The sequence below is a fragment of the Miniopterus natalensis genome, chromosome 1 (genome assembly GCF_054644295.1).
Source record: "Miniopterus natalensis isolate mMinNat1 chromosome 1, mMinNat1.hap1, whole genome shotgun sequence".
Lineage (NCBI taxonomy): Eukaryota > Metazoa > Chordata > Mammalia > Chiroptera > Miniopteridae > Miniopterus > Miniopterus natalensis.
The window spans coordinates 141303598-141375686 of record NC_142081.1 but is presented as its reverse complement, the minus strand read 5'-3'; the positions used below and the strand labels follow the sequence as shown (position 1 = coordinate 141375686).

The following is a 72089-nucleotide window of genomic DNA, read 5'->3' as shown; positions in this document are numbered from 1 at the left end:
GCAGAGTCTAAGGAGCCTTAGTCAAATACTACATACAAATTCTAATTTCCAAGAGTGGGCAGAGATGATCCATTAAATTCTAGGAGAACTCACAAAATACTGCTTAATTAGTTGATCATCAAAAACCAAAGTGTATTACTAAAAAAAAAAATGGTAAAAATAATGACAAAAATGAGACCTAGAATTTATTGAAAATTTTCTGTGTGCCAGTCTCGTTCTAAACCTTTTGCATGTGTTCTGTCTTTTATTAGCTCTATCAGACTTGTGAGGTAAATATTACATAATATTTCGAGGGAATATTACTATTTTAGACATGAGAAAACTAAGAAACAATCATTCGTTTTAGGTCACACAGATAGTGAGCAGCAGGATAAACCCACACTGCCTGACCAGAGAAATTACTTCCTCAACCTACTTTTTGCTGAAACTGAGAGTAGATTGACCAGGAAGGTTTTATTTTATTTATTTATTTTATTTTTTTTAAATCCTCACCGGAGGACATGATTTTATTTTATTTTTGAGAGAGAGAGAGAGAGAGAGAGAGAGATATTTTGATGTGAGAGAAATATCTATTGGCTGCCTCCTTAAAGGGCCCCAACTGGGAATTCAGCAGCAACCCAGGTATGTGTCCCGACTGGGAGTCAAGCCTGCAACCTTTTGTTGTATCAATTGATGCTCAAATCAATGGAACCACCCAGCCAGGGCTTTTATTTCCATTTTCAAGCACATTCCTGGTGACTAGAGTCTTATCCCACTGGAGGACTGCATCATGAATAAGACAATATTTTTGTTTATGAAGTACTTTTATTACTGAAAATTCAGATTTAAAAATTTCAGGACAAAGTGTATATAGAGTTTGACCACATAAAGGGGTTTACTTAGACTAGAGTATACATAAAACCTTTTTTTAAAAGTGTAAGTTCAATTTTTTGATTTTTAGTTGAATGTATCTTGTGGTGTGTGAGCTGATGTTTCATTTCACAGGTCTTAGTAACTTTTACTGACCTAGCAAAAAGATTCGCTGTCAACTTAACCTCATCATAAAGATAATATTTACTCATCTATTCCAAGCACAAAGTTAAGGGAATTTAGGCACGGAACATAGAGATACAGTGAGTTGGAGATAGGAGATAATTACATCAAATTCATTGTCATCCATCTGAATAGTACAGTTAGCCCTGATTAAATTTCTGATAGACTAAGCTGAAGTGTCAAAGAAAAGATATTGTGTGATTAAATTTTTTGGTTCTTTTTTCAATGTTAAATATTGCAACATGCCTCAATATGTTGGCCACTGATTATAGAGGCTGTTTTATTTCATGTTGTTTATTTATCCCATAAACTAATTAAATTTGTCATTGAGCATGAAGTAATAGTGTGTCAGAGACTTTGAGAGACTTTAGTATTATTTCTCTACAACATGGATATGTTTACAAGTTTTCTCTATAATTTTTTACTATTGGTATTCCTAATAGACTTATTGTTAATATAAAACATGGTTTCTAGAAAAATTTGAGAAGTGATTATTGCGTACACAATTAAGAGGAGAAATATTATTAGTAGAAAACTTTAGATTACATATAAAAATGTTCAAAGGCAGAGTTTCAAAAGAATATTAATATACATTTCTATAATAAACACCAGGGTGCACAATTACATATTTTTGGTAGAGTGTTAAATTTGCTTACATTTTAATCTCCACATATTTAAGAACTTTTAAAAATCCATATATTGAAAGATATTATTAATTTAAAATCCCACCAGAGACGCAATAAATAAAGGTGCTGGATATCCATAGTTTTGAAGTTTCAAGAAGAACATTTGTTTGAATAACCAATTTTAAATTAGCTTGTCTGTTCCCATTTTCTCTAGAACTGATACTAGGGATATCATTTGGACTTTAAGTTCAAGGTAGTGGGTGATTCAGAAATGATTGCATCACTTGGCATGCATGTGAGAATTGTCTTACTTTTAAAGTGGAAAGCTTTATTCCAGTTGTGTTTGGAAAATTAAAAGATAACTCTTGCCCATCCGCCTTCCCCAATCTCTTCCCACTCCAACACAACTTTATTTTCTTAATGCTCTCTAAACTATAATTTTCTCTCCACTTGCATTAATAACTCATTATAATAAATCATTTCAGGTACTATTTATATGCACAACTATAAAAGGGGAGAACATAATTATTCTTTAGTATTGACTATAGACTAATAGCATGAACACAAAGGATTATTACTATTGATCATTAGAGATAGCTGGTGAAGGAAAAAGGGGCTCAAGCCAGTGAAAGGATTCTGAATTATAAACTGAGTAATATGTCTTTGTCCTTCTAGTGCAACACAATATTGGTCTATTGATAATAGTGAATCTCAGGCTTTTTGAGAGCAAGATTTTATTGTTCCTAGCATAGTCAAAATTTGCAAAAGGTAATCAATAATGAAGAAATCAACTTTTTTCAATTGTATTGATCCAGTGAGAGTCTCACCACTCATTAATTGAAGCATTGCATTCATTCAGCTGGTATTTATTAAATGTCTCTTGTGTGCTGTGGTAGAGACACAGTGGTGAACAAGGCACAGCAAAGATGAGCATCCAGCAGTAGTCACAAATGGGAGGATTGTCACAGTGTGCAGGTAAGGTTGAATGGGGGGACAGCCTATGACTACCTCAGAGCAAGGAAAACAAATCCCATGATATCACAACTCTTGGCAAAGATTTTAGGGAAAATTCTTTTCTAAAATTTTTAAACAAAAAACAGGATATTTTAAACTTTAGGTTATTTAAATACTATAATACAGTGTCAGAATTCCAAATAAAACATGAATTGACATTACCATATTCTTAGCATAACTTACAATGCACTCAGGCAGAAGTTGTTTCTAAAAGATACTTTATCCTGGCTGGCATGGCTTAGTGGTTGAGCATCTACCTATGAACCAGGAGATCTTGGTTCGATTCCCGGTCAGGGCACATGCCCCGGTTGCAGGCTCGATCCCTGGTGGGGGCGTGCAGGAGGCAGCTGATCAGTGATTCTCATCATTGATGTTTCTATCTCTCTCTCCCTCTCCCTTCCTCTCTTTGAAATCGATAAAGATATATTTTTAAAAAAGATACTTTATAAGATTCATAAACCATTTCAATTGATTTTATAATAATTTTGTTCCTGTTAGGAAATTTTCTACAAGGAAAGTTTCAATTTTTATTTCACTCTAAGAATTTTATTTTGATTTAATATAGTGAAATTTATAAATTATGCTTTATAATATTTTATACCTGATAATTTTGGAGGAAGAGCTTTGTGAGAGAAGATAGGTACAAAAGTTTAGTTACTAATCTATTTTTAAAGCCACCAATATTCTAAGAATTGCTTCCAATATGCCTACATTCCTTACTAACAGAAGCACAGTTTTGATTGCAACAACAAAATGATCAGCCAAAAATCATATTTCATCCTTCCATAGTTAGGATAAGTTATCAGTTTTGGTCAATGCAACTTCAGTGGGAATCCAGTGACTTTTGAAAAAGTTTTGGCATTTCCTCCTTCTTCCTGCCTGGGACTCAGATGAGAGGCTACGGCTGACTGGCCATCTTGGTAATATAAGGTAATTATGAGGGTGTAGAGCTGAACTAGAATGAATCTAGGACATTAATGCTTTACGGACCTACTGAAACCACTGTAGATGAGACTCTTGTTTGTGAAAAGTATTGGTTAAAGCCACTGTTGTTGAGTCCCTTTTAAATGCAGCTGAACTCATGCAATGACTAAATAAACACAGAGTTTTGTTACTACAAAGCCATTATGTTAAGTTCTAATCATTCTCAAAAAGATTCTTGGCCAGCCCAGCCAGTGTGGTTCAGTGACTGAGCTTTGATTCATGAACCAAGAGGTCACTGGTTCGACTCCTGGTCAGGGCACATGCCCAAGCTCGATCCCTGGTAGGGGCATGCAGGAGGCAGCCAATGGATGTTTCCATTTCTCTGTCCCTCTCCCTTCATCTCTCTCCAATCAATAAAAACATGTTAAAAAAATAAAAATATCTTTGGACAAAGAATCCTTTCATTTACAGAATAATTATTAATATATTCGTACATAACAGTGAAAACAATTTGTACATTTATGACCTTATTATGATATTTTTTATTCAAATTCTCATTTTCTTTCTACCATACTATATTGCCTTCAGGAAAATCATTATATAATAATACATAGCACTTTTATTACTGTTGTGCTTAAAATATGTTACTAAAAGTTAACTAAGTGAAAAATCTAACTTCAAATAGGATGGGTCAGAAAAATAAGGCACTGAGAAAGAACTTTACTGCTATTAAATTTAAGGAACAATCAGACAAAGGGTTTTTTTTTTCTTTTTACCAATAAAAAGTGATGGTTGAGTAATTAATTCAATGTGTGTTAACAGTGCTTATTACATTTAAAACAAAAACAAAAACAACTCTTTGTGTTTTACCTAGACTGTGGAGACTAAAATACTTGGTTTAAATGCTGATGAGGGAAAAATTCTGAGATGTTCTAGATTAAGTTACAGTGGCCAGAAAGTGAAAAAAAGGGACAGAGATAATTAACCAGTTAATAGCTGTGCACCAGCTAACAAAAGACTGCTCACATTCCTGAAGGTATGTTGGGGCTTGGAATCTACCTCCAGGCATCTATTAGCTGACTACTAGACACCACCTCACCCTGCATATGCATGAACTTTCAGGACTATTGGCCACACCAGTCAAAAGTAGTAAATATTTCTTTCTTACAGACTGTGCGCCTACCATAAAACTGCCTCCACTTCATCTTTCCACCCCATCCCCCTTATCTGTAGCTGATGCAAATTTTTTCAAAACAATTTACAATCTCCACCCTCCCCAAACGTAATGTATAAAAAGCTCCTGTCAACTCCAGGATGGCAAACATGTTGCCTTCTCCACCTAGCACTGCTGCTGGTGGTTTAGACTTTATATCTCAGGACATGGTCTTTCTCTGGACAGCAAGAGGCTCAATAAACTTTCTTTTAAAGAGGCTTTCAGCCATGGCAGTTAAGATTTTTGTTTAATAACACATTCAGATTTATTAGGGCACATAGACCCAATAAAAGTTACAAATCACCAGGAAAAATATTGTAATAGAAGCTTGCACTGGGAGTTGGAAAAACAAAGATGAGAAATTACTAACTTTGGGGACTATAATATAAATGGAGCTGTTTTCAGCGAAAAATGTGCCACATCTTCCTCCAAGTGGGATTCTTGGGCTACCATGGAAGAAGCACTTCTGAAGGCCCCCACAGGAGGAGGATGTATAATAGACAGCTTTATTTCCATGGGATTATAACCCTGGCCCATTTCCCTTAGTCCAGTCATAGAAGTGTAGCTTGGGTTTCAATAAAGCTAGAAGCAAAGCCAGCGTCCAGAGTTTTCTTCCCATGTTGGAGCCAGGTCTGGTACAGCAACAGGCTAGCAGCAGTCCATCAGTCTGCATGCCTGTGGGTGAACGCAAGGGAGCAGGAGTGAGAGAGCCCCCCAAGCCCAGAGGCACAGGAGTCCCAAGAGAGCCAAGAGCACAAGAGAGAGAGAACTCCTTTGTTTAGGGGTTAAGTATCTGAAGGCTTCACTGGCTTGCAGTAGCCATGCCCATTCTGGCCAATGGCCTCTGCTCCCAGGTGTGACTGACAGTAAGAACCTTCCCTATGTCACCCCAACTTTACTAGGCATGTGTCCATCTTACCTTAGTCCAGTCCCTTTCCCCCAGTGTTTTGCAGGGAACGTGCCTATAATGTCTGGCTTCCTTTTGCTACTTTCCTGTTATTAATAACTAGTTGATTACAATAGTATCAGAGCCATTTCAAAATAGAGTCTGAACTGCCATCTCCGAGGAACTGCCTTACACGTCTTACTCCTTAAACTTTTGGAATGTTAAAACTGGGTAAAATTACCTTTGGACTAGACCTAAAGTAGCATTATATTCCAAATAACTCTGGAAAGGTAACAGGAAAGCAGACATTATTATTACTAAAGTATGAAAATTAAAGACTTTTTTTAGATTAGCATCACTATGTTAGCTTATGAGCACCTATAGAAACTTCTTCTTTATCTTATTAACACCCTTATAAAGCTCTTCCTTCTATTCACATGATTATTCTTCCCTTTTTCATAAATACCTCTTGCCTTGACTTCCTAATCAAACAGTAATTGGGTTTCTGCATGAATCAGTGCTTCCTGAATGAATAGTCTTTTGTATCCTAAATACATGCTTGTGCCTCTCATTTTGGCCTTTTATTTTTAGGTTAACAGAGAGGTTCTCCTTGGAGAGATAAGACTGGAGCTGAGGCTTGAAAAGGACTAGAATTAACCTGGATAAATAATGAAGAAAATTATTCCCAGCAGAATAAATATGACACAAAACCATAGAAGCGAGAGAGTATTATCGGAGCACAGAGTGAGATGGAAAGTAGTTTGATCTGTTTGACTATATAGACAAAGATCAGATCCATAAAGGGCTTTAAGTTTCATGCTAAAAATTTTGACCTTTATCCTGAAAGCATTGGGGAAGAACTTAAGAGGTGGAGTGACACTATTAAAATATATGTTTTTAATAATTTTAGGAAGCTGATAATTGCAGTAGAGGTAAGCGGGTGGTAGAGAGTGGTAGAAGGGAATTAGAGGGAGAAAAATTAGGATATTTTCTTTAAATCATATAGTTAACACATGCAAATAAAAATATTAGTTAATTTAGATTCTGTAAGTCCTAATGAACAATGACATAACAGGGATGTAACAAAAAGAAAAATAAGAAAATAATATTTTTGTAATACGTATAAAATACTATGGAAGACTTAAAAGATAGCTCTTGAATTCTTTAAAACTGATAAAGATGGTTTATTGTCTGAATTTGTGGCTTTATCAACTGAAGATTTTGTTTCCTCAAGTATCTTTCCAATGAAGAGGGGGTATGAAAACATTTACCTGCAGTGTATGATGTCTCCATAACCCACGCCTGTGGTATTTTTGAAGTTTATAATATGATGGATGGTGGCTGAATTATGAGTATTAATTTTCCTCCCAAATTGCAAAGGGCTTCAACTAGGTTGATATGAATACTAGTTCTGTGCCATTATTTCAATATTTTACTTGCATGAGCAGTTATTAAATAAACAATGAAGCACCATAAATTCTATGTTCTATGTTCTCAGGGGCCTTATTTATAACTGCAAATATGATTATAATTTAAGAAAAATAAGCTGCATTAATTTACATTAAACATTAAATAACAGATCTGTGTTTCTTATATATTAAAAGATAATAATGTTGTTTCTCTATGAGCCGATTTTCAATTCAGAGGTCATATTGATGTAAGTAAAATAGAGCACACAGATGTAAGTAAAAACAGCAGAGAAAAATAATTATAGAGAATATTCAATCTGATTTACATAGGGTTGTGCCAATGCTTCCTCCAATAAGAAAATTAAGCCTATGTTGATGACAGTAATGCCACCAAGTATGGGTACTTTTGGGATAAACTCTTACTTGAAGGATTGGAATCAAGGAGAAGCATATGTTGTCAATATTCTTCTATATATTAAAAAAATAGGACATACACTCAGTTTTTCTGGTTTCTGCAAGATCATACCTATTGCATTATAGCCAGGCATTAGCTACTGAAGAGAGCAGTATTATCATTGTTAAAACTCTGGTACAGATTGCTTCTGACTGGGAATGTATTAGTAGTAGGCCCTTAGATACAAGTGAAAATTGCTGCAGTGTGTTTTCTAGTCTCCTGAAATCTTCACAGGTCACCTCAGTCAACGGAGCTCTCTTGACCTTCAGAATTCCTATTAGATATGTTGTTTATAATACATTTACTCATTTACTTAACCGAAGTTAATGAGGTCATGCTCTGTACCTGAAAGAGATTGTGGAATATATTATATGGTATTTCTTGAGGAGCTCAGAGTATAATGGTCCCAATGAACAGCAAATCAACATTAGTGTGAGAGGTGTTGTGTATGGGATATGCAGAGAATTCTTTGAAAACATTAAGGAAGGGAATTTTATTCAGGCTTGAAAGAGGAAATTCTTTCTAGAGAATTTGAGATGGGAAAGATGAGTAGTACTAACTTGAAAATGACTAACTTGAAAATGAGTTAGTGGGGAAGATATTTAAGAGGAGAAAATACAATATATGAAGTCCATAAATGGAATAGTTTCTCTTAGAAGGTTGCATGTGAAGGATCAGAACTTGAAAAATGTAGGAACGAATCAGATCGGTATGTATCTTGTGTGCTAAACTAAAGAGTTCAGAGCAATAGAGAATCATTAAGAAGTGGAGTGTAATGATAAAACTAGTGGCTGAGCGGAGAATAACTGGGGAAGAATGAGCTGAACACAAGGCCTTCCTTAAAAGACTGGTGCAATGACTCATGATTTTAACTAATTTAAGCCCTTAGCTCTTAATTTTCTTGGGTCATGAACTCCTTTGAGCATCTAACAAGTGCTGTGCATGCTGGCATTGCTTAATCACATATATTTGTAATAAAATGGAAAATACGATTTCACAAATTACAGAGGTTGCTCTTATGAGAGAAAAAAAAAATCCATTATGATGACCACACTGCACAGCTCTGGAGGTTTCAGGCTCCTGAGTTATGTGTATAAAGCAGTGTGTGGGACTAGGTGCTGAGCAGTAGGAGAATGGCATGGCAAAAGGGACTATGTAGAGAATGAAATTACTTCTATTACAATACATTTAAGGACTGAATTCAATAGAGGAAATATCAGGGCATTTTAAATGACTGAATCGTATCACAGAAAATAAAAAAATACATGGATCAATTACCAGTGACTCTAGAAATTTTAAAATGTAAAGAAAATTGTCAAATAAATATCCAGCTTTCTCGTCTCCTAAAAAGCTTCAAGGGGCAATTCTATGAAACTGTTAAAAATTGACAACTACAATGTGATAAAATACTTTATAGAGTATAACAAAAGAAGCAAATCTTCTACATTATTTTCATTTGGGAACATAATGTTCATACAAAAGACTGAAAAAGACAGTTCAAAAAAGAAAATTTCAAATCAGATTCAATATGAATACTAATAGAAAAATCCCAAATGTATATCTTAGCAACATAATCCAGTGTAATATAACTCAAAAAAGTGGAATTTATTCCAGAAATGGAAAGGTAGTTTCATAATTTCTAATACCAATACACCTAAAGAGAAAAATTATATAAACTTACACAACCATGTTTACATACACTAAAAGGCACGTGGTGGACCATTTATTTTTGGAAAATTCTCTTAGTAATATGTTTTCTTTAATACATAAAATATATACATACCTCATCCTAAATGCCAACATTATGCTTACTGGGAATACTATACATCATATTAAAGTCAGCAAAAGACAAAAGTATTTATGATTACCACTGTTATATTTCCCTGGATTTTAATAATCATTTTAGCTTCAAATACTTGATATTTTTAATAGCTCTTAGTTGATATATAAAGAAAAGCAGGTGTGCCGAAATTAATACTACCAGAGAAAGAATGTTTATTTATTTACTTAATTTATTCTGGGGATATAACTTCCTCAGCAATGCAGCTTATAAAAATTAACATAGCAAATATTCACATAGTGCTTACTGTGCATCACTCATTTTTCCAAGCACTTTACATGTGTTAATCATTACTATTCAAAACAATCCTGAGTTAGGAAAAACTCAGATATAGAGGAGAAGAGTAATTTGCCCAAGTTGCAGAACTTTCTCTACCTCTATGTTTACTTCTAGTATGATTAGCCACTCAGTTTGAAAGCAAACTATTAATCCTATTAACTTTTGTCTCCAGTGGATACAACTTTTTCTGAAACTCCCTTTATTTTATTTTTTTTCACATCAACTTTTTAATATTGGGACCAGGTAATCGGTATTTTCCTTCTTTTACAATTCAGAAAACCATATTCTAGGAAGTTAAACAAGTTGACTGAGGACACTTATCTAGTCAGTAGCAAAAGTAGAATTTGCATCCAGTTCTGTACAATTCCTTGTTCTGCATTCATTCGGTGCAGGAAAGGTACATTTTCTTAGGACATTCAGAGAAAAAGTGGGATTCTAGTGAAGCGCTGGTGGAAGGGTCCTGGGACTGGGATGCTATTCATGTCCAGGGAAGCTCTGGGGCCCACAGGGCCTCTCTTTCCTGCAGTCTTAGTTTCTTGGCAAAGGGTTGTTCCCCTCTCACCTTGCTCCTGTCTGGCCCATTCTCTCTGGAGCTGCTGCCCAGGGGTGATGGCTGCTGCTCTGCTTGGCCAGCATCCCCCGCCTCTGCTTGGCTGCTGCTCTGCTTGGCCAGCATCCCCCGCCCCTGCTCAGCAGCACTGGGAGCGGTGGCCTCTCATGCTTTGCTGGCTGGCCGTGGGAATCCAGCCTCTGGTCTGAAACTCCCTTTAGAACTACATGTTTATTTTGTGCTTATCTTCAGCTGTTGACTTTTAAAAACGCTTTCAAGATGAGCTCATTTTTGATATGTCCAAAATGAGGTGTTATTTTTCTTCTGAATTGGAAAAAAACCTCTATTTGAATTCTTAGATGTCCCACCTTCTTTCCAGGTAAAAACATACTTTTAAACAGAAATTCAACAAGAATATATAATCGAGATTGCTGTGAATATTAAATGAATTAATATACATAGCATCATATATATGATATAGTATATACACTATTACATGTGTAATATGTAACATTACATATCTAACACGATTACATACATGTGCATGTGTAACCTGTATTGTACATATTTACACTGTTACATATATATGTCAATATACATTATGTATCTAATTATATAATATATGATTATAAACATACACTATTATATATGTATATATTGTATACATACTATTACATATATGCATATATATACATGATATCATATATATAATTATAGTTGCTATATTGACATATATGTGATAGTGTATATATAATATATATTAGTTACATGCATACATGTAATAGTATATATATTATTACTGATACAAAATAGTGTATGTGTGGGCATATGTTTTTACTATTATATTTGTAGTTGCTATGTTGACTCAAAGCAGTTTTCTCCTTGAATGAATGTGGCTTTGATATATGCACCAATTATCTCAACAAAGTAGGTGCATTACAGTAATAGTAAAATGATTTTGGAAAGAAGAACATAATAAAAATGATCTTTCTGACACATTTCTATTATTCTAGTATAAACATAATATGTTTTGCTTACCAGATTGATGTGTGGAGCCTCAATCCAGACGACTAAATCAACATTTCCTGGATGAAGCTCAGGTATATATATTTTTACAAAGACCCACAGATGATTCAGGTCCACAAAGAGGAATAAATTCATTCAGTGTTGTGGCACACAGTGTATGTATCCTTTGGAGTGACATAGTTCTGGGTTCTGATTCAGGGCTTCTCCACTTCACCAAGTGCATAAAATCTTCTCTAGGCTCAGTGTCCTTTCCTGTAAAGTCGGTATTATACCCTTATAATCATTGTACTCTAGTAGTTGTAAAATTCATTTATTGATTTAACTAACACAACTCTATGTATAAGGCATTATTCTATATATTTTGGATACAGTGGTTTAAAGCAAACACAGAAATGGACAAGTCTCTGCCTCAGTGGGAGAAAACTTTTTTCCCAATTAAAAAAAAAAGATAAAAATAAATAAATATCAAATTAAAGCCAGATTTTAAGGTATTCAGCAAAGAAAAGGAATGCAGGTTAGGTGACAGAGGCTTATTCTGAGAAGATGACATTTGGCTAAAACCAAAAGAAAGTCAGTGAATCATGGAAATATTTGGAGGAAGAGCATTCTAAGTTGAAGGAACTGGCAAAGACCTTGAGGCAGGGAAAAGCTCCGGAGTTTTTATAGCATCTCAAGGTGGCCAGTCTGGCTGAAGTTGAGTGAAGCATAAAAGTGGTAATTAAATTTTGAGACCTAGTCGGATGACAAATAACTAAGACTGTGTAGGTCTTTTTATTTTATTCTAAGGCAATTATAATTTACTGAATGGTTTTCAGGCGGTAAGGAATATGATCTGAACTTAATGTGACTTGCATTTTATTGGGATTATAGGAGTCACAGTGAAGATAAGGAGACTCTAACTACAACCAAGTCTAGAAAAATTATTGGTGGCTTGGACTATAGTGGTAGAAGTGGAGTTGCTGAGAAGTTGTCAGATTTCAGAAATATTTAAAAATAATGTCAACAAAATAAAATAGATGTGAAGTTTATTGTAACATTCTGCCATAGCTTCCTTTCTGCATTTCCTTTCCACTGTTACTTTAACATTTTTGTGTACTCCATGAAAAATTGAGACCTCCCTGCCAGCCCTGCCCTCAAACAGTTTAGAAAATAAAAAATTTGGTCAGTGTTTAATAGACTTTTCATATTTCAAGCTAAATTAAATATTAGAGCTTTAATAAATCATTTTAAAATTCAGAAAATGAAACACCATTACAACAGAAACATCAATATATTTGGCAATGAATGTATTACATAATTTCATCACTAAGATAAACACCAGCAATTTTCAAGCACTAGACCATGAAACCTTAGGATTTTAGTTTTCTATTTTTTTAAATTTTTATTATTCATCATGATGAAATCACACTCCTGCTAAGTTGGTGACACAAGAGGAAAAATATAAACTTACCTCCTCTATGATGGAGAAAAAAAGGGAAACAAAACTAACATCAGTAGTTTTACTGGGAACAAAACAAATTATATTACATTTTAAATGAATAGCTATCATATATTCAGTATGTATTATAATGTAAGTTTTGTTACAAAGAATTTCCCAGAATCTTTGTCCTGAAATAATTCTCCATTGGAGATTTACTTTGGCTGCTCTACTTCAAGAATTTGCTAACATCACAAATTACAGTAATATTTTCTTACATGTCTATACGCATGTACAAATATGTTAGTGTATATTTCTATCTAGCTTCGTCTCCTTACCTTGCTTTATTCTCTTCATAATTTATGAAGCTAAAATTGAATATTTGTCTTGCAACTATTTAATACATATTCTCAGTTATTATGGATCATATTAAGATGAACATCTTTGCACATAAATCTTTATCTTTTTTTCTGTTTTTACTTTCACTTTAATTATTTTTCACAGAATTTTGAGTCAAAGTTCTGATCACCTCTAAGGATCTGATATATATTATTAAATTTCTTTCCAGAAAACTTACATGAATTTAGTATCTACCAGCCGTGTGTGAATATACCTGCTGCCCTTCATTCTCAACTACAGAATACATTAAATGTAAGTCACTATTCTATCTCTAAGACCTCATGAGACTGTTAGCAGGTTACATAAGATATCAAGTATTTTTATCAGCTCTATGCAAATATGTCAGGGACATGGTACAGAGCAGTACAAATTCATATAAGTTGTATATCAATACTCACTTTCCCCATACCAAATAAATCTGGGGTCAGTGTCAATGTGATTGGGTTAATCATACAATACTTTTAATATATATTGAATTAAGCTGGAATTTGGTGTTTAGAATGATTCATTTAAGAACTAATATTTGGGACACTGAACTGTCAGTTTATTATTTTTACTGCTACCAGCAGGTAAAAATCCTGGCGATGATTTCTAATCCATTAACTGACAAAAATAAAATGTGGAAAATGTTTCATGAAAATTAACATATCAATAAACAGAGTGTAATGGCATAAGCAGTTAATGTAGTTTTGTAGCAAAAAATACACTCCCTTCCTGGACTGAGCAAAGTTGCCTGTTTTCATCCCAGTTCAGGTAGAAACATGAGCTGAGATTTTAGAGAAAGAGGAAAGTCTCTAAGGGCCTCATTTTTTCCCCTTAGAAGGTTTCTGGAATTCACCTCAGCTCTAAAATACAATGATCAAACAATTCTCATAGATGAATACCACTCATATAATCAGGGCAGGAGGGAATGGAGCAGAGGGGTCAATGGGGGGAAAAGGGGACATCTGTAATACTTCCAACAATAAAGATAAATTTACACATATGTATAATTACTATATGTAATAATTTTTTTTAAAAAAATGTGGTTGTACTGTGATTAATTTAACCACTTTTCCCCCCCTGGATACTTAAATTGTTTTCACTTATTCACAATTACAAATAAGCACTCTTATATGTTGAACTATATAGACCTATATTAGTAATACTCTTAGGAAGATACATATGACATGGATTTGCTCGGTTGTACTGGATACATGAATTTTAGGACTATGTAAAGCAAAATTTTTGTCTAGAAAGGCTGTTATTTTATACTCTCAACAATAGTGCACTAGAGTATTTTTCCAATCAAGCAGTAAGATATTATTAAACTTTTATTTTTTCACCAGTTTAATGGTTGACTAATATTATCTCTTTATATTTTTAAAAAAATATTTTTTTGTCCATTGAGATGGCCAAAAATTTAATTGACAGTAACTAGTGGTGATCAGGGTATGGGATACAGGCACTTTCATACACTATTGGTGAAAACAAAACTGGAGCATTTTTAGGAATTCAATGTCTATCAAGTGTCTAATGAGATTTTAAATGAACATATCCTTTGAGCCAATTCAACTTTTGTTGTTATTATATATTGGTTTCAGGTGTACAACTTAGTGGCTAGACAATCATATACTTTATATAGTGTTGCCCTTGATATTTCCAGTATCCTGACACCATAAATAATTATAACAATATTATAGACTATATTTCTTACATTCACATGATTATTTTATGACTACCCATTTGTGCTTCTTCTTAGGCCCTTCTTCTCTTTCACTCAGTGCCCCAACCCCACCTTCCCTCTCCAACCACCAGTTCCCTCTCTGTATCTATGAGTCTATTTCAATTTTGTTTGTTCATTTATTTTGTTCTTTAGATTCCACATATAAGTGAAATCATATGATATTTCTCTTTCTCTGACTGACTTGTTTAACTGAGCATAATACCCTCTAGGTTCATCCATGCTGTAGCAAAGGTAAGATTTCATTCTATTTTATGGTCGAGTAATATTCCATTGTATAGATGTACCACAGCTTTTTTGTTGTTAACCCTCACCCGAGGATATTTTTTTCCATTGAATTTTAGAGATAGTGGAGGGGAGGGAGGGAGGGAGAGAGAGAGAAACATCGATGTGAGAGAGACATATTGATTGGTTGTCTCCTGCATGTGCCCTGACTGGACCAGGCTGGGGATTAAACCTGCAACCCAGGTAAGTGTTCTTGACCAGGAATCAAATTCATGACCCTTTGGTATGTGGGCCAACACTCTAACCACTCAGCCACACTGGCCAGGGCTATATTACAGCTTTTTATTCACTCATTTATTGATGGTCACTTGGTTGCTTCCATAGCTTGGCTATTGTAAATAATGCAGCAATGAGCACAGGGTGTATATAGCCTTTTGAATTAGTGTTTTGAGATTCTTTGGATAAATCCCCAGAAGTGGAATCACTGGGTCATAAAGCAGTTCCATTTTTAATTTTTTGAGCAACCTCCGTACTGTTTTCCACAGTGGCTGCACCAGTCTGCATTCCCACCAACAGTGCACAGAGGTTCCCTTTTCATCTTCACCAACACTTGTCATTTGTGGATTTATTGATGATCTCCATTCTTACAAGTGTGAGGTGATATCTCATTGTGATTTTAATTTGCATTTCTCTGGCAATTAGTGACATGGAGCATCTTTTCATAAGTCTCTTGGCCTTCTGTATGTCCTCTTTGAAAAAGTGTCTATTCAGATCTTCTGCCCATTTTTAATTGGATTGTTTGTTTTTGGTCCTGAGTAGTATGAGTTCTTTATAAATTTTGGATATTAAACCCTTATTAAATTTATCGCTAGCAAATACGTTCTCCCATTTTGTAGGTTGTCTCTGGTGTGTGTTTTTTTATAGTTTCTTTGTTGTACACAAACTTTTTAGTTTGATGTAATCCCATTTGTTTATTTTTTTCTTTTGTTTCCCTTGCATGAGGGGATATATCAGAAAAAATATTGCTGAAAGAAATGTCAGTGTTTACTGCCTGTGTTTTCTTCTACAATTTTTGTGTCTTACATTTAAGTCTTTAATCCATTTTGAGTTTATTCTTGTATAAAGTATAAGGAGTGATCTAGTATCATATTTTTGCACATATCTGTCCAATTTTTCCAGCACCACTTATTGAATAGACTGTCTTTTTCCTATTCTATTTTCTTGCCTCATTTGTCAAATATTAATTGACCATATAAGTGTGGGTTTATTTATGGGCTCTCTATTCTGTTCCATTGATCTATATGCCTATCTGTCTGTTTTTATGCCAGTATCATGCTGTTTTGATGACTATGGCATTGATGTTGGGTAGCATGATACTCCCAACTTTGTTCTTTCTCGAGATTGCTGTGGCTATTTGGGGTCTTCTGTGGTTCCATATAAATTTTTGGATTATTTGTTCTTGTTCTGTGAAGTATGCTGTTAGTATTTTGACAGGAATTGCATTGAATTTCTAGATTGCTTTGGAAAGTATGGACATTTTAATGATGTTCATTGTTCCTACCCATGAATATGGTATATACTTCCATCATTTGTATCTTCTCTGATTCCTTTCTTCAGTGCCTTATAGTTTTCCAAGTACAGGTTTTTTACCTCCTTGGTTAAATTTATTCCTAGGTATTTTATTTTATTTAATTTTAATTTAATTTAATTTTATTTTATATTTATTTTATTTTATTATTTTATTTTATTTTTGGTGCAATTGTAAATGGGATTGTTTTCTTGGTTTCCCATTCTGATAGTTTAAAATAATGTATATTTATATACAAATAAGTATATAAAAATGCCACTGATTTCTGCATATCCTATTACTTACTGAACTCATTTATCAGTTGTAGTAGTTTTATGATGGAGTCCTTAAGATTCTCTCTATATAGTATTGTGTCATCTGCAAATAATAAGAGCTTTACTTCTTCCTTTCCAATTTGGATGCCTCTTATTTTTTCCTCTTGTCTGACGGCTGTGGCTAGGACTTCCAGTACTATGCTGAATAAAATGGTGAGGGTAGACATATCTAACTTTTCCTGATCTTAAGGAAAACTCTTAGTTTTTCCCCATTGAGTAAAATGTTGGCTGTAGGTTTGTTATATATGGCTTTTATTATGGTGAGGTCTTTTCCCTCTATTCTCACTTTGCTGAGAGTTTTTATCATAAATGGGTGCTAATTTTATCAAATGCTTTTCTGCATCTATTAATATTATTATGTGATTTTTATCTTTCATTTCGTTTACATGTTGTATAATGCTAATTGATTTGAAGATATTTTACTAACCTTGCATCCCAGACGTACATCCACTTGACTGTGGTGTGTGATCTTTTTAATGTATTGCTGGGGCTGGTTTGCTAATATTTTGCTGAGGATTTTTGCATCTGTGTTCATCAGGGATATTGGCTTATAATTTTTTTCTTTTTTAGTAGTATTTTTATCTGATTCTCCTTATAGTTTTTAATTTGTATTTTCCTGATAAATAATGAAGTTGAAATTTTTATCTTTTATTAGCCATTTATATTTCTTCCATTAATTATCTGACTCATAACATTTGTGTATTTATCTATCCACCTTTATAAATTTATTTATTTAGGTATTTATCTTTCAATTTATATATGGGGATTTTCATAATAATAAATATTAATTTATGTAACAAATCTTTTCAAAAGTGCTCATTTGTTCATTAACTTTCTACTGTCTTTGTTATGAAAACAGTTTTAATATTTAGGTAGCCAAACTTGACAATCTTTTTTTTCTTATGAAGAAGTTTATCTTTGGAAAACATTTTTAAAATGCTTATTTTTAAAAGCATATTTTTAAAATGCTTTTATGCGTGTGTGTGTGTTTAATGTGCATTTGTAGTTTGTCTAATATATAATAAATAATTTGAGATAAAAATATAATATTGTTTTCCTAAGTGAACAGCCATTTGTCCTATAGTCATTTATGAAATAGTGTCAATTTTCATCCACACTAGAATAAGTTCCCCATTTATCTTATATTAAATTCTCCCATTAACAAAGCTCAGCATCTGTGTTCACCACTCTGATCCATTAACCCTGCTAGTAGTTCTATACCAAAACCACATGTATATATATTTAATAACCTGATAGTTCCTCCACTGCCTTATTATTATTAATTTTCTAAATTAGTTGTTCTTGAACATTTTCCCCCTAAATTTACTTTAGAGTTCATTTTCAAGTTTCATAAAGAATCCTTCTAGGTTTTATTTGGGGTTACTTTGAATTCATAGACTGTTTTTGGAGGAAATACTATATTTATAATATCAAATTTGTCCATAGAAAAACATAAGAAATCTCTACATTTATTTGTGACTCTTTTTATGTCTTTAAATAAAACATTAATGTTGTTTTTTTGAAATGTTATTTGATCTAAACATCTTTCCTAAGTCTATTACTTGCATTTCTGTAATTTTAGTTTTGTGGAATCAGAAAAGCAAAAGGAAAACTTTCTTTTTCAGTTGGCCAGCTTGAATTAGAAAGCTATTAATTTTCTCTTCTATTAAAAATGGGGTAAAAATATTTACCCTAAGAGGATTTTTAAATGATTAAGTGAGATGATGTATTGACATATGAACACTTTACCTACCTGAAGAATTAGACCAATAGAGGTGGGAGTTTGAAGAACAAGGACTAGGCCAACCTTGTCCAAATTTCTCTGCATTTAGACTGTTCCCATCTGACCATTAACTATTTCTGGCTTCATTTCTCATTTTAAAAATAATACTTAGGTGTCTAAAAATTCTAAATATTGTGTTAACTTTAAACATAATAACTTTTAACCTATACTATTTGCTTGTCAGGAAAGTCAAGTTTATCAGTTAAGAATATGGCTTCTACTAACATAAAGCCCCAAATAATAGTTCCTGTTATATTTTTTCACATGAAAAATATTTAGAAGTAGGCACTGGCTAATGTTGGTTCTTCTGCTTGATAATTCCATAGAAAGACCTAGATTATCTCCATCTTTATGCTCTGTCATTCTTGTATGATGATCCCTGTTCAGTACCAAGGTGATTGCTACAGCTGTAGACTTCTGGTTCTCACTGAAGGCAGAAAAACTGCCATCTCCTCCCCTCACCCCCCCAAAAAAAACCCATCGGGGCACTTCCAATAGTGTCAGTATACTTTTATCATGAAAATAATAGCCCTCTCATTGGAATCTTTTCTTGTGCAAAGATAATCTTAGGTTTGATAAAAGACAGAAATGAGTTTTAGCTTTGTTGGCCTTATGGTAGAGACAGGCAAGGGTGAGGATGTTTAACGGGTTTTGTAATACAGGGTGGGGCAAAGGTAGACTTACAGTTGTTCATATGGAAAATAATACAATAATTAATAAATAATAATACAAGAATAAATTCTGTGTTTCACCTAGTCACAACTGTAAACCTACTTTTGGCCCACTTTGTATTTTTTGGTTCAACCACTCTACATTTCCAGCCAAATAAATCTGAAAGGAAATGAGCTTAAAAAAATAACATGTTCATTGACTTAATGATTTTTTATCACAAATGACATTTATTTTCATTATTTTAAATGTACCTGTATTCTTAGTAGGTCAAATGACTACACACAGAGAGCTTTTTGACATTTTCCAAAGGATCACAGCTAAATAAAAACTTTTCTTAAATGTAGAAGCAATTGGGCCATCACGAATCACATATTAATACACAATTTCCACAATTTGTTCTCTCAGTTATAATTCATCATTGAAGTTGGGAAATATTTCCATCTATTAAGAATACTCTGAATTATTTGAAGGATGAAATGAAAAGCACACACATTAGTAGATTTTAATGGATAGATATGAGAGTATTCTAACACCGAGTGATAAACAAAACAAGGGAAACTGGAACAAATACATGGTGGGGCAAAAGTAGGTTTACAGTTGTTCACATGGAAAAAAGCACAATAATAATACTAATACAAGTATAAACTCTGTCTTTCATGTATTCACAACTATAAACCTGCTTTTGCCCCACCCTGTATTCAGAGTGTTTCCTGTTTGACAGGCAGTATTCTAGGCAGGGGGGGTAAATCTCTAGCAGTGTTAAGTGAAATATCTGCTCTCCTACAGCTTACTGTTCAGAGAACAAATAAAGGAGTGGGTCTCTTTTAGAAATGTATGTTTATAATATATAATCAAAGCCAAATTTTAGTTAGATATTATTGATTTCCTTTTTTTTTTTTTTTTTTAAAAAAAAGAGGCTTAGAAAAAAGACGCCTTAGACAATGACATACAATTAGGAAAGGATCCAACTGTAGTCAAATAAGCCTGAACACAAGTCTGTTACATTCGCTCCACGATTGATCAGTGATAAATTTATATTACACTAAAATTTATTTATATTTTACCCCATTGACATGCTTTCTGTCTCCAGCACAGTGCTGTACATATCAGCCCAATGGTTTAAATCTTACTTTTAAGCTCTGTGAATCTTAATTTTGTCACTTATAAAACAGACAACTTCTCCATAAATTGCTATAAGGTTTTAAGGAAAAAATATGTATAAACATTTTTATGATAGAACCTAGAAATGGTTGTTTATTAGGTAATAACTAGTTTGTAATTCAGAGTGAGGTTGTAAGCTCTGTAAAGGCAGGGACTTGTCATTAGTTCTTCTCGACATGAGCACACACATAATGGTGAATGTAGCAAGGGCTCCATGTGAGATTGACCATTTGGTGCATAGAAAGAGTAAGCCAACATTTAATAAATTTAAACAAATTACAATTTTTCTTCTATATTAAAATTGTATCACTAATAATCTGGTAAACGTAGAGTAAGATAGTGATGCCCACTTATTTACTACTTATACAACTGGGGGAGGGGAGAGGAAAAACTCTATTGTCATAAAGAGTGAATGAGTATTGGCACTCTCATTCTGACTCTGGTAGTGTTAATGGGGGGATCATATAAAAAGTCTAAAATGATACTTTTTTTAATCCAATAATTACAGTTTTAGGAGTTTAAGGAAATGATCAGAAATTCCATTAAAAAATATTAACATGATAATGTTCATTATAACAATATTTATTATACTAATACTATGAACTAAACTATTAAACAGCTTTGGTACTTCCATGCAAAATATTAGTACGCAGCCGTTAAGAGAAATTATCTAAAATACTTAATAACAAAAGAATTTTTCAAATATATTATTAAATTAAAAACACTACTTATTCAATAGCCGGGTACTACAGCGGTCATGGCTGTGTTTGTGTAAACCAAGAAATTTATTTTTAAAAAAAGTAACATTGAGACCCTGTGTTAGTTTCCGACTGCAGCCTTAACAAGCTCCTACAGAGTGGCTTAAAGCAATACAAATTTAATCACAGCATAGCTCTAGAGGCCAAAAGTTAAATCAACCTTACATTTCTGGGGAAAATCTCACTTAGTGGTTTACAACCCTTTTGCTATGTTGCTGAATTTGGTTTGTTGGTATTTTTTTTTCTGTGAGATAATAAATGTTTACTTTTTGAAGTTTTATGTCAATTTGTTATACGTCAATAGGTAATACAGATTGATGCTATTCTTCATCTTACAGAAGAACCTGTGAAAGTTTAAAACTTAAAATATCTCTAGAAAGAGGTATAATTTGTTGTTGTTGTTTTTGTCAAACTACTTTATCTCTATTTTTTGGCCATTTCCCCCAAACTATTTAACGTGTAATAGTCCAAAGATAATCTAATCAACCATATAGAACATTTCTTCTAGCTTTGCTTATTACATACATTAATGTTCCTAAACTTATAAAAAAATTCCTTTAATTCTTGACAGAAAATATAAGTACTATTGATTATATAACATGTAGTCTATTTTACCAATGGCCATGTCTCAGCTTGTGTTCCAAATCTGTAATATGATTTATGTATAAGTGAAAATCCCCTTTTCTTGCAACTTGTCTTTGAAGCCAAAGAAGGCTGCCAGCACAGCAAATACAATTTGAGTTAATTTTCTAAATGCGCAGATGTACATGGTGAAAGAAAGCACCTGTTGAAGATTTTTGTGTCTATATTCATAACAGATACTGTTCTGTCCTTTCATTGTTATATTTTTGTCAGGTTTTGGCTTCAGGGTAATACTGGCCTCATCAAATGAGTGGTTAAGTGTAACCTATTAGTATGTTTTCTGGAAGTGTTTCTCAATAATTAACATTAATTCTTAATTAAATATTTGGTAGAACTCACTGCAATCATTTAGGTTTGGACTCAACTTTATGAGACGATTTTTAAATTGGTAATTCGCTCTCTTTATTTGTACAGTTCTACTGAAAAGTTTTAGTTCTTTTTTGGGTCATTTCTTTTTAGGAAGTTGCCCATTTCACCTCAGTTATCTAATTTTATTTGTATAAAGTTGTCCATAATCTTCCTTTATAATCTTTTCTGTTTCTGGAAAGTAGTAGCAATGTCACCTCTTTCATTTCTGACTTTGGGAGTTGGGTCTTCTCTCTTCTTAGTCAGTCTATCTAAAGGATTTCCATCCTGTGGATCTTTTCATGTCTCACTTTTAAGTTCATTGATTTTCCTTATTGTTTTTCTATTCAATCCTTCATTAGTTTTCTCTTTTACTTATAAAACGCTATACTTAAAGCCGTATATCATGTCTTTTTATTCATTCTGACAACCTCAGATTTTCAATTGGAGTGTATTAACTAATTACCTTTTAAAGTGATTATTGATACAGTTATAAATCTATCATCTTGCTATTTGTTTCCTTTTTCTTCATGTGTTTTTGGATTAGTAGCTGTACATTTTTTGTTATTTAAGTGGTTATAGAGTTCAGTATACATTTTTATAGTTTAGTGGGTTGTAGTTTATAAAATACATCTTTGATTTATCACAATAATCATCAAGTGGTATTAGACGACTTCAGATTTACTATGAGAAAGTTAAAACACTCTATTTTTCTCCTTCAGACCTCTGTGCTGTTTGCCATACATTTTACTGCTATATATTATGAACGCCAGAACACTTTGCAATTGTTTTGGTTTAAACAGTAAATATTTTTATTGTACTCTTTGTGTTAATATTCCTAATACTCTTTACTCCATTGTGTAGATTGAGATGTTATTTCTGCCTGTAGAACTCCCTTTAATATTTATGGCAATATGAATCTGCTGGTGATAAATTCTTTCAGCCTTTGTATATCTGAAAAGTTCTTTATTTTATCTTTCTTTTGGAAATATATTTTTGCTGGATATATACTTCTAGGATGCCAGATATGTTTTCCAGTGTTTTAAAGATGTTGGCAAAATATTTTTGCCTGACATATTTTATGAGAATTCTACTCTTTCCCTATCTTTATTCCTCCTTACGTAACGTCTGTTTTTTCCATGCTTGTTTTAAATATTTTTTCTTTACCCTTGATTTTGAGAAGTGATTTCTGTACACCTTGGAGTTTCCAGAGTTTTTTGTTTGTTTGTTTGTTTGTTTTTGTGTGTGTGATTGGAATTCATTAAGCTTTTTGAATCTGTAGGATTATAGTTTTATTAAATTTGGTAAGATTTTGGTCATTATTTCTTTAAATTTGTTTCTGTCTCCTCTTTTCTCTCTTTTAGGGATTGCAATTACACACATTAGGCCTCTAGAAGTTCATTGATTAAGAGTTTTGTTTCTCTCTGTGCATCATTTTGGACATTTTCTATTGTTCTGTCTTCAAGTTTACTGTATTTTCTGCAATATCTAATGTGTTATTAATCCTATCTAGTATATTTTAAAATCTCAGACATTAAGTTTTAATCTTCAGTAATTTGATCTCAAATTTTAAAAACAACTTTCCGAGCATTTATTTAAAATATTTAATCTTTTCTCTGACTTTTTAAACACATAGAATGCAGTTATAATAACTTTTAAATGTCCTTCTAATTCTTACATCAGTATTGGTGCTGAGTTTATTGGGCTGATTGATTTTTATCATTTGGGGTTATATGTGCCTGCTGTTTTGAATGTCTGATAATTTTTGATTGGATATTAATGTAGTGGATAATTTTGCTTTGCTACAGTTTTTGAGCTTTTTTGGAAAAGAAATTGGAGATAATTTGTTCTTTACAGTAATGCTTTAATTGCCTAATATATTGAACAAGAGCAACTTTTAATCTGGGATGAGTTTCTCCCTACTTGTGAAGCAATACTCACCCTTCTGAATAATCTGCCCCCAAACAAACTGAATTATGAGGTTTTCAAGTCTGAATTATGGGAACAGACACTCATAATCATGACCCTTTTTGAATGTTGGGTGTAATCTCCAATAATGATTTTGAATATATTTCCCCTGCCTTAGCCCCTTAAATCCATATTGTGATCAGACCTCTGCTGAATATTTCCAGAAAATACTGTGCATACCAGCAGGGTTTCCTTCCAGTGAAACTCTCTTCCCTTGGTCTTTCCAAACCCTCAGTTCCATCTACTCTAGTCAGGGAGACCACTTGGCTCCACCTAATTTCTTCCTCCTTCACCCTCTGCCTGCAAACGCTCCCAAAGTCGGAGGTTGGGACCATTGTTGGACTCACCTTGTTTGTTTCTTATATTTTTCTTGATATCCAGTGTCTTGAAAACAATTGTTTTATCTGTTTCTTTTCTTTTCTTCTTAGTTATTTCATTAGGGAATCCTTAACCAGCCTTACTCCTTGGTGACTAAAGTGGATGTCCTTTTATCAGACCCACCCACTATAATTTTCTGAGACACCATAGTTTTCATCTCTAGAAGTTTGAATTAGGTCTTGTTTTATATATTTCAGGACTCTACTTAATATATTAAAATTTTCTTTTAGATCTCGAATATATGGAATCCATTCATAACTGTTTTATTATTCTTACATAGTATCACTTGAGTAATCACTAAATTAAATTTTCTTATTATGGGTTGTATTTTCCTCCTTTACAGGCCTGGTAATTTAAAAAATATATATAATTTTAATTTTTTGAGGAACCTCCATACTGTTTTACATAGTGGCTGCACCAGTCTGGGTTCCCACCAGCAGTGTACTAGGGTTCCCCTTTCTCCACACCCTCGCCAGCACATGTTGTTTGTTGACTTATTGATGTAGCCATTCTGACAGGTGTGAAGTGATACCTCATTGTGGTTTTAATATGCATCTCTCTGATGATTAGCGACGCTGAGCATTTTCTCATGTGTCTCTTGGCCATCCGTATGTCCTCTTTGGACAAGTGTCTATTCAGGTCCTTAGTCCATTTCTTAATTGGGTTGTTTGTCTTCCTCTTGCTGAAAATGGAGTTGCCTTTTGACCCAGTGATTCTGCTTCTAGGAATGTATCCTAAGAATCCTGAAACATTAATCAGAAACAATATATGCACCCCTGTGTTCATAGCAGCACAGTTTACAATAGCTAAGATCTGGAAACAGCCCAAGTGCCCATCAGTAGATGAGTAGATAAAAAAGCTGTGGGACATTTACACCATAGAATACTATGCAGCTGTAAAGAAGAAGGATCTCGTACCCTTTGGGACAGTATGGATGGACCTGGAGAATATTATGCTAAGCGAAATAAGCCAGGCAGAGAAAGACAAACATCACATGATCTCGCTTATACGTGGAATCTAAAGAACATAATAAACTGATGAACAGAATAGATTCAATGACATGGAAGCATAGATCAGACTGACAAATGTCAGAGGGTTGGAAGAGGGTGGGTGGGTGGAGGGGGAGAGATTAACCAAAGAATTTATATGCATATATGCACAACCCAAGGACATGGACAATGGTGGGGAGAGGGACCCGGGAGGAGAGTGGGATGGGGTGGAGTGGGTGATTGAGGAGAAAAGGGACATCTGTAATATTTTAAACAAATATAAAATTAAAAAATAATAATAAATTAAATTTAAAATAATAGTAATATATATATATATATATCTTTTAATTGATTTCAGAGAGAGGAAAGGAGAGGGAGAGAGAGAGAAACATCAATGATGAAAGAGTCGTTGATCAGCTGCCTCCTGCACGCCGTGGACTAGGGATCAAGCCTGCAACCTGGGCATGTGCCTTGACCGGGAATGGAACCTCGATCTCCTGGATCTTAGGTTGATGCTCAACTGTTTAGCCACACCTGGCAGGGCCATGCCTGGTAACTTTTATTCTAGGCTACACATTCTGAACTTTACTTTGTTGGGTACTGGATACTTTTAATTTCTATAAATATTGTTAGAGCCTTGTTCTGAGACATAGCAAAGTTATTTAAAATAGTTTGATTCTTTTGGCTCTACATTATAAGTTCTGTTGGGCAGTAGTAAAGGTGTGCTTATTCTAGGGGTAATTTTTCCACTTCTCACATGCATGTATCAATCAGTACTCAAGGGAATACTTCCCAGTGACCCTCTGCAGACTGCAGGAATTGTCTCTCTGTATAGTTTCCTCTTCCGTTTTACCTGAAAACTCGGGCCATTTTGGCTTCCTGCTCTTTACCTCTGTCTCTTCAGCTTAGGGAGACTGCTAAACACTGCCTAGTGTTCCCCTTCCTGAACCATGGCCTGGAAACATTCTCCAAGTAGAGAGATAGGTCAATATTAAAGCTTATCTCTTTTGCTTTTCCATCTCTAAGGGACCACACTGTTCATTGTCACCTGAAGTATTATGTCTTGAGTGCTTTCTCTTGTTCCTATTCTCGCTTCTCCTCCTCCCTCTCCTTAGTTTTCCCTTCCTCTTACTTTCTTTCTATAGTCTGTATTTTGGACTCTGTGAGTTGGGATCAACTTTCCCATTTCCTTTAACTGTCAAAAGACTTAGAGACAAATATGTGAACCACATATTTAAGAGATTTACCTAAATCTTTATGTTTTACAGTTTTATATCTCATTTGAGAAATACTCATGCTAAGAGGCATAACAAAGAAGCATATAAGTATATAATATGCTGAATTGTTTCTCTTACCCCTTTCTGTTTATTTTCTCTATTTTAAAATAGCAAAACAATTTTATTTTATATGAAATTATACTGAAATTTTGTGACTTCTAGAACCATAATTTGTATTTTTTATGGACTGTTAGGAACAAAATTTAATAATTAACTTATTGCCCATTTTCTGGAATTTGGATGGATGAGAGATTGCATCAGGGAAATGACATAATCTGCCACATTTCTCAACTACTCTGGCTGTTGTGTTGATAATGAACTAAAGGGTGACAAAGATGGGTCAGGATGAGTAGTCAGATCGTTCTTCAATAAATCAGGCAAAATGCATTAGTGGCTTTAACCAGAGTGATATCAGAGGAAGTGGTGAGAAGTGGTAGAACTCTAGACACAACAGGAATTCCTATTTGAATGTATGTGCAGTGTGATAGAAAGAGGGGAGTGAAGGATGACTTCAGGTTTTGAGTCAGAGCAATCAGAGTTATCAAATCATCATAATTGATGGGGGAACTCTGTGGGAAATGGGCTTGAAGAAGTTAGGTCAGTAGTAAATTTTAGGAGAATTGTTTTTGGAGTGCATTTTAGACATCTAAGTGTAGATTGCAAGTAAGCTTTTGAATACAGGAGTCTAAGGTAAAGAACAGACAAAAAGTTTAGAGCAGGGATGGGGAAACTTTTTTCTGCCAAGGGCCATTTGGATATTTATAACATCTTTCTTGGACCATACAAAATTATCAACTTAAAAATTAGCTATGAAAAAAGCTTCTAAACTTACTGAATTTTGAGTCCTGTCTGTGGTTGCCTTGGCAGGGGCAGACCAAATGATTTTGTGGGCCATATACAGCCCTCAGGCTAGATGTTCCCCACCCCTGGTTTAGAGCTATAAATTTGAAGGTTTTCAGCATATATAGATTGTTTTTAAGATTTGGGGATTGAATATAGCAAAGGGAGTGACTATAGATAGAAAAACTATCCAAAGACTGTACTTTGAGGCACTCTAACATTAAGCAAACATAGTAAAAAAAGAAAAAGAAAAAATAAACATACATAAATATAGATAATGATAGATAGTTTGCATGTAAATAAATAGCTTTATTATAAGAATTTATCCTTACTGTAGCTGAATAGGCAGGTAAAATATTGTTCTGAGAGATGTCTGTGATGTTACTGCTTATGTTTTCTTCTAGGATTTTTATGGTTTCACAACTTACATTTGTCTTTTATCCATTTTTAGTTTATTCTTGTGTATGGTGTAAGTTGGTGGTCTAGTTGCATTCTTTTGCATGTTACTGTCCAATTTTCCCAACACGATTTACTGAAGAGACCGTTTTTACTCCAGTGTATGCTCTTGCTTCCTTTGTCAAATATTAATTAGCCATAAAGTTGTGGGTTGATTCCTGAGCTCTCTTTTCTCTTCCATTGGTCTATATGTCTGTACTTGTACCTGTACCAGGCTGATTTGATTACAATGGCTTTGTAGTATCATTTAATATTCAGTATTGTGATCTCTCCAACTTTGTTCTTCTTTCTGAGGCTATTTGGGATCTTTTTTGGTTCTATATAAATGTTTGGAGTATTTGTTCTAGATCTGTGAAATATTTCATTGGTATTTTAATAGGGATTACATTGAATCTATAGATTGCCTGGGTACTGTGCACATTTCAATGATGTTAATTCTTCCGATCCATAAACATGTCATATGCTTCCACTTGTTTGTATCTTCCTATATTTTTCTTTTTCTTTTCAGTGACCTATAGTTTTCCAAGTATAGGTCTTTTAGCTCTTTGGTTAAGTTCATTCTTAGGTAGCCCCCCCGCCCCCCCAGTGGTAAATGGGATTGTTCTCTTGGTTTCTCTTTCTGAGAGTTCATTATTGGTGTATAAAAATACCACTGATTTCTCTTATTAAGCCTAGTAGTTTTTTGGTGGATTCTTTAGGGTTTTCTATATACAATATCATATCATCTTCAAATAATGACAGTTTTACTTCCTCATTTCCAACTTGGATGCCTTTTATTTCTTCGTGTCTGCTCACTGTGGCTAGCACTTCTAGCACTATGTTGAATAAGAGTGGTGAAAACGGACACCCTTGTCTTGTTCATCCTTAATGCACTTGGCTCTTTTAGTAACCTTTCCTCCATAATGTTGTCCTAGTGAGATATGGGTGAATTTAAATTAAGCAATATACATTTTGAGAAATCTGTTTTTATTATTTTAATAGTAAAAATATATGTACAAGTATATATATAACATGATAAAATATGAAAACATGTACTAATGGCAAGTGCATGAGGCTTTGGGTTTGAATATACTTTATTTGAATTTAACTTCTGCCATTTGCTTTTGTGAACTTGGAAAATGCATTCATACTTTCTAAATCTTAGGAATAATGACATAACTTTGAAGGAAAACTAGCCTTAAATGAATGAGATAACCTTTGATCTAGTATCCATGAGAAACTTAATAACAATTTTGCCCTTCCTATAGAAAATAGAAAATTTAATAAAAACTTATTACCAAATGGATTATGTATATATTAACATAATAAAACTTAGAGAGAGAAAGCAATATCTTTCTTCATGGGCTGAGTTTAATTTAATAAGTTTCTATTACACTTTAGAATTTCTGTCCAATGAATTAATAATTTCACAAGAAATTATACTTTTTCTTGATGACTTATAATTCAAGTTTGTAATAGATATTAAATATTATGCCAGAAAATTTAACGAAAGGAAACATCAAAATGGGAATCAAAAGTTTGCCTTGTCAAGGAAGAAATTTGTGCTTTTGTGAATATTCTTATATAGCCAGTAACATTTAAAAAAATAAAGCACTTATCTAGTGAATACCACATTAGCACTATGTTTTCTCCATTGAAATAAGCATTTGAGTGAACTGACTGAATCAAAGTATATATTTCTTTTATGTGGTATAGACTATTCTTTCTACAATTCAGAGGTAGCACTTCTCCATTCATGGAAGGAAGACTTCATCAGAAAGTGCAAAAACAATAAATGGTGTAGAGTTCAAGAGCTTATATCCCCATTTTCCAAGGAAAACAAGATGCTGCAAAAACTGACATTTAATTGGGAGCCTCCAGCAGAGAGACAAAAGTTTCATTCTAGGAAAAGACCAGCAAAGTCAAATAAGCACTTTTATAAGAAAAACAAATACTGCCTTTCCATCACAAATGTAACTAATAAGAGAAAGTGATATTAAAGACTGGTTACTCTCAAAACTGTATTTAGCAATTGTGTAATTTCTGTTAAAGAGAAATATAGTTGTGTTGTGAGATTATTTCTTTTTCCAGGAGTCTGCTGTAGAATAAAAGGTTTTCACAATTGTCTTGTTTCTTCACAAAGAAACATATAAAGAAGTAAAACAAATGTTAACGATAGCATAAAAACTGGGAGAGACAAAGAGAAATACATTATTTTCAGGTCTTTAAATGATACCACATAAAGTACTATGCGAGAATGTTTAAGTAATCTGTATTTCTTTTTTTAATTTATCTTTATTGTTGAAAGTATTACACATGTCCCCTTTTTAAAAATCTAAATATATAAAACAGTTGCATGTCTATATACTAGTAATTAAAAATCAGAAATTTAGATAAAAATATCATTAAAATAGCATCAAGTATAGAAAAGCACTTTTGGAATATCAGAGTGAGTATTTCTGAAAATCTGCTCTTTAATAACAGCAATGATAGCAGTGGCAAAATGTGTTAAAATCAAGTTTTTCAGAGCTCTAGAAATTAATCAACTCCTTGCAAAAATGCATAGGCCATTTAGTTACTCAAGAGAAAGGGCTGGATTTCATGAAGAACCTTCCTATCTTCTTTGGAAATGCTAAGGAGGAAGCAGGGAATGTTAGGATATTTTGTTATCCCGCTAAGGATCTTGGGATTGCCGAATAAATAACAGGACCATTGACAAAAATGAGTGGAACAGTGCCATTAAATAGTACATTAAGTAAATAATGCATAATGAAAAGACATTCCAAAGGTAATTTATGACTATAGATTTATCTTTTATAGGGTATAACTACACAAGTTCAAATATGAGATTTTTTTGTAAGGCTAAGTTATATTAACATAGATGCCAAGACAATTGCTTAAATTTTTTAAATTAGTCAGACCAATTGTTTTGTCTATATAAAGCTATGACTTGTATTTGTGGCCATAATTGTTTAAGATATTCAAATATCAATTTATTAATTTATTTGTATTAACTACATATATAACTTTTGTTCTCAAGTAAGATCATTAAATATTTACTGAAAAATAATATCTCTTATAGAATAGGTAGATGTGTAACTGATAATGGTTTTACCATGTTTAAAATTTTATTTTTATCATATTATTAGTCTAGCTTAGAAGCTAAAAATTAAGCCTAATTATCAGATATCATAAGAAGCAGCCTGATTTGTAGACTATAAACCTAACCATTGTCATTATTTTTATTTTAAAATAACTTGTGACAGGTTTGTAATTCAGGTCAATTATTTGAATTTCTGAAGGACATAAGCAGAACAGAATCTTGATTATTTTGTTCTCTGAAGTTCTTAATGCTAAAATCTAAAAAGCTGAAGGGTGGTCTGAATATATTGAATTTGTAACACATTACACTCTAGTAGATACAAACTTGAAATTTAAACACAACTTGACATTTCTAAACTTTATTAAATTTACTATCAGTCAGAACATCCTTTAGAACAGAACATTTTCAATGAGGCTATGGCAAACTATTTTGGTTTGACATTTAGGACTCGATTACTTTGGAAGGACATTTGCCCATAGAAGTTGACTGAATTATTTATATTCTGTACTCAAAGATATCATAGCTTAAAAAAATGAATTCCATTACCACTCCTTGTTGTTTATTAGATGTTTTTCATCATCAAACTTATATTTGTGAAACAATAACTTCCTTTGGGATTACTTTTCCTCTAAGAATGTAGCAAATACTAATTTGGAAATTAAATCAGTGACATCACAAGAACTCTCTTTTAGTGAATACTAAGATATAGATACCAGTCAAGCAAACTTAGTAAAACAACTAGCCACCTGGTTTCATGTGCTTTATCAACAATTAGGCTGGTCAAGCTGTTAATTCCATGTCTATATAAAGCTATGACTTGTATTTGTGGACATAATTGTTTAAGATATTCAAATATCATAATTGTTTAAGATATTCAAATATCTAATAAAAGCAAGGATTAGAGAGCTAAAACACTAAATGCCTAGGGGATATGTGGCTAGGAACTTCTTTCTTTATGTCAGATCTTTTGAATAAGTTACTGGCATTCCGAGCACAATAACATTTTAATTTCAGTTTTCTTTTAAAACAGGGAAATTTTTTTATGGTGAGTCTTCAAAAATAAATAACACTATCACATAAACTAAGTTTTATGAAGAAACATAGTTGATGTTCAAACTGAAAAATAAACCAAAATAGACATTTTTCTTTTCCTGTAATGTATGTCCCATGCTGTTTTCCCCAAACTCCCAATGCTGTCTAACCCACCACTGTTAGAGCGATCTTCTATCCTTGAACCTCTCTTAGAAAACACTCTACACTGGCTCCTTGGGGTCTGGAAAATCAGATTTGTCCACTCCTTTACATTTCTACCTCCATGGTAATACTTTTATTACTTGGTAATATTTTTTTTTACTCTTTACATTATTGCTTATGAAAGGAAAATTTTATTTCTTATCAAGAAAATTATCTTTTCATAACCCTTTCATATTCGATATCAGGTATTTTTAACCCTTTCTTGTGTTATGGACCCTTTTGGCAGCCTGGGAAGCTTACATCTTACCCAAGAATAATTTTTTAATCTTGATTATTTTTTTAGAGCAGTTTTAAATTCACAGCAAAATTAAGAAAAAGGTATGGAGATTTCCCATACACCCCCTGCCCCTGCCCTTGTAGAGACGACTCAGTTGTCAACATCCCCCACCAGCCTGGTACATTTGTTACCCTGATGAACCTACAGTGACACATCATACTCACCCAAAATCCACAGTTTACCTCGGGGTTCACTCTGGTGGTGTACGGCCTATGGGTTTGGACACATGTATGACGACAGATGTCCATCCTTAGGGACTGTGAACTTCGCAAGTGTTTCTCACTTTTTTCCCTCTTAAGTGGGACAGTATGGCTAGAGTGGGCTGGAGCTGTGTGTTTTTCTCCTGTGTGAAAGGCTAGAGGGGCTGAAGTTGGTGTTTTTCGTCCCCGGGTCAGTTAGGCTCTGTTCATGCCCCGGGAGGCTGGGCCCTGGTTTACTAGTTCCCGCTGGGGACAGGCCTCGTTAAGAACAGAGCGCTCTGAGGCACATCCAAATGCTTGCTTTCTCCCTCCCGCTGCACGAAGCAAGAAGGGATTTGTCTCCAACATTTACTGTAAGAACCTGGTCAAGTTCCTGGAGGTAAACTTCACAGTAACGTGGGACACCCCCCTTATGACTGGGGCCCCTGGTGTTTTTAATTCCCAGAGTTGTGCCCCCTGAGCCTTCAGCAATTTTTCAATTACAGTTCAAGCTGCCCTGCGGCGCTGGCTCTCATGGAATTTCTGTCTGTGAATCTCTGCCCTGGGAAGCAAGCAGTGACTCCTTTATTCCCTTGTTGTTGCTCCAATTTTGGAGGCAGAAATTTACCCTGTATTCTTTTCTCTCTTATGGATTCAAGAAGAGTTGTTGGTTTGTTTGCCTTTTCAGTCTGTTCCCCTTTGACTTGTTGTTAGGACAGAGTGGTGACATCTAAGCTCCTTCACATATGAAACCAGAAAATGATGTCCTAGGAAAAAAGTTTTTAAACACATAGAATAAAATATTTTGGGTTACAAAAGAAACAAATTACATTAAAATCCTCTTGTTAAAACTGTAAAGAATACTTTTGTCATAGAGTAAATATGTTGTATGATAAATTACTAATAAATTATAAACATGGGGATAATTGTTATACTTTTTAAATAGCAATGAGAATAAACAATATTTTGTGATATCTATAATAACTAAAGTTCGATATGAAAATTCTGAGTCATTTCAATTGGTGACAAAGTCACTGGCATTGACAATACTTACTGTGATTGATACCTACATTCATAATGGGACCTGTGGACCCCAGGATAAGATATTGCTTTATATCATTTTCTTAGCTGGTCTAGGTATCTAGAACAACATTCTCCTTTTACCATCTAAATAATTTCTACTAAGAAAACTGAATTATGAAGCATTACAAGTTCCAGACTAGAATGAGAGTTTTTATTTTGAATAAATCTCTTTTTCAATAGTCGATTGGTCTTTAAATTTACTATAGGAACTTTAAAAAACAAATCAGAATCTCTTTATACCTTAAATTGGTTTTAATGAGCTTAATCCTATCTCGTGATTTTCTCCCTACAAGCAGTCATGTTGACATAGTAAATGCATTTTAAAAATTATTTTTATTTATATGTATAGTAGTAATGACATTCTGAAGCTTTAGTGTGTTTCATATTTGTCTTTCCTAGCATGGGCTTCTTGCTCCTGTCCTGATGAGGGAGACATATGCCTTGTCAGGGTGACAGTTTGGGGTAGGACTGGAATTTTTGTGGAAGGTATGCAAAAAAGTATATAAAGGTATCTTTAAAAATTTTAACAATCAAAATAATACTTTGCAGTAGAATAATACTTGTAAAGCTATTTTAAACAATTTTACTGAGATAAAATTTACATATCACAAAATTCAGGCATTTTAAAATGTACCATTTGGTGATGACTGTTCCATTTTAGAACATTTTTCTCACTCTCAAATGATCAGGCCTGCCCATTTGCAGTCACTCTTCACTTCTACCCCTAGCTCTAGGGAATGATTAATTTTTTTTTGTTCCTGTAGATTTCATATAAATGGAATCACACATGTGATCTTTTGTATCTAGCTTTTTTCACTTAGCATAACATTTTGGATGTTCCTTCACCTTGTAGCAGGTATCAGTACTTTGCCCCTCTCTGGTACTGAATAGCATCCCATGTTATAGACACACCTTTGAGTAACACTGCTATGAATATTTGTGCACAGATCTTTATGTGGATGTATCTTTTCTTTTCTCTTTGGTAGGTACTTAGGAGTAGAATTGTTCAGTCATATGGTGAATTTTTGTTTAACTTTTTAGAAAACTGCCAAACGATATTCCAAGATGGCTGCATCATTTTACATTCCCACTAGATATATAGGACAGTTTCAGTCTTGCTTGTAATTCATCAATGCTTATAATTGTATGGCTTTTTAATTCTAACCATTGTGTGTGTATAAAGTGATATCTCATTGTGGTTTTACTTTGCATTTGCATAATGCCGAATAACATTAGCATTTCTTAAATGGGTTTGTTGGCCATTTGTATATCTTCTTCAGTGAAATATCTATTTAAGTCTTTTGCCCAGATTTAAAATTGGGTTGTCTTTTATTATAGAGTTGAATGAGTTCTTTATGTATCCTAGGTAAAAATTTTTTTATCAGATATATTATTTGCAAATATTTTCTCCCATTCTATGGCTTAACTTTTTCTTCACTTTCCTAAGAGGTATTTTCTGAAGCACAAAAATTTAAATGTTGATTAAGTCTAATTTAGTGATTTTTTTTTATTACTTGTGCTTTTGATGTCGTATTTGAAAAAAAAAAATTGCCTAAATCAAGGTGAAGACAATTTATTCCTATGTTTTCTTATAGGAGTTTTATAGTTGTAATTCTTATATTAGATATAATTTTATTTTAGGTCATATATTAAGTCTAATTAGAACCTAATTATAAGGTCAATTTGAGTTCAGTATGAGGTATGGGTCTAGTCCAGTCTTTTTGTTTTGTTTTGTTTTATATTTTTAATAAAGAGTTATTTAAATTCTTTTTTCCCCCTTTAATTTTTAAAAATTCAAGTGGTCTGGGGAAATGACATTATGTACAGAAATCCAGATGGAAGGATAAATGAAGAAACTGTTTTCTTTTTCAATTCCTAAGGAAAATGTGAGAAAGGAATAAAGAGGAAGGAGAGAAACAGTTTCCGAATGATGCCCTGGTTCTCCCTTCTCTGAGCCTTGCCTGAATTGCGGAGCACATTATATAAGCAAGAGCAACTGAGGACTGGAGCAGACCTATTTTACTCATAGTTCCTGTGTGGGCCTGTCCTGTGAGGGGCTTCTCCCCGGCTGCCCTGCACCAACAGACGTGCAGCTACATCGCAGTAAATCTGGTGGAAGAGCATAAGTTGAGCAGCCAGAGGGAGATAGTGAGGTTGAGTCTTCCCAAGTCATCTTGGTTTCCACAAGGTAGAGACACAGCACTGAGAAGGAGATTTTTAAAAAGTGGTCTCCATATTTAGGACCAAATATATAAGGTAAGAGTAGAACAGTCTTACAGAATAGGATCCAGGAGATCGAGGTTCGATTCCTGGTCAGGGCGCATGCCTGGGCTGCGGGCTCCATCCCTTATGACTCTTTCATCATCGATGTTTCTGCCTGTCTCTCCCTCTCCTTTCCTCTCTTTGAAATCAATAAAGATATTAAAAAAAAAAAAAAAAAAAGCTTTACTATCAAAAATTTTTTCTTCTTTTTGTTTTTTTTCTCAAACACAAGAACCATATCTTAAAACAGATTCTTTATATAACTAACATTTTTTGAACCCTTTTTGTGTTAAGCACTGTGCTAAGTCCCTTGAGTGGAGTACTTTATTTAATCCTCACAATCATCTTATGAAATATAGTGTCTTATTTTGGATATTTCTTTCACATATATTTGAAATATAGATTTTTGTTCTCTGGAAGTATGGGTTGCATTTTAACTTAAACTGTTATTTATGTGTTTATTTTAGCTCTCATTGCTCCATATATATATATATAAATTACCCTACTATTCCTTGAGGAAAGGGACTGGTTAACTTTCTTGTGTATCTCCATCAGTTGGTTCCAGCTGCCTCATGGTTTGATAAACAGACATAAATTTAACCTTGCTAAAAGCAAAAAAACATGTTTAAAGATTTTCAGGAGAAATGTATTTTGAAAAAAAAGATAGAAGGAGGTAATAGCAGTTTACAAATGGTAGAAAATAACTGAGTTGCATACCTACTTGGGGAAAAAGTTATCATTTTGCCTGTGGAAAGATGACATGATAGTTCAGTCTCAAACTTTCATTACCAAAGATGCCATTTTGGATGGTTTAAAATATGAATTGTCAAAAATTTAGTACCTGTATTTATTTACCTTACTGAAGTGCATTGAGCCAAATGAGTGTCATATGCATATTTCATATACAGACACATATGAGGATGAATCCACATGGTACCCAGTGAGGTGAGTGTTGGCAATTCTTTAGATAATTTCTATTTCAGTGATAGATGATTTTATGTCCTATATATTCTGGAGACTATTTGGCTTATAATATTATACAGATAGTTGCTTGAAATGCAGAGTGCTCTTTTTATGCTATAGACTATATATGAATACTTTTCACGGGGAGAGATGAATGTCAGCAAATATACATGACTGGGGAACCATCCACATTGATAAAGGTGGCAATATTACATTTCCAAGAGTTTAGGCCTTAGAAACCTAATATAACGTTCATCTTTGTCATGTTAGATTTTTTTGGTGATACAATAGTTTCAGCTATTGCATTATAATAAGATTAAACACAGACTAGAATATTTTATGAATTATTTTACACATCTATAAAAGTGTATGAAAATATTAAGTGCAAAAATTGAGCAAAGAACTTGCATGTAGTAAAGTGGTACTAGTTCTCACATAACTAAAAAGTATATTCTAACTTGATAAAATCCTAGTTATACCGTGCTTTTTAGACATTACCTATTTATGATTTATTGATATACTTTCTGTATTATAAATGTCCTTCTTTCCTCCCTTCCTCTCATTCTTCATCCTTATAAGCTGTAGCATAAGGTTGCTGTAAATGTTAAGGATCTTGACCTCTACTCCCTGAGGTTTATATTCTGTCTCAGACAAGTTAAACCACCTAGACATGCCTCAGTTTTCCTCCGTAAAATGGAGAAAATAATACCATCTTATAAAATGGTACATTTTACTCCATGTAAAGTATTTAGAAGAATGATATGAAAAGTACCTCATATTTTTATTAAAATTCCAGATTCATTGCTTTTACTATACCTAATAATCTCCATCATTTTAGAAATGAAGTTAAATTTATGAGGTTTATGCTTTTAAAATAATTTTTCAATTGAAGTAAAACACATTCAGAGAAGTGCCCAAAATGTATATGCTCAGTTCAATGAACCATCACAAAGCAAATATCCATGTCCCTTAGGAAGACCCTTATGTCCATTCGCATCACTGTCCCCCAAAGTAATCTCTATCTTAACATGTAACACTATATATTTCTCTCTATATCTTATCTCATTATATAAACTAACAATGAATTCAAACGTTATAAAGGAGCTTCAGTTCCCACATGGCTTAAAATATATGTCTGTACATAGTTTGTGTGTACATGTGTATGTATTTAAATGTTTTATTCAAACAAAAGAAGTGGAGAGAATATTGCAGTGAATTTCCATGTCCCATTACCCAGCTACATAAATCATTCGCTTATCACCAATCTTATTTTAATTATATCTCAGCTTTATTGTTCATCATAGATTATTTTGAATCAAATCCAACACATCATATTTCATCCTTAAAGGACAGAATATTTAGAATGCATCTTTAAAGGCTAAGGAACCTTCTTTGAAAGCTCAATAAAATACTTAACCATATCTAAAATATCAACAATATTTCTAATTATACATCAAATTTCCCCGTTTGTAATATGTGTGTGTAATGTTGGGTTTTTTGAAATAAGTTTTGGAAACAATGCTCACATATTATATTTGTTTGAAAGGTTACCTTAGTTATTTTAAATCAATAAATTCTTTCCATATTTTATTTTCCCCCTGCAATTTAGTTGTTGAAGTAACTCCATCATTTATCCTATAGTTTTCCACTCTGGGTTTTATTAATTGCATTCCTGCAGTGAGAACCAAGCTTTTGATTATCATATGTACCAACACATCATTATAAAGAAGGGCCGATGCCATAACATTTTCAACTAATTTCACGAGGTCTGCTGTACAGAGAAAGAAGTTGCACTGTATAACAGCTCAAAAGCATCCGATTCTTGTGGGAATACAGAAGTTTATGCATGTATACATACAACTTGTGAAAGTGCAGGTTGTTTGAAAAATTAAAAGTACAAATTGATAGGTCACATTTAGTATGGTTCCAAAGTGCTTTTTTTTTCTGCTGAAAAACAGTTTATTTATAATACTGTTATGTTTAAAAAATGTTTATAGCCTCTTTTCTGACATCAGTCGCCCTGGTGTTTAAAGGGCAATTCAATTTCTTCTTTAGAAAAATATTGGTGTTAAAAGTTTAAACGACTGATGGATGCCCATTAAGATCCACACTCTTTCACATCATTTGGGCCAAATGTACAACAGTATTTTAATTTGCTTTTGTTGAATCCTCACAGAATCAAATCAAGACTTTTTAAAACCTTCTCTCTCCACAGATTTAATTTCACATTCACTTCCTACATTTCTAGTCTGTGACTAGATAAATCACTAATGCTCTGAATTTTAGTTGCCATTTCTATAAAATGGGATTAAAATTATATTTCATCTTATAGGATTGATATGAATATTAGTTGAGATAGGCTTGTAAAGTGCTTAACAAACACTAGGCACAGAGTAAAGTTCTTACTGATACTGTTGTAATTAGCTAGTTATTAATAATAGGAAAGGAGCAAAGGGAAGGCCAGATATTATAAGTGTGTCATTTAGATTCCCCAGGAAGCTACAACTTTACATTCCCCAGGGGTCCAACTGAGGGAAGATGGACACATGTCCAGTAAGGTTGGGATGACTAGGGAAGCTGCTTGCTGTCAGTCACACCTGGGAACAGAAGTCATTGGCCAGAATGTGTGTAGCCCCTGTAAGTGCTAGAAGATTTGGGCTACTTAACTCCCTAAACAAAGAAACTTGCTCTTTTGTGCTCTTATGCTCTTGGTTCCTCTTGGCACGCTTGGCTAATGGCTCAGACTTGGCTTCCTGGCATTCTCCCGTGTGGCCCATGACTATGTGCCCCCCCCACCCCAGTGGACTAATGGACTGAAACTAACTTGATGCTGAACAGGACTCACCTCCAACATGGACAGGAAACTCTGGACACTGGCTTTGTTTCTAGCTTTACTGAAACCCCAGCTATACTTCTTTTGTGACTAGACTAAGGGAGATGGAATTTTGGAAATATAAAGATATAATTCCACTAAAAAAAAAAATCACTCATTCTTCTATGCAAGCCTCAGAAAATTCTTTTTCTCAGGATATCGTAAGAACTCCACCCCTAGCAGTACCCAGTGGGGAAGAGGACCCCCCATTTTCTCCAATAACATTACTAAATGTTAACTAGCAACATGTTTTGTTAACAATAATATAATGATGCAAGTAATATAATAATCTTCCAATTCATACATCATACCACTCATAGATTAATTTTCCTGAAGTACGTCTTGTTTCACATTATGCAGCTTTGTAAAAAATATGAATAATACCAAAAAAGCACTTATTAAACATGGGGCTGCAGGAATATTTTTACCCCTAAGACCATTAGTTTAACATCATGATTTGCTAATTACTTGAAGTACATTTGTGGGGAAAACACAATTATTAGTATATATATATATATATTTAATTTAATTTAATTTTGTTTAAAATATTACAGATGTCCCTTTTTCTCCCCAATGGCCCATTCCACTCCGTCCCATCCCCCTCCCCAGTCCCTCTCCCCACCATTGTCCGTGTCCTTGGGTTGTGCATATATGCATATAAATACTTTGGTTACTCTCTCCCCCTCCACCCACCCGCCCTCCTCCATCCCTCTGACATTCATCAGTCTCATCTATGCTTCCATGTCATTGAATCATTTCTGTTCATCAGTTTATTAAGTTCTTTAGATTCCACGTATGAGCAAGATCATGTGATGTTTGTCTTTCTCTGCCTGGCTTATTGCACTTAGCATAATATTCTCCAGGTCCATCCATGCTGTCCCAAAGGCTACAAGATTCTTCTTCTTTACAGCTGCGTAGTATTTCTTGATGTAAATGTCCCACAGCTTTTTTATCCACTCATTTACTGATGGGCACTTGGGCTGTTTCCAGATCTTAGCTATTGTAAACTGTGCTGCTATGAGCATTGGGGTGCATATATTCTTTCTGATTAATGTTTCAGGAAGTATATTTTTTATTAAAATAATTAGTGATGGATCAATTTACTTGCCTCATATCTTTTTTGGGAATTGAGCCATTACAAATTAATAAAAAATTAAAACTGTGTTATTTTCTTAGAGTAGAGCTCATAGTGGGTACTCAATATTTGTTCCAAACATATTATAATTGATTTAAATTTGGGATCAAAAGTTTAACTTCTTTAGGAAAGTGCTTACCCCATTAGATATGCAAGTTTACTAAGAGCAGGGACAATAACTACTACAGCTCATGTCTAGCAATGTTGCAGCTCAAAGTGTTGTAGGTGGTGGGAACAGCACCAGGTGTTAGATCAGTGAGGTCAGACCAGACCTGGGTTCAGCAACCTTGGTACTTGAATTCTGGCTAGGAAAGAATTCAGAGCAAGACTCCAACAATAAGAGAATATTTATCTGGTAAATTACAGAAGTAAAAGAAATACTTTGTAAAAGAAATGCGCTTAGGAAACAAGTTATAGAAGTAAAGGAAGGGCACTTGGAGCTTGGGAATGAGGAAGGTAATGGTAACGTGAGGAGAGGGAGGGGGAAGGGAAGGTGTAGGTGTGCTCCCAGGAGGGAAAATGCACTGGGTCCTCTTCCTAAGGGTTTTAAGGGTTGAAATTTTAAGGCAGGTCCCAGGGGAAGAGCTCAATAGAATATCAGCAGTTTTTCAGCTGTGTTCTGTCAGGGTAGGGGTCTGCACTGATTGATTGGTTCATGCCAGGACAGGGGGTCATTATCTAATGCAGCTGGTCCTGAGGTCAGCTGTGGGGTCACTTGTCTGGTTTTGCTGCTTTTCTGAGCCTGGAACTGAAATACAACTGAGGCCTAGATGTTATCTCTAGAGAGGAAAGGAAACTACATGACCAGTGATACGCTAGGAAAGGAAAGGTCACGCTGGGTCCTACCCTATAATTGTCCTTTTCTAGACACCCAGGGCCTTGTGCCTTGGTGACCTTCTGTACCTGGACCATTATCTTTGCTCTGCTCATTATGTCTAACAGCCTACCACAAAAGAACAGCCACAAATAAGTATGTTTGCCATATTATAATCCATAATTATAATTCCTGAATAATTCATATGTAAGACTAAAGACTGATCATTCATTCTAACTATTTAAACTCATTAACAAATTTTACTTTAATGTGCATTGAGGTAGTAATTAAAGAAAAACAGCCCAAAATACCAGGTCAACTGTATTTTATTTTGATTGTTTAATTGCTTACTTTAATTACATGAAGATTTCTGTTTTCTTCAGGACAATCCTTTGGGGTATAGGGCTCTCAGCAAATCTTTGTCCTTACTCTTAAATCCAAATGATTCACATGCAGTAAAAGTGAGTTTCAGCTAAACAACAAAGACCATGGGGATTTAATTAGCAATCACCATGGATTTCCTTGCACCTCTTCCATCCACGGTTAAAACCAAGATTAAATTAGCATAACAAAACTAGATACATTCTTCTTTATTAGCAACTTGGAGTGAATTTTTTTGTATTCTCCTAGGGAAATTTTGAACTCAGTACTAAGTGCTTTTCAACTTCAGCACATGCTCTCACAGTACTTGTAATTTTCCTCTACTTTGGAGTAATTTGGATTACAAGTATGTCTGGGAGGAAACTCCTAAAATATTGAAACTTGTGGTTTACTTAGTGATTTTCTATGTGCAAATAAATATATATTTGACTTCAGCACACACTATGACCAACCAGCTAACAGGCAGTATTCATTTTAACAAATTATTTTGTACTGAAAAGCACACTGTTAAACCAACAGTGTAGTGGGAAACACTAACATTTTTCATTTTGTGCTGCGGGGGAGGAAAACAGATTTTCCTCCTACCTTTTTAGGTTCGTGGCTGAGACCTCTCCTGTAATAAAAAGGCAGATTAACAGGAGAAAAATTAAAAAGAATTTTAATTACATGTATACCTCCTATATACATGAGAGATAACTAGGAAAACTGAGTAACTTATGGGAAAAGCCCAAGCTACCACCTTAAGAACAAAAAAAAAGATGTTGAAGGGGAAGGGAAGTCAGCTATGGGAGGTTACCAGACAAAGCACTGGAAACAAGGATAAGGTTCTTATGAAGGTTTAAGTCAGTTACCTTCTCTGTTGATATGAGTTTCTAGAGATTTAGTCATATTTCTCTTTCTGGTTTAGAGAGGAAGACATCCTTATAAATGGAGATTTTCTTTATAAAAAAAATGCTCCTTACAAAAGGGTTTCTGTGAATGTTGTTTCTTAAAAATAACCAGCTGAAGCTCATCCTTATGCCAAAGAGGCATATTTTGAGGTGGTGTGTTTATAGCCTCTACTCAGGAAATTGTTTTTCTTCCTGCCCCATTAAAGGCACAGAAGATTTTTAAAAATCCATCTCATCTTTATTCTTCATTAGTCTTACTAATGAAGCAATATCTTACTAACAGATTGCTAGTTTGCCTTTTTTAGGAGCTTGCCCTTACCAGGGCAGTGATCGCTTACTAGAAAAGAACAAAGACTAAAAAGAGATTTTTTAAAATATTGTTTTAAATCATCTCAGTTTACCTAGCAAACTGTGTTATACCTGCAGAGACTCAGGGAAGTTGCTTGTTTCAAAACCTGTTTACTCTTTAGAGCTGGAAATAGACCTCTATTTTTTTTTTTTTTACCACTGTGTTATTTATAAATGTGTTGTTTCATTTCTGTGTTTTGGTGTTTTCTGGTTACCTTTCTGTTATTGATTTCTAGTTTAATTCCATTTTGGTCTAAGAGCAAATACTGTATTTCTATTCTTTTAAATTTCCTATGGTGCATTTTATTATGACCCACAATGGGATCTATCTTGGTGAATGTTGCACTTGGGCTTGAAAAGAATATGTATTCTGCTATTGTTGAATGAAGTAGTCCACAGTTATATCCAGTTAAGTGATGGTGTTGTTAAGTTCAGCTATGTCCTTATTAATTTTCTGTGTGCTAAATGTGTCCATTTTTGAGAGAGGAGTGTTGAAGTTTTCAACTGTGATAGTGGATTCATCTACTTTTTCTTACAATTCTATCAATTGTTATCTTACATAGCTTAGATTTCTGTTTTCTTCATTTATTTACTTTTCCCTCAACCCATTTATGTTTAATCTATATGTATCTTTATATTTAAAGTGGGTTTTTTATTTCTTATAAAAAACACAGAATTAGGTCTTGTTTCTTAATATCATGTCTGTCTTTTAATTATTAAAAGACAGACATGACAGACATTCAAAGTGACTACTAATATTGTTGAATTGATATCTACCATTTCATTCTTGTGTTTTGTTTGTTGCCCTTGCTTTGTGTTCTTATTTTTGTCTTCCACTTTGTTTATACTTTTTGTGGTTTTAATTGAGCATTTTATATTCCATTTTATCTTCTTTCTCAGCATATTGGTTATGATACATTTAAAAAAAACTTTTTAGTGGTTACCCTAATCTAGAGTTTGCAATGCACATTTATAGCTAACTCATGTCCTCACGCAAATAGTGCTATACTACTTTGCGGGTAGCATGAGTACCTTATAATGACAAAATAATCTTTTTTTCTTTTTTTTAAGTATATCTTTATTGATTTCAGAGAGAGGAAAGGTGAGGGAGAGAGAGAGGTAGAAACATCAATGATGAGAGAGTCATTGATTGAGCCCGCAACCCGGGCATGTGCCCTGACTGGGAATCGAACCCCGATCGCCTGGATCCTAGGTCGATGCTGAACAGTTGAGCCACGCCCAACCAGGCGACAAAATAATCTTTTTTTCTTTTTTTTAAAAAATATATCTTTATTGATTTCAGAGAGAGGAAAGGAGAGGGAGAGAGAGAGCTAGAAACATCAATGATGAGAGAGTCATTGATCGGCTGCAGCCCACAACCCGGGCATGTGCCCTGACTGGGAATCGAACCCTGATCGCCTGGATCCTAGGTCGATGCTTAACCGCTGGGCCATGCCCGGCCGGGCGCAACAAAATAATCTTAATTTCTTCCTCCTGTATCTTGTATCCTTTCTCTTATTCATTTCTCTTTTATAAGCATACATAAACATATGTATACATATATTTTGTTATTATTATTTTGAAAAAATTTGTTATATGTTAGATCAATTAAGAATAAGCAAAAGATTTTCATTTATTTTTACTTAATCCTTTCTCTATGCTCTTCTTTTCTTTATGTAGATTCCAGTTTCTAACCTATATTGTTTTCCTTCCCTTTAAAGAACTTTTTAAAACACTTCTTGCAAGGCAGGTCTACTAGCAACAAATTCCCACAAATTGTGTTTGAGAGTCTTATTTCTCCTTTACTTTGAAGGATAATCTTTTAGAACACAGAATTCTAGGCTGGTGGTTTTTCTCTCAACCCTTTAAATATATTACTCCACTCTCTTCTTGCTTTCATGGTTTCTGAAGAGAAGTCAGATGAAATTCTTATTTTTGTCTTGTTTTTTGAAGTGAAGTCAGATGTAATTCTTATTTTTGTTCCTCTGTAGGTAAGATATATTTTTTCACTCCAATATTTCAGGTTTTTTTTCTTTACCTTAGATTTTATGTAGTTTGAAAATGATACACTGAGGTGTAGGGGGGGATTTTTGTGTGTGTTCTTTTCCAGTTGGAATTTACCCTGCTTCATGTTCTCTGAGCTTCCTAGATCTGTGATTTGTTATTTGACATTAATTTGCAGAAATTCTCAGTCATTATTGTTTCAAATAATTATTTTTCACTCTCTCTTACTTCTCTTTTTGGTATTCATATAATCTATGTGTAACATCTTTTGTAGTCATCTCAGAGTCCTGATATTTTGTTGTCAGATATTCTGCTCTGTTTTTTCAATACTTGTTCTCTTTGCTTTTCAAGGATTGTATTGATAAATCCTCTAGGTTAGAGATTCTCTCTCATCAACTGTGTCTGGGATATTAATAAATAGACCAAATGCATTCTTCATTTCTGTTGTAGTTTAGTGTTTTTTTTTATTTCTAGCATTTCTTTTTTGGTTCTTTCTTAGGATTCCAATATCTTTGCTAACATCACCCATCTGTTCTTGCATATTCTCTATATTTCTGTTAAAGCCCTTAGCATATTAATTACATAATTTAATATAAATTCTTATTTTGGTAATTCAACATCCATGTCACATCTGGCTGTGTCTCTTTAAATTGCATTTTTGCCTTTTGGCATGCCTTGTAATTTTTTTCTTGATAGCTGGACATGCTGTACTGGGTAAAAGAAATTGCTGTAAAAAAGCCTTTAGTGTTGTAGGGTGAGTGGAAGTGCTCTGTATTCTTAAGATTAGATTTCAGTCTTGTGAATTTATGCCTCTGAACTGCAAACTTCACAAGTGTTCTCATTTTTTAAAATCTCCTTTTAAGTGGTAAGAAGGCTAGAGGTTGCAGGAGTTGTTTATTTCCCTTTCCCAGGTCAGGTTGGCTCTGATAATATTTTTGCAGGTTAGACTGATTAAACAGTTTCCCCTGAGGGCAGGCCTTGAAAAGAACAGTGCACTCTGGTGTATTTCAAATAGTTTTCTTCCCTCTCCTGCTAGAAGTCCAAGATTTTTCTCCAATTCTTGCTATAGGAACTTGGTCAGGCTCCTGCAAGTAATTCTCACCATATTGTGGAGCTAGCTCCCCGTATGACTGGGTTGCCCTGGATTTTTTTTTTAATTGTCAGAGTTGTTTGCACTGAGCCTCCAGTGATTTGTCAATTAAAGTTTAGGTTTCCTATCCTGGAGCTGGTTCCCATGGTGGTCTATTCCGGTGAGTCTGTTCCGGTAAGCCAGTGAGCCACGGCTTCCTGTATTTGCTTGCCTTTCTTTCCAATGTAGGGGAAAGGATATGGTGCTGGAATGCTCCTTTGTTGGGTAGTGTGCACTGGGTCCTTTGTTGTGAGCGCATTTATCTCTTTGTTGCTGGTGGAAATCTTAGGGGAAGTCTCAGGGGAGTGTCCCAAAAGAATATTCATCAACTTTCCAGGTGGGCTCTTTCAGGGTGGTGGTCTCTACTGATTGGTCAGTGCCAGGGAAGGGGGTTATTAGTTAATGCAGTTGGTCTTGAGGCAGACACAGCACCACTTGTCTGGCTTTGCTGCTCTTCTGGGCCTGGAGCTGACGTGCAACTGAGGCCTAGATGTTATCTTTAGGGAGGAAATGTTCAAGGGGGCTAAACGATATGCTAAGGGAGGCTTGATTACCCTGGGGACAAGGTTCTTGTTATCTCAGTTTTGCCCTTTGTTAGGCATCTAGGGCTTTCTGCCCAGGTGAGTCTCTGTACCTGAGTTTTCTGTACCTGACCTCTACTCATATCTGTCTAATACCCCTCAAGGATTTTTGGCACTGAATTCTTTCAGAGAAAAGGGGTGCAGGGTCTCTTCTGTAACTGCTTCCTGCTGAAAGGGGGTGACATTTTTATTCAGAGTCAAAAGATCCTTGCTCTCTGTCAGAGTGATGATGAGGCCTGGGTACAAAAGGAGGTTGTGATGGCGTCTAAGAGTGGTATTTCCTGAGTATAAGTAGGGCTTGTAACCTGGTGGAGACAAACTGTGTTACCCATCTCAGTATTATCGGTGCAAAAGCTAGAATGACAAGAATTATGACAAATGGCCCAATAAAAGGAAAAAGTTTCAGTTGTTAACAATTCCAAGTCAAAGGATGAGAGAAAAACGAAACATTAGTTTGGAGGATTGTAGTCAAATATTTAAGAAAATTATAAAAATTTAAGATCAACTTTAGTTTAGCTCATGGGTGAAAAATAAAACTTTGAAGATAATGAACTGAACTAGAGTCTAATATCCACAGTGTATATGGAATCTATTGAAACACAATTTCCCCCCTAAAATGACTCTCATTTTTATTAAAGAGCCAAATTAAGACCAATTTATTTACTGTATTAAGTCTAGTTTCAATTTGGCCTGACTGTTTGCATGAACACAATAAGAATAGCAATTGATTCTATAGGATTTTAAAAATATGCTTTGCTGGAATCTCATGATTGAGCTTTAATTAACCCCTCAGGGCAAAGAAACTGAGCCACACAGTTGCCTTCTGGCTTTGCCTGAAAGAGTTTAGATGGATTCCTCAAGTTCTTGGGTGGATTACCCAAGGATGATTTTAATCCTGCATTTTCTGGCAGTAACATCCACTGCTGGTTATATATGGATTGAAACTGCATTTGCCAAGAACTATTAACATTAATGGATGGAGGAGGGTGGGTGGGTGGAGGGGGAGAGAGTAACCAAAGAATTTATGTGCATATATACACAACCCAAGGACATGGACAGTGATGGGGAGAGGGACTGGGGAGGGGGAAGGAATGGGGTGGAACGGGTCATTGGGGAGAAAAAGGGACATCTGTATTATTTTAAACAGTAATAAAATTTTAAAAATAAAATAAAATAAATAAAAAAGATTTCCCTTTAAAAAAAAAAGAATCTTTACATGAAGTCACATGTGTTGATACAGGCACACAGACATCTTCCAGCACCAACACATACATAAAACATACCAGGTGGTCTTGATGGGTGAATTTGCTTCATCAGATAATAATCGTATTTAGTAAAATTCAGTTAATGCGGAATTTCCTTTTTTTGAAATTTACATCTTCATTATACATTCCAAGATTTTAATTATTTAAAAAAACACATTCATTCAAGATTGTAATGTTCATGGCAGTAAACAATAGGTTCTAAATTTCTTAGAGGTGTCTATAGCAATTAAAATACCACAAGTCTTCTTTTCAATTTGTAGCACCTGACTTAAGACCTTTATAAAAACAAAGTTTAAATTCATTTAGTGCACTCATTAAAACAATCAGTTTCTCTTGTGAGAAAAGCATGTTTCAATTGCTATTTCCCAGACAATATATGGAACATGGGTTTATAACATTGGCAACTGGTTAGCAGGAGTTTACACTCACAGCCTCTGTGAATGGCCTTCCATGCAAAACAATGATGATAATGTATAAAATGGATTTGAGGTTCAGCCCCCTACTTGGGGACCTCAAGAATTTAAGGACATTTTTCAAGGTTCTTTCCTCACCACCTTTCAGGAAACCAACCTTCATTCCTTACTTGGAAAGATTACTGTGAACTATTGACCAAGCAAGGTGTCAGGCCATTTCTTGCAAGTGGCTTTTGATTGGCTTTTATCAGTTTTGAGCATGCTTTCTGGTGACTCCCAGAGTCCAGGTATATCCCTCTCAGAGATGTTCCAGTCAAAGTCTTGGTCAATAAAACCACAACTGGAAACTGGTTTTATAAAGATAATAGATTCTTATTAGATTTATGCAAATAAATATATAGTTATGAAAATAATACTCACTGAGTTGTCAAATTCTAGAGGTATCAGGGAGAAAAATATAAAAGCTTTCATATTACTTACAAAGGTATAACTTACTAAATTAATTTAGGGGGGAAAAACAAGCTTTGTTATATCTGCAAGACAGAGAGATTTTTATATAACTAATATTTTGTTTGTCCTGATTATTTGCCAGTAGTTTATGTTTTCAGTCATTTTTTAGAATTCTATAAATTTTTACTTTAAGAGATGACCTGCTTAGAAACCTGTAATTTAGAGTAAGTCAGAGTCCTTGTTATAAATCTTTTCAAAGACTTAACTAACATATTTGTAAATGCATCAAAGCAAAACAATGGCAGTCTATAGAGGACAAACTTAAATGACATGGTTATAGACTTGATCATAAAACAATTGACAAAGAACCTTGGTTTCTGTAAGATACAACAGCTACATCATCACAACTGCAAATTCCAGTCACTTTAATTTTTTTTTAAGTAAAATGAGATAATTCTTGACACCAAATATATATATATGTATATATACGTATATATATGTATATATATGTATATATATGTATATATATGTTTCAATTGCTATTTCCCAGACAGTATATGGAACATATATGTACAGATTTACTTACACTGTTTTTCACAATTGCTGTACTTATGCATCATTAGGAACATTTGGAATTCAAATGGAGAAAACTTGAATTAAGAAACAACAACAAAACTGAGCTGTGTCTGTAATACCTATCCATTTTGATGTAGAATTAATTGACATTCAAGTTTTAGGTCACATTTTTACTCTAAAACTTAGTTTACTTAATGTAGATACAATGGGCATAACCACTGAATGAAATATTGAGGCAACTGAATTATTATCAAAATGTAAGTTTTTAAAATCTAACATTTAAGTAACAGATTTTTGTCAATATAAAAGCAACAGCTTGTCTTGGTGTTTTTCTGAGACAAGTAATTACTATGTGCTTTGACCATGTTTTCTCTTTAGAAATAGTATTTGTAAACACAAATATAGCCATCAGAGATAAATATAACTTTGGCAAATTTTGTAGGTAATCTAGTACCTAAATTTCCCTGCAAAGTGGGGAGAGAGAGAGAGAGAGAGAGGAGAGAAACAACAACAAAACAAGAGGGAGAGAGGGAGAAATCGAATTTTGTTTTTAAGAAATAATTTTTAGCCTAGGAAGTCCAACAAATGTCAAGTGCATATTGATTTTTCAAAAATTGATTTTTAAGTTCTGTTTTTGTTTTTTTATTTCAGTTACCTATTATCAGCTCAATTTACACTCCATGTGAACCTATGACATAAATTTTTTTACAAAGCCTGCTGGTTTTCAAAGGTGATTTTTGAAATTTCTTGTAAAGCTTGGGTTAAAAAATATTCAAGTAATATAAGTGAGAATAAAATCTTATATTTTATTTAAATTTTATTATTAATTTATGTAGGTCTTTTAAAATTATCTTTTCTAAAGCTGACAGTTATTTTCTACTTGCATTAAATATGTATAATTATAGACAATTTTATAAATTTATCTGCTTCAAGAATGAATATTATATGTGTGTGTGTATTTGAGTCTAATTTATGTCTATATGTGTTATGAACTGAATTGTACCCTCCCAAATTCATGTGCTCAAGCCCTAACCCCCAATGTTAAGTGAGATGAAAAAGGTAGGGGTCTTAATCTGATAGCAGTGGTGTCTTTATAAAAAGGAGGCCCTAGATGCCAAGTGCCAAATGTCTATTGCCATTTTAGCTGTCATTATTTGTGTGAGTGCATGCAGAGGTAAGGCCATGTGACAATGCAGTGAGAAGGTGACCATCTGTAAGTCAAAAAGAGAGATTTCACCAGAAATTAGCCCTGAGAGCAACTTAATCTTGGACTTCTTGCCTCCAGAACGCTGAAAAAATAGATTTCTGTTTTTTATGCCACCAAGTATGTGATATTCTGCTATGCAGCCTGAGAAGATTCCTAACAGATACCTAGATGGAAGGACAGATAGATAGATTGATAAATAATAGATAGGAAGGAGAGAGAACATGAGTGAGATCTAGAAAGACATATTTACTTGAGAAATTGAACTTCAACTTCTACACAATATATAGACAATTACCAAATTAATTAAATATGTTACTCTATTTATTAAAACTATGTGTTTTTAGTTCATATAGGGGCTATTATTAAATAGTACAAGTCCTTCTTTCTGTTTTCTCTAGGGATCAGTGGAAAAAATATCCTCAGGTGAGGTTTAAACAAACAAAAAACACAAATCTTCATTTGGTTTGTCACTCACAAGATCTTTAAAACTTCTCAATTATATAATTTTGTGTCAGCAGAAGTTGTTGATATCTTATTGCAGATAACCTTAAATCTCAGCTTAGTAATGGAACCCCTGACTTTGCATGTCAAGACCCAACTTGCACCGTAACTCAAATAATATACCTTTCTATGTATCTGCATTCCCCACTTTGATTATAAGCTATGGTTCATTGAGCAGTAGGTAACCTGACATGAAGAAATGTCTGGCTTTTAATTGGAGTAGTTAGTGCATTAACATTTAATAAAGTCATTGATTGTTAGATTTAAGCCTACCATTGATTAAATTGCTTCTGTTTGCCCCCTTGGCTTTTTGTCCCATTCTTCCTCCTTTCTTGCCTTCTGTAATATTATTTGAATATAATTTTAGATTTACATTTTAATTTGTCTATTGGCATTTAGCTATTATTCTTTAAGTTTTTAATACTTGTCCTAGGAATTACTTAAGTTTTCACAATCTAATTGAAGCTATATATTACCACTCTACCTGAAATGGAGAATTACAGTAAACATATAGGTTCATTTTACTAATGATTTAATCAGCTGTACCCATGTAATGAAATTTCCACAAAACAAACGATTGGGTTCTTTGGACATTTGGAGATTCATTAAGAGTGGCATACTTAGAGAGTATGGAAACTCTACACTCCTTCCTCATACCTTTCTAGGCATCAATTCTGTCTGTCTGTTCCTGAGTAATATCCTTTTATAATAAATAAGTAATATAGTAAATAAAATGTTTATCAGATCTCTGAGCCTAACAAATTAATTGAACGTGAGGAAGAGGTTATAGCCAGTTAAGTCAGAAACGCAGGCAACAACCTGGGCTTGTTATTGGCAGGTGAAGCAAGGGGAGTCTTGTGGGAGCCCTTCGCCTGTGAAATCTGATGCTAACTCCAGATAAATAGTGTCATAACTGAGTTAGTTTGTAGGATACCAAGTTAATGGAGGAGCACTGCTTGGTGGTGGGGAACTCACACATCAGAATTGGGAGAAAAATTGGAGCTACTAAACATGTAGCTAAATCTTTCCCTTTCCTTTACCAACAAATTTCTAGGGAGACATTCATTATTTCTTATTTGTTTTCTGTTTGTTATTGCCTAACCCAATAAGAATGTTAAGGTCACCATCTTCTTTGACCTTTGTGGGACTTTTGGCATATCCTCCCCTTTAACCACGTTTTGTGTCCTTTGTGAGCTTCTCTTTTGTTTTGCTTTTCCTTTCATAAGTATCAGGGTACCTTTGTTCTATCTTTGACCCCCTACATTTTGAACATCCTCAGTTGCTTATACTCTCTAAGTTTCTCTCTTTTCATCTTTTTGCTATGTCATGATAATCCTGGCCCCAAATTTGTTCCTCAGTTCCAGATTGATATCTTCACTGTCAACATATGAATGTCCTATAAGCAAGTTAACCTGATCATGTTCCAAAACCACCTCTCATATTCCTAAACAAACTCCATCCTGAATTTTGTTTCAGTGACTTGTATGCCCAACAGTTACCTAGTTTGCTAGATGTAATGTGAGGTTTCTTGGGCTTCATGTCAAATCAGTTACCAACTCTAGTGCTTAAACTTGCTAAATATGCTTCCTAGCCATGCATATCTGAATAGCTCCAGTCACCTCAATGTCATTCTCTTTAAAAGAAACTTACTTATTGCCAGTATATTTATCAACCTGTGGGCAGAGCTTTTTTCTTGTTAGAAATGATGTGTTTCTTTTTTGAAGTTCTATAGACCATAGAAATCAACTCACTACCTGTAGGTTTCTAAAACATTTATACTGAGTTTATGTTATTACATAATGAAGGACATTACTTTGAATTGATATCTAGATACAAATCTGGGTAGCTATGTGGCAATAGAATGAGTTTATTTTATATCTTTTGAAGCTAAATCCATGCTTTCTACTATGGTTATCTTTTTTAAAATGCAGTAAGATTACATCTACCTGCTGCTTAAAAATGTTTCCTTTTCCTTTGGAAATAGGCTAAAATACAAACTTTTTGCTATGTTGGGAAAGATTTTAGCCTGCTTTTCTATTTTTCTGATATTTTCTCACCACATTTGCCATCATCTTATACAGCCAAACTGGTCAGCTTGTGAAACACCTGAGCTTGTACCTTTTCTTTTACTTTTGTGGGAGTCAGGCAATGTAGCACCCTTAATTTCACTATGGCTGCTATAATATTGAATCATAACTTTTTTATTTGCATCTCCAGAAATGTGAATGTAAATAATAGTAGGTGCTTCATTTATTATTTGCTTAACAAATATCTTGGAAACAAATATACAGATGTCCAGTGACGTGACCCTAGAAATTCACATAACAATCTGAAGAAGGTATTGTGACATATATGTAGAAATTATAAAGAACACAAGACTTACTTCTAACTCAATAAAGTTTAGCAGCTATAAATAGAAGAAAGTAAATGGTCATATTAAGGATGGAATAAAACGCTTTAGATATTATCAATAAATTTTTCATAGTATTTTTAGAGATACATGAGTAGTGTTATCTATGTTATAAATGGGATGCTGTAATGGAAACATTGAACTCGTTGGTCTCAGGGCATCCAACTTATATTTGAAATAGAGAAAATTTAGATATTTAAATTTAATAAAAGTTTTATGCTTAGCTTTTTGTTATTTAAATTAACTCTTTATTTTGGAGTTATTTGAATTAAAATAAAAAATAGGGTTGCAAATGTCTTTTTTGTGGGTTAAAATTTTTGTTCCCAATATAAAGAAGTGTTCTTAATGTGAACTCGCTTATCCATAAATATTTATTTTGTGCTGGTAGAGCTAAATGCTAAGCATTCAATCATGAAAGAGACTAGATTCTTGCTCTGGGAAAAATTATTGTCTAGTGTAGAAGATGAAACTTGTAAACAAATCAATTGTAATATGTTGTACGAAGTGCTATAGTAAAGGCATGATGAGAGTGCATCTGAGGACAAAAAACTAATGAGATCAACAAAAGGAAAATGATGCTTTCATTCTCCAATCTATATGGACTCATTACCTGAATTATTCCTGCAACAATCATACATCTATCTTGGCACTTATTATTTCTACTGAAACACACATGCTTATAAGTCTTTTCCCTAGAGTGATGCTACATTTCTGTTTTGTTCCAAGTAGACTATAAAATAGCACAGAATAGTTAAGAGAACTGTCTTGGAATCAGGGTCCTTGAATTTAAATGCACCCTATATCAATTCAATTTCTTTATGCCACTGTGCCCCCATTCCTTAAAATAGGGATAATAGTAGTATTTAAGATACAGACTTGGTAAAATGGTTAATTGAGTTGTTGTAGAGTAAGTTACCAGGAACTTGTGAGGCACTCAGTGACTGCCAATAATCTTACCATTATTACTAGAATGAGAGTTTCTTAAAGGCAGAAATAATGTCATATTTTTGGGGCATCCCTTGTTCATGCACCAAACCTATCCCCTAGTTGAATGAATATCTTAAAATATGCTTGGTTTAGATTATCTCAAATTTTAGCTGAAATTTTAAAAATGTGTTTTGTGTGTGTGTGTGTGTGTGTGTGTGTGTGTAAGTAAACATTTTACATTATATTACCCTGTGTATCGTAGTGACAGTTCAAATGAATGAGATTACTTTTTATTTGTTTTTTTATATGCCTAAAAATGATTGTAGATAAGAATATTTTAAAATAAAAATAACTTACTTAAGTGTTTTAATCTTAGGATATGTTATGGGCTGAATTATGCTCCCAATCTAATTGATTTGTAGAAGTATTAGCCTCCAGTACCTCAGAATGTGATTGCATTTGGAGACAGGATCTCTAAGGAAGTTATTAATTTAAAAAGAGGTCATCAGCATGAGCCCTAATCCAATATAGCTGATGTCCGTATAAGAAGAGGAAATTTGGACACAGACATATACTCACAGAGCCAACACCATGTGAAGAAGACACAGGGAAAAGACAGCAATTTACAAACCAAAGAGAGAGGCCTTAGGAAAGAACCATCCCTCACTTTGATCTAGAACTTATATGCTCCAGAACTGGGGGAAAATCAATGTCTGTTGTTTAAACCCTGAAGTCTGTAGTACTTTGTATGGAACTTCTGGAAAACTAATACAGGAATTATTTTCTTGAACTTGTTTATTAGATAATATGTTATCTGTCAGACAGTTTCAAATCCCTTAATGACATTCAAGTGAGAGAGGTTAATCATTTTTTTATGCTTCAAAGTCATATCTTGTGGTATTGAAAATGTAGTTTATTTACCTGCTTTAATGAGAATAAACATTGTTATTCTTTGATAGTAGGTGTTTAATTAATTTTTTTCCAGTACTGGAAACTCATTTACTTCAGGTAGTCTGAAGAATCAATACCACATCTGAGTAGGAATTTCTCTAAATTCTAATCTAGTTTATTATCTCATCATAAAACTAGTTAAGGAAGATCAGTGTCAAATTTGTTTATGCAAGGCAGGTACTTATGATGATAAAGTAAAATGACAGTAAAAATTTGACATTTTAAAGATCACTGCAATTCTTCATTGCTAACCGTCTTCTTTTTTCATGTGGTTTTCACTAAAAGAAGTAAACTAGTTGAGACAAGAAATAGGCTTAAATTTTTTTCTCCCTCTGAGTGCAAAGGTTTTTTTCGTTTGTTGTTTTTGTTTTTATCTTTATTGTTGACACCTGCAATACTTTCAATCATAGGCTTATATTTTTAATCTTTGGCCTGTAGGGTGACTAAATCAAGAGCAAATAGTTTTCTAACGTGCATCTGATGATTGAAGAGCGGGCTGGAGAAAACAGAAACAAGCCTAACTCTCCAGCCATAACCTGTCATTCACATCTTGCTTGAGTTTGAATGATGGTTTGAAACCAGACCGAATCCCTAGGCTTCCCTGTTTGAACTACAACTAAAAGCTGAGGACCCCAAGTCATCAAGCCATGTTCCAAGAGGTGCTGTTAACACCGTGCCCATCACCATCCACGGCCTCTCAGTAGTTAATGACCCATGACAGTGACCGTATCCTGTTATCTTGGGACCAAGAGTAAGAAAATACAGATAAAGTTTATGTTTATTAATTCCTTTTTTGTCCATTGAGCCTGCATATTAAAAAAATATTTAATAAATATGTTTGTTGCATAAGGATGGGTTACACAACACTGAAGTGATTTCTTTCTTTTGCATTTAATACTTCCAGCAAAGTCAGGGGCCAAGTGAAACAATATCCATTATAAATGACACGGTTTTATAAGCAGGCATGTCAAATGCCATAGACATTTGAATTAAATCCTCTCTCATCCCATAATTACTTAATTATTATCAGTTAAGAATGCGGCTTGAGCATATGGTGGCTTCCCATCTGCTCATCTCTTCCTCTCGATTTGTTATTGCCATTAATTTCGTTGAGGGTGATGGTGTTTAACCAAATCAAGCTAATTAATAAGTCAACTAGGTCAAGGCCTATCTCTTTGCATCTCATGCTTATTCATCAGTAGCTACCTTCTATAATATGATTAGATTTGAGTAGAATAAAGCATTTTGGGAACTTAACATTTTGATAAAAACTATTTGAAGATTCCTAAGTTTATGTCATTTCTTTTGCCAGAAAGTCATATTTACTTTATTTTGAATATGCTAAACATTCTAAATATTCTCTTCTTTGAGAGTTTTCAGGTTTTATTATATGCAAACGAAAATTATAAACACTTCTTCAGGAAATATATATATATACATATATATATATAGAAATAGCCTTAAAATGACATAGTGTTCCTTATAGTGCAGTATACTGCTGAATAGAAACATTAGCCTAGAGCACTAGCTCTCCCCCAATGAAAGCTATTGCTAAATTTTTATCTGATAATATGCTGCTTCCCCTTTTAATGAAGAAAAACTATTGGACTAATTCCTGTGCAAATAGTTATCAGATTAAATGTCAAGGTGGAGGTTGGGGGTGTGTACCTATTGGAAAATATATAAAATGTAATTTATATTTTATGTATTTTATTAAAGGTTAATAAAGTTATCATGAAAAGTGAAATACTAACATTAGCTGTATTTATACATGGATTCCTTATTTAAGATCAAAATCTCAAAATCAGTTAACTAATTGGGCAGATAAAAAACTGGACTAAGCAGCCCCTAGTGTGTCTCCTGAGTTTTATCTTTTCCCAAAGTTCTTTCATCCCAAATATAACTGTAGAACTCTCACTACAAACCGGACTTTCAAAGCTCTGGCTTTATCATAGACAACACACTTTCGTGGAACTTATTTACTCAGCTAAAGTGTTAACCAGCTTTATAAAGGAATAAGAATAGCAAAATACATGAAAAATATGAGTGAAGCAGCTTGGTTTATTAAGGGCAGAACCTAGCCAGGATTCATGGACCTCGTTTCAATGTCTTGAGTTACATATATACTAGCCCAGTAGTTCTCACACTTTTTGTCTTCAGGCTACTTTGATTCTTAAACATTATTGAGAGTACAACAAGCTCTTGCTTATGTGGATTAAACTCTCAATGGTTATTTTAAATTAAACTGATATTTTGAAAGTATGAGAGTGGCTGTCTCGATATGTATTCCATCACATGTAGACATAAGTAACACATTTTTTTAATGAAAAGTAACTATTTTTCAAAACAAAACTAAATGCAGTAAGAAAAGTGTCATTTTATATTTTTGTAAATTCTCTCCCCTCCAGCATTTCCTTCTCACACTCCACATTGCCTGAGACCCTCTCCATGTTTTCTCCTGCCATATACAGGGTGGTGAGTCTGCCACTATTCTAACTGCAGAAGCCACTCTCATTGGAGCACAAGATGGAAGTCCAGGCACGAGAAGGAAAAACAAAAACAAAAAACAGAAAACTCATCCTTGTGAGGGTTGCTTCTCCACATCTGACTCCCTTCCACAATTCACCTGCTTTAATTTTCAGATTCTTCAGAGAGCTTTATTTTTATATCTTGTGCATGTATTTGTCAAATTGTAGTTGTGGTAAGGGGGCGAGATGTATCTTGGACAGCTTATACTACCATAGTGAAACCAAAACTCCTCCCATCTATTTAGGTTTAAGTTGGGATATTTTGTATTTCTGCTAATGAGTTTTTAGTTTTCGAAATACTGGTTGGTTCTTCTTCAAATATTCATGACACTGTAATTTTACCTTTCAGAAATTTTCAAAACTTTTTTTATATGTAGTAACTATAGTTTTATGTTATCAATAATCCATGTCCATTTATTCCAGTATCTGGAGTTTTCACCTGTTTCTTCTGGCTGTCATTTTGGTTTATCCTCAGGCATTGTTTCTGGTTTTCCTCTGCACCCACATCTTTGACCTTGTATTGGCCATTTCAAAATCTATTTGTATAGGGTTTGCTTAAGCCCATCCGCTGTGCTCCTCAAGGCCTTAGCAATTCAGAACTCCTTTAAAATAATTTGACAGCTGTGCTCCTTTGAACCTTTCAGAACATACAAACACAAGCTCTAAGTTTGCAGGGTGGTGGGTTGTATTCTGGTTCTTGCTTCCACCGAGGCGTGTATCACTGCATTACTCCTTTATTTTGGGATGAGTTGAATCCCCAACATGGGCTCTAGGCTTTTTATTTAGGTCCGTTCTACCCTGATCGGTAATCAGAACAAGTCCCAATTTACTGAGATTTGCTCATTAAAAAGAGAAAGCGGTGCTTAAGTGCTTGGCTGTGTTCCATGTGCTCTTTGGTTTTGACCTTAGTACATTTCGACCTCAGTATGTATTTCAGCCATTTTGTGCTAAGATTTTTTAAAGTTTATTCAGCAGGCTTAATTAATTTCAGTACTAAAATTGATCTTATTAATCAAGACAATCATTATCAGAAATTAGAAGCCTATAGTTCTAAGCTTAAAGCTGTTAATGTAAGAAACATTCAAAGTTGTTAAGAATTTTTTGTGAATTTATTTGAGCCAAATTGTCAATATGCTGGGAAGCAGAATCTCAACAGATTGAGATAATGCTCGGAGAATGGCAGTTTTGCACCTTGTTTTATACATTACAATAAAACTGGAAGACCTGAGTGGATTACCTGAAATCCACTGGTGATAGATTAGGGAAGTGGGAGAAAGCAAAGTAGTGAAATCTCTGGGATTGGATAAAAAATAAAATGATAGACACTCACTTCTTTTACTTAGGTTGGTGCTGGATAGTTAACAGCTAACAGTTAACTCAATAATAATGAGGGGATTTGTGTTCTCCGCAGAACAGTGCCTATGCCTTGAACGGTCCAGAAAAGGGAAAATTACTTTGCCACTCCAACAATATGTTATCGTAGATGCAAAAAGACAGTCAACAGGCTCAGTTAAGGTAGATTGACCTTTTTCAGGGAAGATACTGGCCTAGGACATGACTACCCACCATAAACTGCTTTTTAATTTAAAAAGTTTTAATTTCAGACCATCTTTTGTGGTAAGTTTAGGTCTCTGAATTTGCAAGGCTGCCACACAGGCCTTTCCTGAGCTAGTCTGGTTAGCATGTGGCCCCTTGTCATCCACAAAGCTTTAACTCTTCTAAGATTTACTTCTGTCTATATTATTAAGTATGTTTATATTTTCCTAAAATGAATAGACAATAATCTCAACATTATCTTATGTTGAGATAACAATGGACCACTGTCTTTCCAATGCATTACATTTCTTATTTGTCACATAATATATGTCTATGTATGCAAAGATCTTTTTCTGAAATTTCTATTCTTTTATTTTTATTTAATTTTTTAAATTTTATTTTTATTGCCCTGGCTTGTGTGGCTTAGTTGGTCGAGCATCATCCCATGCACCAAGAGGTCACCGGTTCCATTCCTGGTCAGGGCCCATGCCTGGGTTTCGGGCTTGACCCCCAGTAGGGGGCGCACAGGAGGCAGCCGATCAATGTCTCTCTCATCGATGTTTCTCTCTCTCTCCCTCTCCATCCCTCTCTCTCTAAAATCAGTACAAACATATTTAAAACAATTATTTTTATTGTTGAGAGTATTACAGATGTCCCCCATTTCACCTGCCTCCCGCCCCATCCGAGGCCTTCCCCTCACTATTGTCTGTGTCCACGGGCTCTGCATATATGCATTAAGTTCTTTGGTTAATCTTTTCCCGTCCTCCGTCCCCCACAAGAGTGTCGTTTTAAATTTATTTAGGTCTCTTTAATTTCACTACATAATAGTTGATAGGTTTTAGTGTAGAAGTCTTGCAGATATTTTGTTAGACTTATCCTTAACATTTTTATGTTTAAGACAAATGCCATCTTCCTTTCCTACTTAGAGTTTTTCTTTTTTTATCCTTATATATAGATGCATAATTGATTTTTTACATCAAGTGAAGTGGAAAATTTGCTTATTAACTCACTAATTAACTTATTAAATAGGCTTGTAAGTTTTATTAGACTCTCCTATGGATATAATAATACCATCTATCAGGAATGACAATTTTGTTTTACTTTTAAAATACCCATTCGTTCGTTCATTCATTCATTCATTCATTCATTCACTCATTCTTCATTTTTGGTTTTCTTGCACTGGCTAGAATCTCTGCTATAATGCTGAGTAGAAGTGGTGATTTAGGCATTACCTTCTTATTCTCCATTTCTGGGGATATAACTTAAAAAGTCATTAATTGTGATGTTGGTTAAAATGATGACAAATGCTTTTTATCCAAATGAGAAATAATTTATCATGCAGTGTGTGACAGTTATGATGAGTTTTTATCATGAATGTATGTTAAATATTGGCAAATGCTTCTGGATCTCTCAAGATGAGAATGATTTTTTTTTTTTTTTTTTTACCCTACATATGTGATAACTTAGTGTTTAGCTTTTCCAATATTAAAATCAACTTATATTCTCAAAATAGCAATAATTTATTCAGGATGTATTAAATAAAGTTTGATTCAATTGTAATAAATAAATATTTAAAGTGTACAAATTTATGTTTCAGCAAAGTGTCTGCCAGTGAAAACATTAAAATAATCAAACTAATGAACATAGTCAGCACCTTCCAAAATTTCTAGTGCCAAACTTTCTAGTGCCAAAGTTTTTCTAGGACAAACTTTAGGTGAAAACAGTGCCATTAGACTGTTTTATATGTTATTAGATTTGATTTGATAATATTTTGTTTAGAATATTTGTGTCTATGTTTATGAAGGATATTGGTTTGTGGTTTACTTTTATACAGGTTTTGGTTCAGGGTAAAGCTCATAGAAGGAGTGCAGAAGTATTCACTTTACTTAAATTTTCTGGAAGTCTGTATAGGATTAACATTATTTCTTCTGTAAATATTTGGTAGAATTCACCAGTAAAACTCTGGGACAGGGAAGGAATAATCTACAATTTCAATTTTTAAAATAGTTATAGAGCTATTAAGTTGTTGATTTCTTGTTGAATATAATATGTTAGTTTGTGTCATAAAAGCAATTTGTCTATGTCATTTAAATTGTTGAATTTATGGGCAAAAATTGTTCTTAATACTCTCTCACTTTCCTCTTAAGAACTGTAGAGTCTGTAATAATACTACCTCTCTTACCCTGTCACTGGTAATCATGTCTTCTCTCTTCTCTTCTTATTTATTTGGTCAGGAGTTCTAGATGTTGTGTTTTTTTCAAAGAATCAGTTTTTTATTTTATTGATATTCTCTAACATTTTTGGGGTGTCTATTTCATTGTTCTTCACTTTGTTTTATTATTTAATTTCTTGTGCTTACTTAGATTGTATTTGCTTGTCTGTTTCTAGTTTCTCAAAAGGAAAGCTGAGGTAATTAATTTGTGACTCTTAATCATTTTTATTGTAAGCTTTTTGTGCTATAAATTTTCCCTTACTCTTGTTTTAGTGACAGTTCACATATTCTGATATGTTGTTCTCATATTCATTCATTTAAACACTTTTAAATTTAATGATATTTGTTTTATTGTCTAGAATGGCAATTTTCAACTGGTGTGCCACAATAAATTTTAAAACATGCAATACCTATTTAATCAAGGGCACTGACTTCTTTTCCCTTAAACTGTCAAATAAAAAAAATGACAACAGTCAACACAACAATAGCTGTCCAATATAAATGAAAAAAATATATATGTATTTTTTGTCAGATTGGTAAAAAATATATTTTTTGGTGTGTCACAGAATTTTAGTAATTAGTTTATGTGTGTCATGAGATGAAAAGAGTTGAATATTGTTGGTCTAGAATATGGTCAATCTTGTACATATGAATATAAATGCATTTTGCTCTCTTTAGATGGAGTGTGCTGTAAATGACATTTAGGAAGAGTTGGCTGATTGCATTTTCCTATCTCACTCTTTGGAAAACTTAATTATTTCAAAGCCCTATACAGCCCAACATGTACAGCTTCTGGTCAAGATGACAGCATAGGTAAATGTGGCACTTGCATCCTCCCACAACCATGTCAAAAATACAACTAAGCTACAGAAAAACCATCCTTCAGAGCTGCCTGACATCTAGCTGAACGGAAATCATACAACTAAGGATATGAAGAAGCAGCCACATCAAGACTGGTAGGAGAGGCAGAGATGAGGAACAGGCTGGTCCCACACCCTTGTGTGGTGGACAAAAATCAGGAGAGATATCTTGGCTGCAGGGGTACCCCCTGAGAAGCAAGGGGTCCTAGCCGCACACCAGGCCTTCCGACCCAAGTTCCAATAACTCCCCCGCCACCGGGTTTTTTTTTCTTTTTTTAATTTCCTTCTCGAAATCTGCCCTGTTTCTGTCAGCACACATTGAGCCTGAGTGTCTTTTTAGTTCTGTCTGAAAGTACACCCTCTTTCTGCTGCTTGTTTTTTTTTCCTTCTTCTTCTTCTGTGTTCCCAGATGCCTCCTGCTCTGTTTTCTTCATTCACAGATCTGATCTCATTTATATTTTCCAGAAATAGACATGACACTTTTATTATTGGCACACTCCCAGTGCTCTCAATATTACACAGTCTGGTTTAACTGTTGCATCCTTTATCTTGAGAATCAAAAGAAAAGACAGTGCTCATTCTGAAAGCACAAATAATAAAATTTGAATTATGCAGAGTAGATTTGCATGTCCTCTGTACAAAAACGATACGTACATTTGTTACACATTCCATATTTTTGAAATAAGCATATAAAAGGATGCTCAACATTATATATCATTAGAAAACTGCAAATTAAAATCAGATACCACTACACACACATTAGAATGACTAAAATCCCAAACATTGACAACATCAAATGCTGGTGGGACTGTGGAGCAACAGAGAAAAGACAACGTTCATGCAAGTGGGAATGCAAAAGGCTGCAACCTCCTTGGAGGACTGTTTGGAAGTTTCTGACAAAACTAAACATATTCCTACCATATGATCCAGCAATCACACTGCTTGGTATTTGCCCAAATGAGTGGAAAACTTATGACCACACAAAAACCTGCACATGAATGTTTATAGAAGCTTTATTCATAATTGCCAAAACGTGGAAGCAACCAAGATGTCCCTTCTGTAGGTAAATGGGTAAATAAATTGTGGCACATTCAGACAAGGGAATATTAATCCATGCTAAAAAACAAACAACAACAAAACACACACAACTATTATGCCATGAAAAGAGGTGGAGAAATCTTAAGTGCATATTACTAAGTGAAAGGAGCCAACCTGAGAAGCCACATACGGTATGATTCACAAACCTCTTTTCCCCCCTTTTAATTAGCACTTATCTGGTAGTGTAAACTATTAGTTTCCACAAAAAAACAACAACATACTATACAATTACATTTATATTAAATGTCCGAAAACTGGCAGTTTCATAGAGATAAGTGAAAATGTTCTGGAATTAGGCAGTGCTGATGGCTACATAGCATTTTAACTGCACCCAGAGCCACTGGATTGTAGGCCCGAAGGTAGTTAACATGATAATTTTTATGTTATATGAGTTTCAACTCGATAAAAAAATGTAATTTTTCTAATCTTGGAAAATATATAATTAGTATATTCTTTTTTTATATATATCTTTATTGATTTCAGATAGAGGAAAAGGGAGGGAGAGAGAGATAGAAACATCAATGATGAGAGTCACTGATCGAGCCCACAACCCGGGCATGTGCCCTGACCAGGAATTGAACCCCGATCGCCTGGATCCTAGGTCGACGCTCAGCCGCTGAGCCATGCCCGGCTGGGCAGTATATTCTTTTATTAACAGTTACATATCATTTGTTTCCCTATACTTACCTTCGGTTGCATTTTAATATAGACTGTCCCTTATTATTTCATTAATTAAACAAATATTTATGCAATACCTATTATTTGACAGCTATCGTTCTATTCATTGGGCTTACAGCAGTGATATAACAGATTGAGTCCTCTCTTCATGGACTTTGGACCCTAATGGGACAAGAAAATCAATAAATCAATTAAAAATGTAATAAACCATTAAACGAAGTGCCTATATTTTATTTTCCTTTCTTCATACCAATACTTTTTAAAAAATTTATCTTTATTGTTGAAAGTATTACAGATGTTCCCTTTTTTCCCTCATTGATCCCTTCCAAGCCACATCCACTCCACCCCTAGGACTTCCTCACACCAATGTCAGTGTCCATAGGTTATGCATATATGCATATAAGTTCTTTGACTAATCTCTCCCCACCCACTCCCCCACCCCTGCCTTCCCTCTGAGATCCTTCAGTCTGTTCCATGGCTTCTGTGTTTCTGGATCTATTTTGTTCCTCGGTGTATTTTATTTATTAGATTCCACATATGAGTGGGATCATGTAAAACTGAATCAGGAAGAATCAGAAAACCTGAATAGGCTAATAACAAGGGATAAAATGAAGCAATAATAATAAAAAAAAAAACTCCCAGCAAACAAAAGCCCTTGTCCAGATGGCTTCACGTGAGCTTTCTAATCCTTTAAGTTGTAGGGTTAGATAGTTTACTAAAAATTTTTCTTGCTTTTTGAAGTAGGCCTGTAGTGCTATGAACTTCCCTCTCAGGACTGCTTTCACTGTGTTCCATAGATTTTGAGTTATTGTGTGTTCATTTTCATTTGTTTCCAGGAAGTTTTTTATTTCTTTCCTGATCTTACTGGAAACTCATTCATTGTTTAATAACATGCTATTTAGCCTTCATGTGTTTGAACGTTTTTGAGTGTTTTTACTGTAGTTGATTTCTAATTTCATGCCATTGTGATCTGAGATGCTTGATATGATTTCAATCTTCTTGAACTTGTAGCCTTGTTTTGTGTACTAATATATGGTCTATCTTTGAGAATGATGCATGTGCACTTGAAAGGAATGTATATCCTGCAGCTTTGGGGTGAAATGTTCAGTAAATGTCAATTAAATCCATCTGATCTAGTGTGCCATCTGTCTCCAGAGCCCAAGACCCCAGGTTCTTTTCACACCACCCTAGTCCACTCTGCCCTCCTTCTGCCAGAGCCCTAGGTGAGTGGCTGCACACAAAATGTTGTGCATTGGCCCTTTAGAGGGTGCCTGCATTTCTAGCTGTCTCTCCCTGGCAGACAGAAACCTTGCTGCTTTTCATAGCCAGATGTTATGTGGGCACCTTTCTCAGTTCTGGTGCTCTGGGCTGGGAAGCCCAGCTTGGGGTTTAAGCCCCAGAGCTCTCAGTGGGAACCCCACAGCTGAGATCTCCCTCTGGACCTTCAGCAGCTGCCTGTGGGAACCCAGCCAGCCCTCTTGTGCCTCCACACTTCCTATCAGTCTCTGTGTGGGCTCCGCTTTATGTCCTTGGTTATGAGAGTGCTCTCTAGCTCATCTTCAGTTGCAGTTGATTATTCAGGATGTTTTTTTTCTATTTTAGTTGCAATTCCAGTTTTGTTCTGGGAGAGCGTCACTAGCTTCCCCTCAATCCACTGCCATCTTGGAATTGCCCCCATACCAATGCTTTTTTAAATTTTTTATTCTCTCTCTTTTTTGCACACACACAAACACACAAGCATGCACATATTCACAGGTCTTCAGATAGGCATCATATTCTGGTTGATGGACCTCAGAAATATAATGATATCTAGGGACACAACCTCTGCTACTTCATGCCATGCATAATTCTCTCCTAAGTGACTTACTTTCCCTTGAGATTCTTTGGAGTGTATTTCTTCTTGGAAACACAAATATTTTGTGATGGATGAAAGAAGAGGAGCATGTGAATTGAAAAGGTGACCGGGTAGACTATTTTCTGTGACTTGTTCCAACTTTGAAAGTGTAAACCACAATTTATAAAGTCATAGACAAGAATATTATTCTTATATTTTCTTAACATTGCCATGTCATCAAATTTCATCTTGTTCTTGAAGGGATATGCTTTAAGCCCTTTGTCATTTGTGAAAATATATACCCAAACTGTTACACCAGCAAAATCAATACATGTTTAATTCTTTAGCAATGTGAATTGTTATAATGATAAGATTAATAATTTATGTTGTCCTAACTTTTGGGGGGTTTTGAAACAAATTTTTTGTGGGTCAGTTATACATTGTATAATGACACATGTCAGAAATCTTGAAAAACAAATGCAAAAATCTCACAATTAGAGCAGACTTACCAAAACGGTTTTCCTGATCTATGCTGAAGCTGTGTTCTTCTGTGGCAGGCTGGCGAGGTGTTAAGCCCCAGCCTGAAGAGAAAGATGTGGGCATCAGTTAGAAAAGGCAGTGAAGAAGGGGGTCAAGAAACCCTGTTTTCTTCTCCACTTCCCTCTCCACCAAGAGACAGACCCACAAGTTGAGAGCTGCCTGCCATTTCCACTTTGGAGTGACCTTGCTAGGTTGAGCAGAATTACTACGATGCCCCCCAGCTCTTCTACCAGAAGAGAAATGGTCTATGTGCCAGACTCACTTTTCTTCAGGGTCAGGGCCAAGCATATTCAATTGCCTACCTTCATTCTCAGCAACGATAAGCCGACTTAGAAACAAACCAGAGAAAATTACATAAATAAGAATGAAAGAGGCTTCTTGGTTCCAATTTTATTTCCATCTTTTCTCAAAGTCTCTCTTTCATCTTCATTCCCATGTTTATCTTATTTATATTTTAAAATTATTTTTAGAATATCACAGTAAACATCTATAAAATCTTATTATTCCTGGTAAAACAAGTATTTCAATATGTTGGCTGTTTCCTTTTTACTCTGACCACAAAAGTATAAGAAAATGAATAAATATAAAAATGCCAGAATATTTTTAAATGTTAGAATTACTAATTTCCCAAAGAATTAGGTGAGCACATTACTAGAAAATAAGATGGAGCCTGAGCTAGAATTGGATCTTCATTCAATTCTCAGCTAACTGTAGCTTTTTCCACTACCATGTTCTTCCTAATCAATAGCAGTGACTGCTAGCTGCTGTTCAGAGTAGAGGAAATCAATTTTTCTTTCTAACAGGAAGGGTACTGTAGCATTCATTTATAAATATAGTCATCTAGTTTAATGCCTTTTTTAGTTAGCTGAAAAAGTAGCTGCTGTACCACTTGGCTATTCCTTAAAACACCAGAAAAGTCCAGATGTTCTATGGGGAACAGAAACGAACATCCTGATTCAAACCAAAAGTCCAAACATTTTTTCCACCAGTAAAAATTGCTGAGGATCTACTGTTGTATTAGTTTCCTAGGGCCGTCCTAACAAGTTACTGCAAACTGAGTGATATAAAGCAAAAGAAATTTACTCTATCACAGGCTCTAGGGGAGAATCCTTCCCTTCCTCTTTCTAGCTTCTGCCGTTCCTTGCTGCTCTCTGCCTTGTAGCTGCACCGTTTTAATCTCTGCCTTTTTCTTCCCAGGGCCTTCTTCCTGCGTGACTGCCTATTGCTCTCCTTTTCGTATAAGGACACCAGTTACTGGATTTAGGGCCCACATTAATCCAGTATGACCTGACCTTAGCTGAACTAAACCTGCAAAAACCCTATTTTTTAAGTAAGATCATGCTCTGAGGTTCTGGATAGACATTAATTTTGGAGGGACAATAGTTAACCCACTACAGTTCTCAGGATAAGTCCAAGGAAGATAAATCTGGTTCCCAAGGAACTGAGAATAATCAGTGAAGTTCTTGTTCTCTGTGTGCGAGAAGGTGCCCATCAGTTGGGAGTAAAGTCAGCACCAAAGGGAAAAATAAGCTTCAATACAAATGCCATGGGAAATATTCACTTGTGCCTGAAAGCATAGCAGGGTAACTGTATTCTGTTAGCATCTGGCAGAGGTTTAATATTAAAATATATTGAATTAAGTAGCTATATTTACCCTACTCACCTCTGAAAAGCATAACAGTTTGGATGCCCATTATCTACATACATATTTTCTTTTAATTCTTCTGTTTTTTAATTAGTTTAGGGACAGCCCCATTGCTAATGCTTTTATGATCATTCCAGTCTCTACAAAGGAATTCAAAGGAAAGCACACAGTAAATAGAGACCTTTACTCTTTCTAGAATTTAAAAATATTCAACTTGGTATCATCAAAAGTAAGAAAGCAGATCCTGGCTCCAAAAATCCTCTAGCCATTTTGTCAGTTATATGGGCTATTTACTCCAGGTACTATGAAGAAAATACAATTCTTGAAATTGTGTAAATCCATATCTTCCCTTCTGCAGTCCATCAATAGGAAAAGATTTTGTGACATTTACCAGCAGATGTAATTTTATTCCATGTTTCTGGAGGATAGCAACAACTTTAACAGCAACAACAATATTAACTTGCTTTATTTTTCTAAAATCAATTGAAATCAGGTTCCTAGTTTTTATCATTCAGTATGAAAAATCCAATTTCTCTCTCCTTACCTCCTTCCCCACATGACATGTATGCAATTTGCCTTTGAAGAGTCCAGGATATACTTTGAATTTCTTTTGCTTGTTGGCACCAGCAGGACTTGCTGACATGCTAGAGCTTATTGTCCAATCAAGAATGGCCATTTGCAAGCTTTTTGGTGGTTCTTCTCTGTCCCCCATTAAGCTCAGGAATCCTCCCAGAGCCTTAATGCCAGTGCCTTGAGCTGAGCTTCCTTAGGGTCATCAGGACACCATTGCTGTCTGAGGTCCTGCCTCCTTCATTGAGGGAGTGTGGTCTAGTCTGGAAACTTCTGTTATCTTGATTCTTAATTTACAATAATTTCCTTTCCATTCCCCTAAAAATATCCCTTCCACAGCTTTCCCTTCAATTCCTGCCTTCATCTTTTCCTTCTCAGAGAAGTTCCATGTCATTTTTTATATAACCTCTCTTGCCCAAGGGAAAGGTTCTGATAAGAAATAACTAGACCAGCTTATTTAATTTTTTTTAAAAGTTTCTTTAGCTTTATTGTTGAAAATATTACAGATGTCCCCTTTTTATCCCATTGATCCCCCTCACCCTGCATCCATCCCACTCCCAGGCTTTCCCCATACCAATGTCTGTGTCCATGGGTTATGCTTATAAACATATAAGTTCTTTGATTAATCTCTCCTCACCCACGCCCCCCTCCCTACCTTCCCTCTGAGATTCCTCGGTCTGTTCCATGCTTCTGTGTCTCTGGATCTATTTTGTTCATCAGTTTATTTTGTTTATTATATTTCACATATAAGTGAGATCATGTGGTATTTGTCTTTCTCTGACTGGCTTATTTCACTTAGCATAATACTCTCTAGTTCTCTCCATGCTGTGCTAAAGGATAAAATATCCTTGTTTTTTACAGCTGCATAGTATTCCATAGTGTAAATGTGCCACAGCTTTTTTATCCACTCATCTACGGCACTTGGGCTGTTTCCAGATCTTAGCTATTGTAAATTGGGCTGCTATGAACAAAGGGTGCATAAGTTCTTTGCAATTGGTGTTTGGGGTTCCTTAGGGTATATTCCTAGAAGTGGGATCACTGGGTCAAATGGCAGGTCAATTTTTAGTCTTTTGAGGAAGCTTCATACTGCTTTCCATAGTGGCTGTACAAGTCTTCATTCCCATCATCAGTGTACTAGGGCTCCCTTTTCTCCACACCCTCGCCAGCACTTATAGTTCGTTGACCTATTGATGGAGCCATTCTGACAGGTATGAAGTGATACCTTATTGTGGTTTTAATTTGCATCTCTCTGATGATTAGCGACACTGAGCATTTTTTCATATGTCTCTTAGCCATTTGTATGTCCTCTTTGGAGAAGTGTCTATTTAGGTCCTTTGCCTATTTTTTAATTGGATTATTTGTCTTCCTTTTGTTAAGTTGTATGAGTTCCTTATACACTTTGGATATTAACCCTTTATCCAATGTGTTGTTGGCAAATACGTTCTCCCATACAGTGGGCTCCCTTTTCGTTTTGTTGATGGTTTCTTTTGATGTGCAGAAGCTTTTTATTTTGATGCAGTCTCATTTGTTCATTTTCTCCTTAGTTTCTCTTGCCCTAGGAGATGTATCAGCAAACATATTGCTACAAGAGATGTCTGAGATTTTGCTGCCTATGTTTTCCTTTAGGATTTTTATGGTTTCATTTGTTACATTTAAGTCTTTTATCCATTTTGAAATACTTTTGTGTATGGTGTAAGTTGGTAGTCTAGTTTCATTTTTTTGCATGTGCCTGTCCAATTTTCCCAACACCATTTATTGAAGAGACTGTCTTTACTCCATTGTATGTTCTTGCCTCCTTTGTCAAATATTAATTGACCATAATGGCATGGGTCAATTTCTGGGTCTCTGTTCTGTTCCACTGATCAATATGTCTGTTCTTGTGCCAGTACCAGGCTGTTTTGATTACAGTGGCTTTGTAGTATAACTTGATATTTGGTATTGTGATCCCTCCAACCTTGTTCTTCTTTTTCAAGATTGCCATGGCTATTCAGGGTGTTTCTTGGTTCCATATAAATTTTCAGTGTTTGTTCTAGATCTGTGAAATATGCTGTTGGCATTTTAACAGGGATTGCATTAAATTTATAGATTGCTTTGGGTAGTATGGACATTTTAATGATGTTAATTCTTCCAATCCATGAACATGGTATATTTTTCCATTTGTTTGTATCTTTCTCAATTTCTTTTTTCTGTGTCCTGTAGTTTTCCAAGTAAAGGTCTTTTACATCTTTGGTTAAATTTATTCCTAGGTATCTTATATTTTTAGGTGCAATGATAAATGGGATTTGTTTTTTAGTTTCTCTTTGTGAGAGTTCATTATTGGTGTATAGAAATGCTATCAATTTCTGGGTGTTAATTTGTATCCTGCTACCTTGCTGAATTCATTTATTAAACCTAGTGATTTTTTGGTGGAGTCTTTAGGATTTTCTATGTACAATATCATGTCACC

At 34.4% G+C, this 72089-nt stretch overlaps 1 non-coding gene across 1 annotated transcript; it reads left to right on the top strand.

The window, feature by feature from the left end:
- Positions 1-63849: 63849 nt before the first annotated feature.
- Positions 63850-63956, top strand: LOC148094425 (U6 spliceosomal RNA). The gene has a single exon (XR_015716327.1). It is a non-coding gene; the product is annotated as a U6 spliceosomal RNA (small nuclear RNA).
- The last annotated feature ends 8133 nt before the right edge of the window (positions 63957-72089 follow it).